The sequence below is a fragment of the Adiantum capillus-veneris genome, chromosome 20 (genome assembly GCF_014529385.1).
Source record: "Adiantum capillus-veneris isolate H3 chromosome 20, ASM1452938v2, whole genome shotgun sequence".
Taxonomy (NCBI): Eukaryota; Viridiplantae; Streptophyta; class Polypodiopsida; order Polypodiales; family Pteridaceae; genus Adiantum; species Adiantum capillus-veneris.
The window spans coordinates 67,614,716-67,685,148 of NC_140950.1; the positions used below are offsets into that span (position 1 = coordinate 67,614,716).

At 42.4% G+C, this 70,433-nt stretch overlaps 1 protein-coding gene across 1 annotated transcript; it reads right to left on the reverse strand.

Annotated features, from left to right (window-relative positions):
- Positions 1-21,429: 21,429 nt before the first annotated feature.
- On the reverse strand, positions 21,430-51,181 carry DDB2 (damaged DNA binding 2). The gene is made up of 12 exons (XM_086492510.1): positions 50,633-51,181; positions 25,738-25,828; positions 25,516-25,643; positions 24,396-24,518; positions 24,169-24,257; positions 23,959-24,079; positions 23,434-23,525; positions 23,209-23,338; positions 22,476-22,724; positions 22,093-22,289; positions 21,730-22,011; positions 21,430-21,561 (listed from the first exon to the last, which is right to left on the reverse strand). Exons 1-11 carry the CDS (start codon positions 50,903-50,905, stop codon positions 21,756-21,758), a joined length of 1,749 nt encoding a protein of 582 aa, XP_086348636.1. The 5' UTR covers positions 50,906-51,181; the 3' UTR covers positions 21,430-21,561; positions 21,730-21,755.
- Between the last annotated feature and the right edge of the window lie 19,252 nt (positions 51,182-70,433).

A 70,433-nucleotide genomic window follows, 5' to 3' on the forward strand; every position in this document is an offset into this window, starting at 1 on the left:
AAAAGTTGCATGGCAAGAGAGTGTTGAAGGTCTTCACATATGAAATAAAAAATATACAATGTCCAAAATAATATTTATGCATAGTACATAGATTCTCAAGCTTTTTACATCATAAAGCGTAGCCTATTACATGCTCTACCACGGTATCAAACCACCCATGGTCAGTGATGTAAGACACATCGACCGCTGGAGGAAGAGACCCTGAAACAAAAATGTATAGGGACCAACTACCATGGGTAAGACTCAGAGCAAAAACAACATTCATTGGGAGGGTTCTGCCTAGCTCTATAATGGTGATACAAGCTTTGAATCCTCTCTGGATAGCAACTTGAACGTAATAGAGAAAGCTCGGATCATATGAGGCCTCAAAAAATCCCACCAGCAAGAATTGTGGATAATTTTGTAGTCTATATCCAATCAAAAATCTATTAGTATGAAAAAAATAGATACAAAAAAAAACATAATTACTTTACTACATCAACATTGTTACCTTACTACATCCAAAACCTCGAGAAGATGAATAAGCTCCATGGTTGTGATAGGACCCCTCCATAGGAGTGGATCTAAAACATAGTTGGTGATTGTGAGTTTCAAACTCTTTTACATACAATCATAGTTGGTGATGTGTCAAGGTTGCCTTCCCATTGTGTAAGTAACAAATGTGTTAGGATCCATATTCATTCATACAAAAAAGGTTAGGAACTCATTAAAAAGCACATGAAGTAAACAAAGGTCAAAGATTGATGAAATCTTTTATAGAGAGAGAGAGACCAGGGTGTGTGTATCAAGATACATATTGGCAGAACACATAACACAATTATGGAGATCCCCTATCATATCACTATATAAGGCCTCAAAATGTAATACCCAAAGAAGATACCATTGAAATTCATGAGCAAATTGGTAGACCAAAAATGTAGGTTTACAAATCTTATAAACGAGAGAGGTGAACTTATATATCTACAAAGCTTATAAATGAGAAAAGAGTGATTATTATCCACTACATAATTCACTTCTAGTGATGGTGAATGGGTCATTTATCAATGTTAGACAATGTTAGAAGTGTATGTCCTCTGGTTTCGTGTTTTCTAACACTTGTGGAGTGGCCATCACCAACCACAACCTTGATGGTAGAAGACGATCTCATGCAAGACATTGCCACATACAATTGACCATGGGTGAAAACAGGTGCTGGGAGATACAATCCAAGCACTCTCAATGTTTGGCCTTGCGCCTTGTTGATCGTCATCCCAAAAGCACATCTTAGAAAAAATTGTCAACGTTTCAACTCAAAAGGGAGGCCTTTTCTAGCTCCCATCAGAAAATCAATCCTTGGGATGAACGTTGCATTTCTTGCATGTGACCTTGTAATGATTTCTGCTTCAATCACTTTGCTATGGAATTGCTACAATTCAAGAGTGTCGCATTACAAAGACCACTTCTTGGATCTAAATTGTGGATCAATATAGCTAGAGCAGTTTGTTTCAAATGCAAAACATGCGGTGGAAAACCTCCTTCAAGATCTAAACTATTTATGAACTTAGTCGTGAATAAAATGCTATCACAATCTGATTCACACACTAAGTCTGCACTCACATATTCCTTATAAGCACCATGAAATTTTTGCAATACCAAATTGTTTATAGCATCCACATCCTTGTTGTGAGGTGCCAAAATTGCCCTATCCTTGAAAAAGGTTGCTTGGCAAGAGAGTGTTTCAAGATCTCCATATATGCAATCAATAAGTGCTTGTAAACTATTTTGTGGTAGCATCATGCAGGTCGGCAAAGCCACATTATCATGTAGCTCTCTATCACAAACATTGCCATTGCCAATATCAAGTTTCCATTGCACAAATTATCTTTTACTAACATTATTGCAACAATGACCACTCGCATGTTCTCTGTTAGACGTAGAATTTATGTACATCGATAAATGTATGAGCGGCACAAACATGCATCAACAATCTCTACCCTTACTCCTCTAGGTACAACATGTAAGATCTTTCTAAAATCACCACCAAGGAGGAAAACCTTCCCACCAAACAACATGTTATTATGTATGACGTCTCTTAGTGTCTTATCAAGAGCCTCAAAAGCATGTCTATGAGTCATGGGAGCTTCATCCCATATGATCAATGAAGCCATTTGAAACATCTCAGCAAGTTGCTAGCTATTTACTTTAATGTTGCATGTCGAGTCAAAAGTTATATCAATAGGGATCTTGAATCTTGAGTGTGCGGTCCTTCCATTGTTGAGACTAGATGATGCGCATGCCAAAGCAACTTTGCTCTCTCCACGTATCCAGGAGAGAAATGCATTATAAAGATAAGTATTTCATGTTCCACCTGGCCCATCCAAGAAGAACACATTCCCACTATTCATGCCCATGGCTTGTAAAACCCGATTGTAAGCTTCCCTTTGTCCAACATTCAAATATGATTCCATTTGAGTAGACAAGGCTCTTTGTTCCTCTACGTCATACATTAACTCTTCAGCAAGCCCTCCATGCTCAATCATGATTTGCAATGTGTGATCCACTTGGGGCATTCTAGAGTAATCTGAGAGCCTCTTTCCATACTGCTAAAGCATAGTCTCTAAGCTCAACAATGCTTGGTTTTATGCAATGAGTTCATAGATACGCACGTTAGTTGTGCAAGTCCTCATATGATATACATGGTTCTCAAAAATCTCCTTACAAAAGTGATTCCATAATTCACCAAGACATATTGGCTCACAAAAAACCAAAATGACTACAAATAGTAGCCATAATTGTTTTCCTGTTTGTTGAAATGAAGCTTCTTCTAAACAAAGAAGCCATTCATCATCAACTTGCAATAATCCCCGTGATTTTCATGCTTCTTAAACGCGTCATATACTCATCCATTGAAGGTCCGAATATCCTCAGAAGACCTAGATCATGGTACATTCTTCCAATCACATCACCCTTCTGTCTTGGAGTCCATGTTCTACTTGCTAACTTTCAAACCCACTTTGTTGGGAAGTCTAGGTACAAAAAATCATTGGCCTCAGATATTTTTTCTTTGCAATAAACCACTCAGTGAGTGTAGTCTTTTTGTTGGCCTCTCTCTCCACCACACTTTGTACAGTTGCTCTTTCATTAAAAAAGACTTGATTTTGATGAGGTAAATGAACATGGAGGCGTTGTATGATGACAGGTTTCTCTTTATCCAAGTCAAACCCAAATATCCTCTAGATAGCCTCAGATGCTGATACATATCGTGCATTAAGATAGTTTGTAACTTCATATGAAATCCCTTCAGTGTCTTGTCAAGAAATAGTCACCCTGTCATGTCCCTTGTACACATACTTGTAGAGATATTTCATAATGGATATAGTGGAGCAAACCACCACATTGATATGTGCAGTACATTACTAACAAAAATGGATTGTATGGAACAATCCATTTATTATTAATTTGCACTTTTATAAATAGTGTGATTTTCATCATCCCTCCTCATGTATGTTGGATATCCCTCCCTATCCACAGTAGTTGATGCATTGAAGACTTAAGGGTATTTAAACCTACACTTTCCCTCTAATGTACATTACACCGACTGATAATTTCATACAATTGTGGAAACATCACCTTATAGGAAGCTCCACACACACCATCTTATCATAATGGGATGTCTATGTTGGTTTGTGCTTGGGAGCAAGTATCAATAGAATGTAGGCATGAGGAAGGCCTCTCTTCTGGAACTCAATCACAAAAATGTGTCCAATGACCTTGCCAGAAATATCTTTCTTAATCAGCAAGCCCATCAAATCCAAGAGCTTATGGTAGAAAACATGTGTATTAAGGTCAAGACAATCATTGGGGACGTTTTTCTGGGCACTAATGCGTCCTCTATCTCCTTCCATCCAGGATTGCATGTGAATGTTATGAAGAGATTAGGTTTTTCTCTTTTGCGTACAATTGCCATGTCATCCTGATAAGGTTGGTGCATATAGAGTAAGCCACCAACATATGAAGAAGTCAATACAACCCTCCTTCCAACATTAGCACCCAATAACAATTCTCTATCATTCCTTGTTCCATCTCTTGCTCTGATCTTGTCTGCCAAACCTTGATACACCTCACTACCTAGATCACTCTGAAGATTTCAAACCCATAAAAGCCTCAACTCCTCCATACATCTAGATGCATCAACAATATATTTTTGCAATAGCCTACCACCATGTAGAAGACATTGTGTCGTGTCATCCCTAATTTGCAATCTATACTTGTAGAAATCCATTGTAGAAATATACCTTGTATTCTCATCTCCTTGCTCTCTGTTTTCTTGTGGCCGGTCCAATTGTAGTATGTAGGGATTCCAACCTTCTTCACCGCTTGGAAATAGCAACACATATAAGAGAGGCATGTACGGCGTATGGCAATTTGAGATTCTCTTTAGACCACCACCAGAAAGATTCAGCACAATATCATGGCCAATGTTGCTTTCATCCCCTTAACGAGGCATTATTGTAGCAGCTTCTGCACCTGTTGGAGCAAGTTACTGATAGCCAGTTGTACATTTCTCAATGATGGCCTTTCAGGAATATTGGAAGTTTGAACCATTGTAGCAAATTGCCTGAAAGTTTGAACATACGGATTTACTCGATGCATCATTGATTGCAAGCTTTCCAAAACATCTGGTTTGAGTTTAGAAACACGTTCCATCCTATTTTGCAACTCATTCTCAATGTCAAAAAAATATAATTGAGCAAAGCGAGGGATTTGATCTGATTGTTCTTTTGGCATCAACGGACCAATTTTATGATAGATAGATCCATGCACTTTGAAGGTATAGATTCCTTTTCTTTGACAGAGAGATTCATCTATATGAGCTCCTAACGAAGAATATGTCAACACACTATTGTATGCTCTGGTATGCTTTAGGAGTTTCTTGCTTCTAGTATTACCCTCGTGCATTAATTCTCTTGAAACACTCCTTGAGTTGCAACAACTCTTTCCCACAAATGTGCGAATGATCTTTGCTTCTATCTTCCAAGCGAAATCACCACAAAGGGAACACAAAAAATCCAAGCTTCCTATGTTGTGAAGTATAGAGTTTTTTGTGAAAAAGTGATAACATAGAGATATGCATCAAGGATGTGTTTTGAAGATATAAGCAGGTGATGAATAGGCAATGTATCTTGACTTTGGAGTAATCTCCCTCTCTAAAGACAATTATGGGTTCCCCATGAACATCTCCATTATTGGCTTCCATTTTGCTTCCCACTTCAATTTCCTCAAAATTTTGCGGAAACATTGGATCAATAACTACATCCATTACAACCCTTCCCTGAGAAAAATCATTGCATTGATTCACATTAATCAAATTCTGGCAATCTTCCAAGCAAGCTACATTAATCCCCCCTAGAAAGCAATGAACTCTATTTCTTATTGCTTCACGTTGCGTAGCTCGAGAGGCTTGACAGATCCTACTACATCTTGCATATCTAGGAGACAACACCTTCGGAGCAATAGCCATCTATCCACAAAAGAACTCTTATAAGTACTCTCAAATGTGGAGAATTATGTCACTTATTACCAATGTGGTCGAAAAGGCTATTAGAAGCCAGCTTGTAGGTGCTTTAAGAAAGAGCAAGAAAGAAAAAATAATGTGGGGGGAAAGAAGAAAAAGGATGACAAGGCATATGTATCTGATCATTCCGAGAACAAGGAGAAGGTCAATGTAACCTCCAATGTGGTGATTGAATAATTGTCTGACATAGATGATATTCTGTGTGCCACTATGTCTCCTATGGATGCCCACGTTTGTCATGCACACGACATGATGATCACCAACGGTGATGTCAGTGATGCTTTACTATCTATGAGTGAAGGCTTGACCCAGTCTTGGATAGTGGACTCAGGTGTCTCTTTTCATGTGACTCCACCTCGGGAGTGTTTCACCACTTTTGATACAAGAATTTATAGCAAAGTTTAAATTGGAAATAATCATGCTTGCTCGATTGATGGAATAAGCACTATTCATGTGAGGGGGATTGGGGGAGGGGGGATGTTGGGTGTGGGGAAGCGAGGGGTGGGGGGGTGAAGGGAGGGGATGGATCCTCCTACACAGATGAGGTGGAGAGGGAGGGGTCTGGGGCAGTCTCCTGCTACAACGGTCCAAAGTGGTTTCCTGTAAGAACCAACTCCTTGCGAGAAACAATATGACGGCCACTCGTGTGAGGTTCTTGGCCCTGTCGATGGCAGCCATGGACCTGGTGCCATCCCTCCTCAGTCTGGCCACTTGTTGCTCCTGAAGCTAGATCTCCGGGGGACTCGAAAGACTTGGTAAGGGGGACCTCAAAACTTGGTGGAGGGTCAGCCCTAGGGGCTTGTGGCTATGGAGCTGGCCAAGCTCTCTTGCATGGACAAGCCTGACAAGATGGCCCATCTGTCTGCAAATGAAACACTGGTTAGGGAGTCCCGAACACTCTACACCCTATCTGATCCAACCATCACTCACCTAAGGTAGTAAAACCACCTTCAGGGGTGTATGTGTATCTTGAATAAGAACCCGCACAATGAGTAACCATGTAGCCTTCACCTTAACTGACTTTGAAGTGCACAGGGTCTCCAAGACCATCCCAATTATGTAACCAATCTTGGAAAGTAAAGGAAGATATACTTGCCTAAGCCCTAGGAAGCAGTCGGAGATAGGAAGATTTGCTTCCTCCTCAATCTGAAGTCGAATTGCCTGGATATCTAGCATGCTCATCGATATCACTTTGAATGCCATCTCTGAACACTCAAACTTTATCTGGTAATAGCCTCTCCTGAGAATCTGTACATCAATGATCCTTACTTCAGTGAGAAGTCGGGTTTGGAGAAATCTTGAATCTTACCTCTTCTTGGTTGTGGCAGGGACTGCAGCACAAGGACATGGTGTTAAGGGGAAGGAGCATTATTGTGCCGCTTTGTGGGCACGAGATGAAAGATAAGGATCTGCATGCATTTTACATTTTTGAAAATCTTAAGAATAGTGCTAGATTCTGTAATGACATCAAGATGACTGTAATGTATGCTAACTGTGTGTTTTGGGGCAAGAAATAAAGTATGATGCATGTAGGTTAGTATGCATTGATGTTGACAAAATACAATTTTATAGGCCCAAATTGTAGTGCTTTCCATGCTCTCCATACGTGTCTTTATGGCTCGTCAATCGACGTCTGGACGAGGAAGATATGGCCGAATAATTTTGAGGGGTCAATTTTGTTGGTGATTAGACTCGCCTTGGGGCGTGTACCAAGGAAATGGATCAAGTTTAATAGGATTTTGGTTGATAATTCTTGGAAAGGGATGGATTACATGCTTTACATGACTCAAATCGGGCATTGAATGCTCAACTTATGGACGATACACTTCTCCCCACAGTTTCGGACCTCCATGAGCAGGGGAAATGAATGTGGAAGCACTTGAAATTTTGCTCAGCAATGCTTTAGTCATTATCTCGGTCAAACTAGGTGTCTTGAAATTCTTTCATTGATATTTAAGCAAGAAGTTATGCCTGATAGTGATTGGGTTAGTATGTATGCCGTATGTCAAGCTTTTACGACAACACGTAAAGTTCTTGAAGGGCTCCCATCCAAAATGTCTTCACTTGGAATTAATTAGGTGTTGAGTATGACAAATGTGATGCTCTCGTATCACTTGGCTTGCATTGAATGAAGATATGGTCAGGGAATGCAAAGAAAGATACGGTGATTGGGAATGCTTTGATTGTGGAAGAAAATTTGAGAAACAAGTTGTGCATAGTTATGATTTTGTTGATGGGACGGAGCTGTCGATGAAACATGATGTGCTTAGCAAGGCTTTGGCCGATATTTATTCCAAAGAGTACGAAAGGTGATTTGGGAGCTTCCCTTGTCAAATCATAACTCTTGGAGTGCAATGCAAGGCATGGGGAGTGGATGTCACACATGATGTGATAGGCAATGCCTTGGTCGACATGTAAAAACCAAATGTGGTGTATCTTAGGATGGATGACCACGGGGAGATGGATGCCCATAAGATATCAAAGAAAAAGAAAAAAAAGGACCTTCAATGTGAAGATTAAGGGGGAGGGCAGGTTGCAGCGATACAAGCGACAAGCAGGGGCAAGATTTTGTTTGCACTGGACACTACAACCAACAAACAACGTTGGCATAGAAGAAAAAAGTGTTGAGGGCTCCATGGTGCCCATGTTTGACACCACTGGCAAGAGATTTGGTGGAGGTTCCTCTTCAAGCTTCCATGTCATCAAGGGCACGTGCCTACTAGCGCTAGCACTATTGGTAGGGAACGGGGAGACTTGGTCGCTAAAATTGGAAAGATTAGTTACCATGCATGAGTGGCCATAGCTCGTTGTCTCCTCCTCATGCTCAAGCCATTTAGAAATCTTTCTCTCCCTTATGCAAAAATGCTTAGATATCTCTCGTTTGGTGTCATTATTGAACACCCATACTCTCAATGCTATCAAGCCTTAAGCTGCTAGCTTGATCACCTCTCCTTGTCATGCTCAAACGATGATAACCATCTCTCTCTCATACTTGGGGAATGACAATAGCTTGGGGAAGATAAAGAAGGGGATCATCAGCCTCTTGATTGTGAAAAATGTCGTGAGCAATGAGCTGTGCTTACTGATGGATGTATCTTCTTGATGAATAAAACTTATACCATGTTCTCTACTGAAATTGATCTATCTCTGTGTAGCGTTCTGCTCATTCTAAAGTTGACTATGTGTTTTTTATATTGATGTATGGTTAGCAAAGGTGTTTCAGAGTTAGTGTTTCATGTGTTGATGAGCCGCAATACATTTGGCGATCTTGCTAGTCCATTTGATGTTGACCTGGGAGGAATCAACCATCACCAACACATTTGGCAATGGTGTTGTGCCTCTTTTGTCTTTTGTGCACGTGATGAGTTTGTTGTGCCAGCATTTTCTACTATGTCTACTATGTCTATTTGGGTTTCACGAGTGATGATGCTATAAAAGAACCTATTTCCAAGGAGAAAGTGTTAAACCAAAGAGCAAAAAAATTAGGAGCAAGAGAGATGATGGGTTTCAACCATCATATTTGATTAGAAGCATTGGTGCAAATTCAAAATTCAAATTTTGTTGTAACAAGTGTTGCATATTCAAGCACTGCAAATTTAGGTTGTGCAGATTCAACCAGGTGATGTAGAGCAATCAGCAAATGAAATTTTTTGCTAATGATTTGATTAGGAGTAGATCAGATTAGTCAAGGAAGAGCCTTGTAGCCATGGAGAGTCAAGAATGGTGGAAATATGGCTGATTTAGCAGAGATAGAAGGGCAATTCCTTGCAAATTAGATAGAGAAGTCTGATGTTGAATCTGATGCTCATAATCAGATATCTCAAAGCAAGCAAACTGAAGAATGGTATCTTTTACTAAAATTCTCCAAACATACAAATACATCACTAAACTAAAATATCCCAATCAATTTATGCAACCAATTAAATGGACTTTGTGAATCCTAGTACAGTATCCGTGGCTCTCTGTTTGTTGTGGTGCATGGATCTTGAGGGCTAAACATGATTAGAGTATTTTTATGAAGTGACTGTCACGGAGGGTAAAAGGAACAAGTAGAAATGTAAGGTTTGCATGAGTAAGAAGCATGAGGTGGATGATTGTTCGTATGTAGTTGATGAGTGCTCAAAGGGAGATGCTTGTAGAAAGTGGTGCATGGTGGATTTGTGCACAAAACATCATAATGTTAGCCGCAAATTGCATAAAGCAACCGCCCATAACAAGATGAAAATATCCTTAGAGAAGTTAGATAATTTTGAAGATGACTTGGAGAATGCATATAAATGGTTATATGAATGCAAAGGGGAGGGACAAAAGTCATGTGTAAGTAGGAAAACGGTGAGTAAATCAAAGAAGGCATGTGAGAAATTGAGGGATGCATATGAGAATGAGTTCAAAGGGGATTCAAGTGATGGAAATAATGATGGATGGATTTTTGTGGAGTCTGTAATCCACCAAGTGGGGATACCAAAGATGGAAGATAAGGAGGTGCAAAAGGAGGTTGGCCAAAAGAGCCTAGGAGAACCCCTAGATACCCCTAACCTACCACTAGAGTATACTCATGGAGTGGAAGAGGAAAATCTGTTGCTCAGACTTATGTATCTGCATATGGAAAGCGTTTGTACCCTATTTGTGAGCAGAAGCATGTCATACATAACAACGATGTTATTCATGCTATTCAAAACTCACCTAAAGAGGTGGATGGTGAGATGAATACAGAGGAGGATGTGATTGAGTTGTTTCTAGGTTCCACGAATGATGTGTGCAAAGTCAACCAAAAAGAAACAAATCAGGAGAAATTTTCTAAGATCAAGTTTGTTGAGGCAAAATTTGTGGAAAACATATCAGCCCAAGAGGAGTCTCCATCACAGAGATCCACACAAGAGGATATTTGTATCCAAAAGATATTGCATATTTGATATTTGAATCCTACACACAAATGTTGAAATGATTAAATCAGTGGGAGGAATTTCTAGCAAATAGGTTTATTCAAGAGAAATTAGGAGAAAGAGGAGCAGAATCTGTTCTTATACATCAAGGCATATTTGTTACAGATAATTGTTATGGTTATATTTCAAGTGTTGAAGGAACATTAGTGGAGTTTATAGATGTTGATTTTGGTGCTTGGCAAATTTGGGCAAAAAACCAGACCATTGTGTCACTACTGCGGATGATTAGGAGAATCAAAATTTTGATTTTGAATGTTCTAAAGGATAGATTTTGATGTCACATGTGAATATTGAACAAGGACATGTTTCAATTGCAAAGAATTTGAAAAAGCATATTGATTGTTGTTTCAATCTGAGCATGAGGAAACTCAAGAGAAAGTCTTTGAGGGGTATGAAACAGGTTTAACAGGTTTTGTGGAGCATGCAATGATGTTTGATATGCAGAATGATGGAATTTCAAGTTTAAGTTCAATGAATGTGCATTTTAAACATTGATGTGCAACAAGTAATTGTCAATCCAAATATACTTTTATTTGAGGATGTGTGTTTAAAAGCTAGTGAGAGTAGAATTGGTGGATTCTCTAGGATGGACTGCCAGATATGGATAGCGGATTATCAAAATTTGGAATTTCATGTGTTGCACATTTTGGAGTTGCAAATGGAGCAAAAAAGAATGCATTATAGGGATGTTTTGGCGGACTTGGTAAATGGAATAGGTTGTATATGTCTTGCACAGGAGTATGATTTGATTTTGAAAATACGGAGTTGGAAAAATTCCAATGGAATGACAAAAAGGCCGCATTGCAAAAAGGCAGTAGTGCATCAGATCACTCAGCAATGGAAATTCAATCAATTGCAACAAGTATGTCAAAAAGAGGTCAGAAACCTACAGAGCCGATAGTCAAAATTTCATAGAGGATGTTTTGTTGGAGTTCTTGTCTAATTGTTTCACCAAGGCTGAATTGTTGCCTACACTTTATCTTTGGAGTAGAGGATTTCTAATTGAATTTTGGTTCCATAAGTTTATTTTGTAAGATGTAATTTAGGTGTGTTTGTATTTCAAAGGTTCCCTACTTTGGCATGTTGTCAAAAAGTGGAGCACAATGATATGGGATTTCATATGTAGGGTGGCAAAAATTTTAACTTTTGAAGGGGCATTAGAACAGGGACATGTTGTTGCAAAGGATAGTGGAATGGCTCTCCAGATGTTTGCAATTGTGCAAGAGTGCATAAGCATGCAACAAATTCAACTAGAGACTCAGTTGCAGTAGGTAGAAGATTTTGGTGTATCTAAAGATTTGCTACAAGAACAAGCTCAATTAATGGAAAGTATGAAATCAAAGATAGAATCTATGGAAGAGAAGCATAAACAAGAGCTGTTAAGAAATTTTGACACATCATAAAAGTGAAGTGAAAAAAGTTAAAATGTCACTTGGCATGTTTAAAAGATAGGACATTAACTTTGGAGGTCAAAATACAGCTTGGATTGGAGCAGTTGGCTAGTAAGAACACAGAGTTACAGGTCCAAAATCAAATGTTTGATCAGAGGTCCAAACCTTTGTTGTAGCTAGAGAAACAAGTCTTAGGACATGATGATGCATATGTGAATGGTGTGTTGATGTCTAAGGGAGATCTGACCATAGGAAGTATCCAAGAGGTGTGGAAGGCTATCAAGGAGAGATTGACAGATATAGTTAAGCATCTTCATGAGGCTATTAAAACAGGTTTTGTGAGCAATTATGAAGCAAATTTGTTGAAAAAAGTTGATCAATTGAAGAAGGACAGAGAGTTTTGCATAAAAAAGTTTAGGAATACAGAGCAGAGGAGGAGATGGAGAGGCAAGTGCTAGATCAGAAGAAGCAAAGTCTTGAACATGTGCAACATGTTTTAGAACATGGAGAAGGTCCACAGAGATCAATGGTGGAAGAAGAAAATCAAGAGGCAGCAAAGATCATAATGTAGTTGTAGCTATGGAGGTACCTGAGAAATTGATTGTTGAATCTAAAGTACCAGCTACTGATCTTGAAATTGATGCAAACATGTAGACTGAGCATGTACCTAGTGAAGCAACTGTTGACTGAGAAACAAGAATGAAGGTTAGATAGTAGGATAATTTTTTGTTCTTAGTCTGTAGCTTTTTGTGATCAAGGAATGTGTGGATCCGAGTTAAATTTCATTGAAATCCACCCCTAAGACATGCCACATGTGTTGACTAGATGTTGTATGCTCACTCAAATTTAGTAAATATTGTTGAGCTATATTTAGCACATATACTTAGTCTGATAGTGATGAGTTGGAATTCTGGGTTGGATTTGCTGAGTTGAATCTACTGAGTCAAATATTTTTGGAAAGAACTTATTTTGGGTAGTTACATGTTTTGTGTTTGGTACTTCAAGGAGTTAGATTGCACATTGTGGGGCATGATTATGTATCATGTATTTGTTCTTAAGTTGGATGTATCTTCTTGATGAATAAAACTCATACCATATTCTTTACTAAGATTGATCTATCCCAGTGTAGTGTTATGCTCATTATGAAGTTGTCTGTGTGTATTTTTTGCTATGTCTGAAGTGTTTCTTTCTAGTGTTGATGTATAGTGACCAAAGGTATTTCAGATTTAGTCTTTCATATGTTGATGAGCCCCAACACCTTCTTTGTCCCTCAAGTAAGGGCCTCCACCTAGCCCTTGCTCTTGAGCAACACATCTAAGCCACTTAGTCAAGAAAATAATAATAATAGTAATTCAAGAACTATTCGGATAAATTCGGGCTAAATTCAAGCACCAAAGCTTACTCTCGAGACACTTTCAGTTTACACCATGGGGACATGGACATAACCAATGCATGAAAAATTAGCTTTTTCCTTTTCAAGAAAATTATTGTTAAGAAAAAAGAAAGAGAAGATAAGGATAAGGTGAGCTATTGAAAAAGTTTAGAAAATCAAGATATGTTATCAAGATAAGTAAATATAACTTATCTATGCTATATAGATTAGTAAAGGCTCTTATAAAAAATAAGCATAAAAGGAGGCCTTCTCTACTCTTTCAACACTTCTCTCTCTCATTTTTCAAGGTACAAACTTGAGATTAAGCTTGAGAAATCCATATCTAAGCCACTTTCACACACACCCTGTCTCCAAGAGAAACCATGGCCAAAACCCTAATCAAGCTTTCCATAACTTGATCTTCTTCTTCTCATTACACTCTCTTTCTCCTCTCTCCTGACCCTCAAGCTTCCCATACCTTGAATCTCCCTTGTCTCATTTCAAGTAGTGCAATTGGTGGTCTTCAAGTGAAGATATAGAGGGCGAGAGCCGACTACATCAACAAGCTTCTTCAATACTCTCCCAAAGTGAAGAGAAGACTCTACCATACACACACAAGGTAATGTCTTCTTGTCATTTTCATGCTATGACATATCTTAAAACAAAATTGGTTTACTTTTCATTCAAAGTTAACCCATGCTTAAGCTCCTATGTTTCCATAAGCAAGATTTCTTAGAAGAACAAATTATTAAATTTTATTGTTAACTAACAACGTTACTAATCACTAACTACGATGTTATTTCAGGTTCTAGAGTACGAGGCTAATATGGCCTAGAGAGAGTGGAAAGACACTATTTATCTACAAGTGCATGGAGATCATACTTATCTAAATAGTGTGCATAATGAATGGTGACTAGTATCTATACTTATCCCTAAATCCCCGCCAAAATTTCTTCTCGAAATTCAAGTTACTCTTTTTATTTTACCTAAATTACTTAATAGAGATAAATGCCATAATCAAAGGCAATTAAGTATTGAAATTTTTTATGCTAGTTTTAATTTCCAAAAGAGGAGGCATTATCCTTTCTCCAAAAGAAATGCTCTCATAAATTTTTCTTTGATTATACAATCAAGTTAAATGAGAAAAATAGAATTTTTTTCTTCCCTCTCTATAAAGTATGTGTGTAAGATTTATAGTGATGTAATTAAGTTAATATCTAATTCTCTCAAGAGGAAGTTGAGTTTTGAAGGGTAATTTTATCATAATCAAAGGAGTTTTCTTTCAAAGAGGATTTTCCTTCCAAGAGGTTATCTTCCTCTTGTCAATTGAAAAATCCCAAACCTCTTAAGCCTTTCTCTTAGCTATGTAATTAACCCTCTCCACGGAAGAACAGATCAGCTTAAACCCATCTTAAAGAAGAATTTGTTAATCATTCATACTCCATTGCATGAGCATTTTCCACTGCACTAGCATGTCCACTCTTAGGAACTTCGCATTTTACTTTTACACTACTATTCATTGAAGGATTCCACTCTTGCATAATCAATCATATGCTTGTGTATAATCTAGCAAAGAAAGTTTTATGATTATCTCCATTAAGATTACAAGTTGTTGGTGCACTCTAAAGTTTTGCATTCCCAACTCGTGGTTCACATTATAAAAAACAAGTCATTGTAGAGAGCATATGCATTGTTCATTTCAAGTTTGTCGACTTTCAAGTTGTTTTGCAATTACAAAGGGGAGAGACTAGGGGGATAGCTTCACAAAAGTGACGACCGTGTTTCTTGAACATAAAACTCCCATCGTTTAAATAGAGATGCCCCATAGATGGCAAATGGTGCAAAGAAAACAAATGGGATTCGTCCAAGATAGGCTTACCTTGAAACCTACGCCGATAAAAAACCTTAACTCCCAAGAGACTGGTTGTTTTCTTAAGGTCTTGTTTGAGTAGACATTAAAAGAAAATAGAAACTAAGGGATTATAACTCATTGAACTTAATCTAAATTTCAAGTAGGATTAAAACTTTATCGAGAAGACTTGACATAGATAGCCCTAACATAACATAGAAGTTTTAAGTGTGAAATTTGTCTTGCATGTTTGGAAAAAAGGTTGGCGCAGGTGTTTACCTATGGGATGCAATGGGATATGGTTCTTTCTAACTAGGATTGATAACTGTTGGTTTATATTTTGAGCACGAGTTCATTCACTCTCCTAGAATTGAGATTGGATGGAGTGAGTCTCAGTCGGGTGGAAGGACCCGCGAATGCATCTAAAATTTGGCCTAGTCTAGGTAGGCATGATGCAGATAACAAAAGGACGAAGTAAAATGGATCCAAGAACGGATCTGATAAGGGAGGAAGATGTGATTTAATTAAGGATCTCTTATAGTTGTTTGGTAAAAAGGAACCTTGGAAAGGCTAGGAGCCTAAATGGGCTATTCCGCAATTGTTATCATCAATCGTACCTTTTCTTTGCTTCTCGAGATATTTATCTAAAAGTAATTTAAGGTACATTAATTTCGTAAGCCTTTCCCAGACAAGATAAAGAAAAATAAAAATTTGAAAATTGTGTAAAGGCACGGCCTCCACACATTGCGGAGGAAACATGATACCAAAGTCCTGTGTTGATGAGGATAGGAATATGCCTGAAAAAGTATATGTGACTGCTTGAAACATAACAAGATAATTTTAATAATACAAAAGAAAAAAGATATTAAATATTCCAAAAATAAAAAAGTTGAAAACGACCTAATAAATGCACACTTGCAAGGATATGTAACAGTTTGCATGCTGCTTCTAAATGCTTAAAATGTATTCATGCATCGACATGTTTGGAATACTATTTTTCTAGTATCATAGTACTACTTGAACATGTGCATTTATCAAATGGTTCAGTAGGAAGGTGGATTCCGGAGGGTTAACTTGTTGGTCGAAAAGTTGAACCCAATTTTATGTTGTCCATTTAGTTAAGTCAAGAACGGGTAAAGGGATCCGGAAATCAAACTTGGGAATGAGGGATTCATGAAGTTAGAAAATATACTCATTTTAGGAGAACGCACTAGCCACTGTGGTTGGTCATAACCAGGGGGGCGAAAGCGTCAGTAAATTAGAGAACTCCCACCATCTGACCCCCGAAGGCTCAGTTCAAATTTAGTTTAATGACTTTGATTAGAAAGTTGAATCGATAAGGAAAGATGTTTTATGATTAAGGGGTCCAGATGAGGAAAAGTAAATGTTGTTGCCCCCTTGAGTTGGCATCAAAGCGAAGAGAATTCATGTCTTGGTGTTGGTCTCAAGTGGGAGGGATGTCAAGAATTGTTGTGTACCCATTTGGAGATGGTGCATCCGGCGGTCCCTGGCATGTCCCTCAAAAGTGGTATGAGAGCCCAGTTTCTATCCTTAGCCAAATAGACATTTTAGTAGAGCTTTTGTAGGAAGAGACTGAGGTAAGGATAGAAAAGAGAATGGAACTCGCAAGAAGGAGAAGTTCTCAAAAACATTGTGCAAGAGAAAATGAAATTCAATATTACAAGGAACTCTCGAGAAGGAGTTCTCGGAATTGTGCAACAGGAAATGGAAGTAGAAACTCTAGAAGAGAAAAGGAGACCATGCTAGAACATTTTGTCCACCTCATCTTTCCTGCAAAAGGGACTCTTTCTTTTCAAAATACAAATGGTAAATAAGTTTTAGTGTAAGGTAGAGCAATAGAATATCCCTTGAAAGTACTCAAACGTGTGAGCTTTTGTAAAAACTTTTTGTAACCAAATTGTAGTTAATAAGACCGTTTTGGAAATCAAGATTTTTGAGGAACAAAGAAACACACACAAAAAAGAGATTTAGTAAGATAAGTTCATATCCACTTTCATCACTAAGATGCTGCAACTCGAGGTTTGGTCCATGGGTAAGGAGTTGAGAGCATCATTGGCTCACCTTCCTTTCAACTTAAAGGTCATTCTAGCTCTCATTTAATTTTGTGTAGGCAAGATACAAAGATTTAATTTAATTTATTTATTTATTTAGGAAAATTGTAAGGATTTGAGTGGTTGAGCAAGAAAACAACAAGTTACTGCAATCAAAGGAATATAACATTTGCATACAATTTAAGGGAACAAGATACAAGTACAAGGTAAAATGGACAGAGCTCTTCTAAGAGTAGTTAAGGTTGATAAATTGGTCAAGATACTTAAGAAAGGTCTTTTCAAGTATGTCATCAACTTAAATAAGCCCAAAAATAAATCACCTAGCTTAGAATCTAAAAAATATCAAGTTATATTCCCAAAAATAAATGATAATAATTCCTCTGTCAAATTTTATCCAAGTCTAGAATATTGTATTTTCTTCACTATTGGCCCTAGGGTTTTTGAATAAATCCTCTCAAAAACATCAAAATGGAAGAACTTAGCATTTAGAAATGCTAAGGAAGTGCTTTTCTTGATCATTAATTATTTTCCAAGTGTAAATTTTGGGCAAGATAAAGAGAACTCATCCTTTGAAATGTATGTCTTTTAAAGAGTTTTAAATCTATCCGTATGTATCTATAAGATTAAAGAACCTATCACTAAGAGAAAGTTTTTTTTTTTTTTGCCACAGCCATGAAATATTCCACGTAAACTCCCAAGAGATAGAGTTGCTCGGGACTTGCCCATAGCTAACACTTCAGATTTTGTGCTTTCAGATACATGAGCACCACCAGCACCTCAAGTTGTCCATGTACCAAATCAGATACCACTTGTTGTATCACTCGTTTTTGGGCACGATAAGGATGTGAAGACCTTGCTCAAATCTGTGCAACCATGTCCCCTTTTAGGCATGGGTGATGATGTGCCTACTCAACTAGAAGAATGGAAAATTCAAATGGATAACTACTTTTCTCTTGCCGGCTACAATGTAGCTGCTCAGGGGATAATGGGGAGAGCTAAGCTTGAAGGACCATCAAGAACATGGTGGAAGCTCACTTGTCAATCTTACCAAGTATCAGAGGTGACCCAAAGTTGGCATGAGTTAAAGCATCATCTCAAGGAGTGATATCTTCCCCTAGACTACTCTACCACTAATATGAATGAGAGTTTCTTTCTTGCACACTGAGGAACAAGTCTGTTGAAGCTTACTACAAAGAGTTTGTCCGCCTTTCACGATATGCTCCTCTCATGATAAAGGAACAATTGTTTGAACGCTTCATCACAAAGCTGTGTGTACGTACCCTCAAGTGGCCAAGCAAATCAGATCAACTTTTCTAATAATTGGGTAATTCAATTTTGATTCCAAAAGGGTGACTACGTCTTGGTCTACACCCTTAAGCAACATACCAAGAAGTTTAAAAAGCGTTGTAACGGCCCATTTGTGATCAACAATATATCACCAAGTGGAGCCGCCCAACTTGCAATATTAGAGGAAGCTAATGTCTAGCTAGATAAATGGTTGCAAATTGAAAAAAATATCAACAACCTCTCAGCGCAGACACGTTGGAAACGATACACACTCCAATCTTCAAAGAGCCCAACACAAAATTGTTGCTTTTTGCTCCGAGAAGTTGATGCGCTTGTATATTGTAGCTTTAAGATATTGCTCAAAGGATTGAATGTGGATGTGGTCATCTAGATCATCTCTTCTATTGCCTTTGAAAGTGGAAAATTCTGTATTCATATCACTACACCTCTCTCCATGTTTGAATTTTGCATGATGATTTGATTCTCATTCTCGTTTTTTGTTGGGTTTTGCATCACAATGAGTGTTTGACTTCCATCTCTTTGGTTTGACGTACTCCTTGTCAATTTTTGTGATTGTATGTAATCTTACAATTATTCCACGGATGTCCAAAAGGTTTGAAATACATACACTAGCAACACAATGATGTTCTTTGGATTTGCATTTTGTGCCCTAGATCTCTACTTTCCCAACCAAAGGTCTGATCCGCAAGATCCCACAAATTTATTTGGACAACTCTAATGTTCTACTCCAATCCCCCTTCTTCTTGCTCTTGGATGTGTCTTATGACTCCTTATCATCCAAAGAGCTGGAGCTCGTTGACAAATCTTTAGTAGAAGAGTCATTGGAGATGGAACTTGCTCTTTGCAACAGATCATTGAATCTTTTGGTAGGTGTTGATACCTCCTGTTCTTTGATTTTCTTATCCTCGAACCCTCTTAAGAACCAAGCTTGCATAGCTTCTAGTAAGCTCATTTAGTTGTCTAGTTAGCTCTTTGATTCAGAACTCTTGACCGAAAGCTTACTTTACTTGATTTTATCCAATTTGCAGAGGATTTCTGCATCTCCGCAGTTCTCACTATATTTTAGTAAGAAAGATTTCTTTAGTTTACTGTAGGTTTTGAGCTTGCAGGCTGGATAATGATATTACTATTTTTGTACTGCCTCTTTTAGTGTCTATGAAAAATAGTCATCCCAATCATCTTCACTTATGTCTCTTAGATCAGTGTATTGTTCAAATGTCTAAATGTGGACATTTCAATCATCTCTTTGCCTACCTTTGAAAGTAGGAAATACTATTTTTAGATCATTGGATCTCTCTCTCTGTCTTGATTTTTCATGGTGATTTGATTCTCATTCTCGTTGTTTGCGTTTTGCATAATGCTCTATTTCTTGTTGTTGGGGTTCATTCCAATTGGCCAGACTCATCACTAACCCTAACTTATTCTTTATCCATTACATAAAATGATATAAGACGTGAGGTGTATTATCCTCATTGCATTTCACCCACATTTATGCTCCTGCCTCTCCCCCCTTCCCCACATGCATGCACAAATACATCCGCGTAGGCGCGCTTCACAAGGGCTTAAAGTATATTATTCTCATTGCATTCCACCCAAATTTGTGTTCTTGCTTCTTCCTTTCCCGCATGCATGTGTGCATGCATCCATGCACATGCACTTCACAAGTTGTATCAGAGCCTACATGGGAGGTGCATCAATATCATTGCCTTCATATTTTGTGTGCAGGGTTAAGGACGGGCTTAAGGTCATACAATGCTATAACATACCCCAAGTTTTGTCAATAAAAACTATTTTAATTATGCTATAAAAGTATTTGAGGTTTGCACTTTATTAAGCCATAGAGAGTTTTAACAAAACAATCGGATCAAAAAGTGGACTTTTAAACTATTAATTATGGCCCTCCACTTCAGAACATTAACTTTTCCAAGGACTGGAGCATCTTAATATCTTAAAACTATGTTTAAAGGTAAGAGTTGATCCATGGAAAAGATATAGAAATTTTTGGGTAAGTTTTAAGAAAGAAGTAGCATATTTGGAAAAGAAAAGAGTGTTTTCAGGAAAGGAGGAGTATTTTTATAGAAGCACAAAGATTAGAGTTTCTTTTCATCTTTTTAGACAAGCTTCTCCTCCCCGTTTCATAGGGAGTCACTTGATCATTCACAGACTTCATAACTACCTAATGAAAGAGAAAAAGAAGTGCAAATGCGTTGCTTTACATGGCCATTGCCCATGATAATGTATGGGTGGGAAACTTTGTCAAGGCACCCCTTTGAGCACTTCTATATGTTATGGCATAGCATTTGGGTTTAAAAATAAATAACATGCAAAACACTCCAATAGAGGAGAATCAATGCTAAACACTATGGAACAGAGCGTATATCAATAATTGAGCGCTTTAGTACGAAGGAAAATGAGTAGATATGAGGGGATTCAAGGTTGAGAGAGTAGGCCAGACAAATAAGAAAAAGAACCTGGAATGATATTTCTATCACCCAAAGTGTGGTAGATAGGTTATCCCAGTTCCCTCTTGAATAACAGGTCTTTAGAGTTCAAAGGCTCGTACGATGGATTTTTTAGGTCTCTTGAAATTGTTCCTACGTCGATAAAAACCTCTCTCTCTCTCTCTCTCTCTCTCTCTCTCTCTCTCTCTCTCTCTCGGAAAATGGTATAACCTTTCTATCACCAAAGTGTGGTAAATTGGTTATGCCATTTCCCTCTTGAATAAGAGGTCTTGAGTTCAACTCGAATCCTCGTCGGATAGATCTTTAAGGTCTCTTGGGATGGTTTCCTACAACGTTAAAATTCTCTTCTTCTCTCTCTCTCTCTCTCTCTCTCTCTCTCTCTCTCTCTCTCTCTCTAACCTAGAAGAAAATAAAGACAAATTGACCTGCTGGGAAACACTTTAAACTAGTACCCAGGAGAAGTAACATTACAATGAAGATAGAGGAGGAGAAAAAGATGACGACGGGTTCCACCATGCACTAGTCACACCTTCCTCAAATATTAGAGCTACAGATAGTACTTTTATGGCCTTACTAATCCATGACAGACCTTTCCTTTTTCTTGCTTGACCTGCACATTCAAGCTTTATAGACTTTTTAGCAATTCCACTTAGAACCACAATTTGAACATTTAAGATTAAACTATGAAACCTGCAAAGCACATAGGTAGACTCAGTCTACACAAAAATTTCAAACTCCTTTACATAATGCACATTGAATAACTGTACTTCAGACTCACTTTTGACCTGGTACAAATGCAGAATGTCATCGCTGTAATTTCTGTTTTTCGCTAGGGGACGGTTGCACAGCTTTAGCTTTCCCTTGCTTCCCATTACAGAGCATGTCGTCGTCGTCGTCGTCGTCTTCATCCTCATCAAACTTCCTCTTATCCTTTCCCTTCTTTGCAGCAGCATGATCTGGAACTGTAAAGATGGTGACCTTTCTCTTGATCTCTTCTTCCGCTTCCAATCCTTTATCATCATCTTCCATTTCATCCTTTGGTCTCCAGATATATAAAGATCTATGAATACAACAGCGAAAAGGAGATACTCAAACACCTTTACCAGAGCATTTCCTATGTTTCAATCAAATATGTCACTACCTTGAGCTACCAGAAGCAAGTACATCTAATCGAGGATGCAGCTTGTTTACTGGAGTGATGGTCGTAATGTTTTTGTCCACAACCTCAGCTACAAGCTGCCCTGTGCTTACGTCAATAAAGTCAATCGGATGCAAAGCAATCCCATTGAAATCATCACTTATGTAACGACCAATAACTGCTAAATTTTCACTTGGATCCTGCAAAATGAGAAACCTTTTAACAGATTTACTATTGCTTAAAGCTCTGTATATGCATGCTTGTCCGTGTGTGTGTGCTGTATACTACTGCCTTGCTGTGATTGTACATAGACATGCCTTTTATCCTTCAATGCCCCTGCCCGACCAATGCCAAAAAAGAGCACGATAGAAAAGATAATGCAAAACCTTCGGATCCCATTCCGCTCGGAAGCATGTAAGATATCGATTGAAATCATGGCTGTGTACGATCTCTCTGCTTGGTTCAGCCAGATTACTGAAAATGCAATCATAAACCCTCAACCGATTGTCCTGGCAAGTAGTCAAAATCTTGTTTCCGCTTTTAGGGGAAAAAAAGGCTGAATTCACCACTCTTGGATGTGGGAGTTCTGCTAGTTGCCCTTCAGCATCCAAAAAGCGCATGTCCCAAATTCGTGCCTGGCTTACAAACATCACATTAATGACTTAGCAACACAGAAACCAATGGATATTCCAATTACAGAAGCAAACAACGCAACAGATCAGCTCTTATCACTCTAGAAAACCTGGATAGATTAGCCCTCTGACTAGAAACCAAACAACAAAAAGGCACATAATCAATGCATTAAGCAAGAGCTGTTACTTGCAAAAATGTCTGCACATGCATATGCAGGCTCACTGACAGAAGGGCACTCCTAAGGCATGGAGGCATCCCACAATGTGAGAGAGCTCTTCTAATAAAGCTTAGTGAAGAGGACTATAGGAGAATGGAAGCTAGAGAAGAGCCATGGCCGGCTTCCCTCTTCTACTTCCCCGTCACAACCACGCTCTACCACTCACACATGCACACACCTACGTGTGCCTCTTGCAATCAAACCACATGTATTTTTCTCTACACATGCTTTAAGATAGAGCCATTCACACTTCTCTAGGCTTAACCCACCATATGATCATTGCCACAACTGATGAAAAGGTCCGGATCTACTGGGTTACAATGCAATCCAACCACTTTTGAACCCTTTTTGTGTATCAGCAATGGTTTTCCAATTCTGCTGTTTGTCCTGATGTCCACCCTGCACACATGAAAAGCCACATGTCAACCATCAATAACTTACAAATAAGCACAACCATTTGAAAGCAATAACGCATAATGAAAAAAAAACCTTACTGATGCAAAAAGCCAGTATTGTCACTGGCTAGTACAACATTCCTTGTTCCATTTATATCCATCCCGTAAATCATCCGCCATGTGCTTGGACCCTAAACAATCCGAAGACGTTAAAACCTCTCTCCCTCCTTAGCATGCTTCCTCCCTCCCTCGGTGCATATTGCAACTGTGGTAAAATGCTATCCCAGCGGTCATGTCATTGAAGCAGCAAGCTAGACCGTCAGAGCTTGCCACAATGTTTTACGGCCCAAGTGCGCAAGCGATTTAAGATTGCTTGGCGGCAACAGCATGGTTAAAATAGAGACCTTCCCAAACTAAGCATTATCCAATGGCCTCACGAGGCGAGACAGAAACAAAAGCGCATGCTCCCACAACATACAAGCGCATGTACAACTGCACCTACCTACATGCAGGTGAAAGACACAAGACACAAATGCCATTTGTAGATTTGAGCATGTTTCACTTCATAATGTACGCAAGCAGCTTATTTTCTACATGCGCTGCCACCTTGAGACATCGACTTACATTCCACCCGTCGGGGTTCAAATCAATAGCTCGATTTGGAAGCCCAGTTTCTAGGTCAGAGCAGCTGACTGTACCATCAGCACCACAGCTATAAATCATCTCAGTATTTGTGGGATGGAACCTGTAATAGGAGTAAACAATTTATATTGATGCTTCCAATTTCAAGCCGAATGGTTGGAATGATCCCAAGGAAATAAGTCAAAATAGTACCTTATGCTACCTACTATGCAAGTATGTATTGAGTTATATACAGTCTTCTCATAAACCTTCTCATAATCCCAAATACCAACTTGGCCTTTCTGCTCAATCAAAAAAGTTAAAAAGCTTTCACAACGATACAAACATGGTGTAGCAGGAGATAAAGGAAGGGAAGTGCGTGCAGGGGGCAGTGGGTTTTGCTTTTTCTTCGTGAAGTAGAGCAGTAGGCATTTGCGCACCTTGTCCCCTGAAATAAGTATGTTATCTTTGGTTGGATGAAACTCTAAGTTTGTCACGCGCCGGCTGTGCAGCTTAATAATGGCACAGTCCACACGGTTGGGGACAACAGGCGGTGGCATCATCTGTGATGCATACAGAAAAGCTGCTGAGAAAGTTTCAGCAATAGAAAAGCAAAGTAGAAATTTACCGAAAAACAAGTGACAGACAGACATGCAACACAAAAGCAGCTAAATTCACACAATTAGAGCACAATGTGAGTGTGAGAATACACTCAAATTCTACATTCAATTTAGAATGACAAAACTATCAGACTGGCAAAAACAAACAAAAACATTTCCCATAAAACTAAGTATCAATCTATCTCAACAATGTAAGGACTAAGGTACCAAGGCAAGTCTGAGAATTTTTTTGAAAGGTTGATACCAATCCTGCTACTCTTCCAAGAAAATTGTTTGATGCGTTCAAAAGAATTCATCTTATCAGGAAAAATGACACAGATAACAGCACGCGTGGCCGCATCAAACCAGCATCTTGCTCTTTGGCAGCTTCTCATGCAGGGTAAAACATTATCCAATACCTTCTGACCACAGGTTGAGCAACCACCTAAAAGCTCTATAATTTGACCGGGAAATTAAATGTGAGCCGTTGCAACCTTCGATGGGGCTAGTCAGCTACATTTTACTGACTGATGTGATGAAGAATGAATATTACACTATTTGTAGCAAAACTTTTACTGGGCATTTACATACTGGCAATCAACCACTTTGCAGGACATCTTTGGCATCTACTGACCCATATCAATAACAAAACAAGAGTCTCCCAATGATGCTTTCCAGAATTTTGTTCATGCCTCTGCAAAATTCACTTAAATGAAGCTCTTGAAATTGTTCAAGACATGCTTTAACAATCACCACAATTGAGTTTTCTGCAGTGGAATGCAATGCCTTAATCAATCCAGTTTAATCAATCCAGTTTAAAGGAAACCAGAAAACTCAAAAACATTAAATGTACACCCCCTGCATAAACCAGTGCACGTGGATGTCTCTTTTGCAGCTAGAAGATGGCACCATTTCAAGGACCATAAACCCAGACAAAACAAACTAGTCTCATCAAACAAACCTTTTGGATTTGGCTTCGTAGTTGCCTTTCATGCACAAAATCGATCATGCCCAAAGATTGTCTTCTTGGAGCAGGTGTAACTCCATGCTCGGAGGCAATCCGATGGGGACAAGTTGCAGTTGTATGTCCTTCATTCAATTCACATGCAGACAATAAGCTGGTAAAAACATTGATCCCAACCTTAACAAGATGGAAAACATATAGACAAGTAGAAACACTTACCAGGTTGTTTGCACAGAAAACAAGGCTTGTTAGGGCAGTCTACATATACAGAGCCCACAAATCCTGCCTGATGATCTTTGGCCTTGCACACCTGTTTGATCCATAACCAAAAATTACTCGAAAATCTCTCTCTCTCTCTCTCTCTCTCTCTCTCTCTCTCTCTCTCTCTCTCTCTCTCTCGGAGCCCACGCAGCATTGGGTAGATTGGAGAGGATGTGACACCTTGGTGGCTTCAGCATTGCTCTATGGAACCGAGATATGGGGACCTTCACTGGATCACCACGGGAGGCCGGGTCGCTCAGACGGATGGGGGAACATGGAGAAACCTCTCGTCTCTATGATCTCGCGGCTCATTAGAGCCAAGGCATCAGTACCACGGGCCATTATCCGAGCAGAGCTAGCGGCCCCCCCACTTGTGGTGGAGGGGCTCACCAGATCAGTCTCCTTCATAAACGGCACAAGGGAACTTCCTAGAGACAGATATGCTCGCATAGCACTTGAATCATCTCGACAGTTAGCCATACAAGGAGATACAACATGCTAGTATGGGGAGATGACATCATGGCTTCAGGCACATGAGTTCAGCATAGACCGGCTGCCACCATTCCATTACTGTAACCGGCCTGTACTATCAAAAAGCGCGGTAGACTTTAGACTTAAACCTTATTTGCTTTCACCTATTTAATTTGTCGCCCACTTTACCTGTACTTTCAAGACACAACAAAGGGGAGAGGGATACAGGCTGCTAGATTGCACCTGTATGAGAAGACCGACACCAGATTGGCCCCTAACTTAGGCGCCCCTTTCGGTATTTCTTTATTGTTTAAAAGAGGGAATAAATGTTGTGGTTCCCTACAAGCTGCCCCGCACAAACTTGGCTGAATTTCAACTGTTCCGGCCCGATTTTGGCAACATAACTGTACTAGGACCCTTCACAGTCAGTATTCCCACGCATTGAATGACTTTCCCGACGCATACGGGCACTTTGCAAAACCCGGCGAGAATCTGCAGCACACTGAATTCTCTGTTTCCAGCCCCGAAAATGCGCCAGATCACCTGTACAGCGGTCCCCTCGTGTCTCCAAACCTCCTGGGGGTATTAGGGTCCGTTTAGGGACAAAACCCTAAACCTGCAAAAATACACAGCAGGCTGTACTTTACTGTTTCGTGCTCCGTTTCGCGTGCCGGTCGCATTCGTAGCAAGTCCTCGAGCTCCCACACCTGTAGGGCTACTTGCCCTTTGAATCGGACGAGATTTCTGACGTGAAACCTCTCCGAATTCACCTGTACCTGCGGGGGATTAGCCGCTAGCTAATCCAGTACCTGTGCAAGAGGCTCTTGCCTCAGCAATCGCGCATGAACCCACACAACTGTTCATTGGTCAATTGAAAAGTCCACTAGAGGGGCATAACATATTGCCATAGGGGAGAGAGAGGGCAGTGCGTAGCGTGCAGGGCATCACTCCTGGCACCGCACTGTACATAGGAGGGAAAGGAAGCACTCCATAGCTCTTAACCTGTGACAGGAACTTGCAAAATGAGCCTCCCAGCTATAAATTCAGCGCCACTTCTTGTTGCATGAGGAAAGTGCACAGAAATGTGCCACTTGGCGCATTTACAAGCTATTTCCCGTTTCGGGGTTGCCGCCTAAAAATCTCCTAACCGGTTGCCCGGTTGACTTCACTGCAGAGTAATAAAATGTTCCCCTTGTCATTCCGGAGGTAATGACGCAAACACATTTTCAGGTCCCGAAATAGCAGTTCCCTAAATTTTAGGAGATGCTGCCATTGTATCTTTCTAGGTCATCTGACCCTCTTTGTACACTGCGGCCATATCAAAAACTAAATGTAGCCTATGTAGCAAAGGATTCCACTTTGGCTAGTCAATGACCCCACTTTGGCTAACCATAGTCCTTGTCCAACCTTAGTGCTCTCTTGCCCTCAGGCCTGAACTCCTCTGAACAGTTCCACACTAGCTATGCAATGCAGGGCAGTTAGATTTCCCGAGGGGTGTTTCCAAAAAGTGAAAGTAAATAAATAATAAGAAAGAAATCAACAAAAAGGATAGATAGTAGTCACACACTGGTGACATACCCCCTCTTGAAATCTCAAACGTCCTCGTTTGCATCTATGTCGTACATGCTCACAGTCAACACTGATGTATTCAACACCTGTCGACATATGTACGACACATACATGCTCATTGTCAACCCTGGTGTATTCAACACCTCGTCGACACATGTATTGCCTACCTGTGAACCCTGTCCCAATGACATAGTGGTAGTTTCGCACTCTGCCATTGCTTTGAGTCACTAACTTTCCAATGACAAAATGGTAGGCACACATTTTGCCACTGTCTTATAGTACACGTTGGGCCCAGTAACACTTTCGAGCATACCCAAACCGTCAGTTTAAGAATGCAGTTACACATGTACCCTTTAATAGAAGCAATTACTGTATGAAATACTCACTTCTATAGCACTAACCAAACTTCTGAACATTCCATAAGAGCAATTGCCAAACTGACAATCTGTACAGCTCTAACATTCATGTAACATGTACTTGATTTGAGCTCACTTTAAATACCATGTACATCATTTGTTTCAGAAGCCATTGTCACACTGACAATCCATGTAGCTTTGAAACTCAAGGGGTCAAGGTAGGTTGCAAATCGAAGGCTTCAAGGTAAAGTGATAACAAAGTTGGTGACTCTGCAAGTTCACCTTCTTCCATCCACTTAGCATCCATTGGTGAATAGTTTCTGAACTTTACCAAGTAACGCCTAGCAACCTTGCCTTTCACTTTTCTTTCTTTATGTGCCAAAATCTCTTCCAGGACCAAGATCTTGTCAAGTTCCTCGACTTCCGGCTGATCTTCAGCTTGCATATCCTCTGCCACATCACCCACATAGGGTCTGAGAAGACTCACATGAAACGCATTGTGAATCTTCCAACTGTCGAGCAATTTCAGCCTATATGCAATATCACTGATTATGTCGCACACTTGAAAAGGCCCATAGTAACGCATGCTGAGCTTTGGAAACAGTCTTTCCTTGCCCTTCATCTTCTTTAACCTTGCCTTTTCAAAGCGCAAAAGCACCCAATCACCAAGTGAATATACCACTTCACGACGGTGACGATCAACTGCTTTCTTTTGCTTTGCCTGAGTCTTTTCTAAGGCCACTTTGACCTTCTTGTACATTTCATCCATGTCCTGAACATACTTATCTGCTTCAAATATCTTGTCCTTTGTATGCAGTATGGGAGGAACTTTCTTGCCACCTTCAACTATCTCAAAAGGTGCCTTGCCAGTTGATGAATGTGGTGTATTATTGTATGCATACTCCACCAATGGCAAATACTGCTCCCACTTTCCTTTATGCTCCGGCACATAGCACTTCAACAGATCTAGGACAGTAGAATTTGCCTCTTCTGACTGCCCATCTGTTTAAGGATGAAATGACGAAGAGAATTTGAGCGTTGCGCCCATATTCTCAAACAAACCTCTCCAGAGCAAACTTGTCATGCGTGGATCACGGTCGCTAACAATCAACTGTGGCATGCCATGATACTTGAAAATATTGCTCATAAACAAGCGAGCCATCTGATCTGGCTTTATCTTCTTCCTGACAGGAATAAAATGAGCATGCTTGCTGAATCTGCAAATGATGGTCCAAATACCATCGTTTCCTGTCTGCGTTCTCGGAAGATCAAAGATAAAATCCATAGCAATACTTTCCCATGGTCTATCTGGAATAGGTAGTGGTTGCAATAACCCTTGCCTGTCAAACTTGACCTTTTGGCATATTAGGCATTCTCGCACAAAGGCATCCACATCTCTTCTCAATGTAGGCCAGTAGAAGAATGTCTCAACCGCTTTAACTGTAGCATCGATACCACGATGCCCTGTATACGGTGGGACATGACTCTCTTCCATAACTTTGCGTCGCAATGGCTTTGTGACACACAATCTGCCATGCATCATCATGAACCCATCTTTCAGAAGATAGTGTTCATGACGTTGTCCATCCGTTAGCTGCTTGAAGACCCTTGCAAAATCTTCATCATTTGCGTACTGTTCCCTCATATGATCAAGTTCATGATGATAAGGAATTGACACAGCTGAAATTTGTGGCTTCCTTGACAAGGCATCAGCCACAACGTTCTTCTTGCCTTCCACATGCACAAACTGAAAGTGGAACATGGACAAGATATTTGCCCATCGCATATGCTTCTTAGATAACTTTGCCTGTGTCAAGAAGTATCGCAAGGTCTGATGATCCGTTTGAACAATGAAATCTGCACCTAGCAGGTAGTGTTTCCAACTTAAGAGCGCATGAATCACGGCTTGCAGTTCTTTTTCATAGACTTGCATAGTCTTTTCTAGCCCTTGCAAGATTCTACTCTCATAGGCTACTACCCTGCCATCTTGCATTAGCACTGCACCAATGCTACTACCGCAGGTGTCGCACTGGACCACTAATGACTTCCTAAGATCTGGCAACACAATGACTGGATCTGAAGTCATCTTTTCCTTCAAGAGATTAAAAGCTGAAATCTCTTTCTGTGTCCATCTAAAGGTGACTGCCTTCTTTTGAAGAGCATGTAAAGGTGAAGCAATCTCAGCGAAATTTCGGATAAACCTTCTGTATGGAGCATAGTCCCAAGAAACTTCGGACATCGTGCACCGTCTTCAAATCTGGCCATGACTTGATCGCTTCAACTTTTGCAGGATCCATTCTAACCCCATCCTTTTGAGACAATGTGTCCCAGAAAGTGAATCTCTTCCAGAAAAAATTCACTTTTCTTTGCATTGATGAGCAACCTATGACTGCGTAGCTCTTTGAACACAATGGCCAAGTGATGCCTATGCTCCTCTTCATTCTTTGAGTAGACTATCATGTCATCAAAGAATGTACCAACAAACTGCTGGTGTGGACGGAAAATTCTGTCCACCATCCTATTGAACGTAGCAGGAGCATTTGTGAGACCAAAGGGCATCACTAAAAATTCGTAAAGGCCAAACGTCGTTCTAAAAGCAGTCTTGTGCACATCCTTTGATCTAATGCGGATCTGATGGTACCCACTCTTTAGATCTATCCTGCTAAACATAGCTGCTCCTTCTAATTTGTCCAGAATATCATCAATTCTAGGTATAGGGAACCTATTCTTGATGGTATTGTTGTTCAATGCACGGTAGTCGATGCACATACACCATGAGCCATCCTTTTTCTGCACCAACAACACTGGAGACCAGAATGGAGATGAACTGGGCTGAATCTGCCCCTTTTCTAACAGCTCCTGTACTTGGCCCATTATCTCTTTCTGCTGAGCCGCACTAACCCTGTACGGAGGCTTATTTGGTGGGCTACTGCCTGGCACCAAATCTATCGCACGGTCCTCGGGTCTCTCTAGCGGTAATTGAGACGGTAATGAATCAGAAAAACAGTCACTATATTGTTGTAAAAACATTGACCTTTCTTTATCTAGCACAGATAAATTTGATTCATCACAATCTAACACTTCACGTGCAAAAACCAAGTACGCGAAAGATGCTTTTTCATTACAGAAGTAATAGCAGAAGCTGATACAGTGGGAATAGACTCCCCTTTAAGCTTTACATCCAGAACGTGAGTCTTTCCCCTGCTGTGTACAGTGATCTTTTTGTTGTAGGCATCCATGATTCCCTGTACACGGAATAACCAAGGAATACCTAACAACACATCACATCCGTCCAGTGGCATGATGTAAAATTCTTCAGCGTCTACATAGGACTGGATACGTAGGCGCAACTTTCCAATGTGGGTGTCACAGCCTCTGTATGGCCAGGACATGCCAAACCTACCTCTGCTGTATATTCCATCTCTTTAGGTCTGATTCCCAACTTTGAAGCCAATTCTGGGGAAACGAAGTTGGCTTTGGCACCTGGATCAAAGAAGATAAGAACTGTTTGATCCCTGACCTTTCCCCATGCTCTGCAAAGCTCACTTGCATCTGAATTTGGCTTGTCGCCCACCATATCTGGCACTAGACCAGCCATGGGCTTCTTTCCTTTCCTGTCCTCCTTGTCTTCAGAATCAGTTGGCCTTTTCTTTGTAGGACAATTGTAAGCAATGTGGCCAGGCTGCTCACAGATGAAGCATTTGTTCTTTGACCTCGGGACCTTCTTTTGCTCTTCCGACTTGCGAGGAAAACGTCTTTTCCATTTCTTCGCTGGTCCCTTTTCTGATTCAGCCCTAGCTTTGTCTTTCCCTGCGTTGGCTAGCTCCTGAGTCACTTTAGGAACCTCCTTGGGAACATACTTCTTCGCTGAATTTTTCTTGGTTGATCCTTCCTTGACGCCAGTATTAAATTCACAATCTTCTCCCTTGAGCAAACCATTGCCAGTGTTTGCTACCTCAATGAGCTGCGTCAAAGTAGTGACTTTGGTCTTCGTGCAGTACTTTCTCAATCCTTTGGGTAGGCCACAACAATATTTTTCAATCTGTTCTGTCAATGGCACAAATCTATAGGAAGTCACTGGAAGTAGAGCTTTCCAAAACTTCCGATTGTAGTCATCCAGATTCTTGCAAGTGGCAGCATTAAGCTAGTGCCATTCTGTCATGACATCTGCTTCAAAGTCATCAGATAACCATGCTGCTGCAAAAATCTGCTTGAAGTAAATCCATGTGGACGGAGCTTGCCCTTGAAGCAATAAAGTTGTCCACCATTGTCCCGCATCCCTGTCAAGAAAGTGGCTGCCTTGCGAACCTTTGAAGCCTCTGTAAAGTTTCCCCCTGCATAGGCCTTGTCAAACTGTTGGAGGAATGAGAGAGCCTTCTTCCTGTCATCAAACCCTGTAAAGGTCGTGAAAGTCACACCTTTGCCACCTTCTTTGTACGGAGTTTGCCTCTCCAGCGGCGTTAAGTTGTCATATGGAAGTGACTGAAACATGGGAACACTGTTAGGGTTCATTTGTGTTCCCTGACCGCAATTAAGTTGACCTGGAAATGCCATATTTGGTTGTTGATTTGTAATTCCAACCATACCAAAATTTGCATGTGGCATCCCAAATTGGCCCTAAGTGCTTTGAAACCCTGGTAGCATGCCCGTGACACCATACATGGGGTTAGGCATCATTGTTTGAGCACCCCCGAACACTGTTCCTGGCGTGTAAAACTGATTTCCAGGTGCATGACCAGCCATGCTCTGGAATACCGATCCACCTCCAAAATAGCCAGGGTGTACTGAAGGTGGTGGGAAGACTTTTTGCATAGCCTGTAGGTTCCTTCCCTGCCCATTAGAACCAGCTATAGGCTGCTGAAAAGTGGCGGGCTGAACTGGTACAGCTTGAAAGACTGGCATTTGAGCCACCTGTTCTTGCACCTTAGGCGCAGGTTGTGGAGACTGCATGTTCTCCGTCAAGTGTACAGGTGCTTCCATTGACTCTGCAGTATGAATCACCTGTGCTTGAGCCTTAACAGGCTTTTGAATATGATCCAGTGACCCAACTTGCTGAGACGGAAGAGAAGGTTGCAGAAAGGCTAAAAACCTCAGGTTTTGCATTACTTGTGTGAACATAGCCACAGCAGTAGCCAACTGGGTCCTGAATATATCATCATCCATCTGTGGTGGTCTTGAAGACTCACCCACTTCATGTGTCTGTTTACCCTGTGAAGAGGAAACCTCTTCAGTCACATCATCTGGGCTGTCAGCCATAATTGCAATTCCCTGTGTCTGGTCTATGATCCCCTGTGTCTTCAAGCCCAAACTGACCAAGGCTCACTTCTGTAGGAAAAAGTGATTTAATCCCGGCGATGGAACCATGTAACCGGCCTGTACTATCAAAAAGGGCGGTAGACTTTAGACTAACCTTATTTGCTTTCACCCATTTAATTTGTCGCCCACTTTACCTGTACTTTCAAGACACAACAAAGGGGAGAGGGATACAGGCTGCTAGATTGCACCTGTATAAGAAGACCGACACCAGATTGGCCGCTAACTTAGGCGCCCCTTTCGGTATTTCTTTATTGTTTAAAAGAGGGAATAAACGTTGTGGTTCCCTACAAGCTGCCCCGCACAACTTGGCTGAATTTCAATTGTTCCGGCCCGATTTTGGCAACATAACTCTACCCTTCACAGTCAGTATTCCCACGCATTGAATGACTTTCCCGACGCATACGGGCACTTTGCAAAACCTGGCGAGAATCTGCAGCACGCTGAATTCTCTGTTTTCAGCCCCGAAAATGCGCCAGATCACCTATACAGCTGCCCCCTCGCGTCCCCAAACCTCCTGGGGGTATTAGGGTCCGTTTAGGGACAAAACCCTAAACCTGCAAAAATACACAGCAGGCTGTACTTTACTGTTTCGGGCTCCGTTTCGCGTGCCGGTCGCATCCGTAGCAAGTCCTCGAGCTCCCGCACCTGTAGGGCTACTTGCCCTTTGAATCGGACGAGATTTCTAGTGTGAAACCTCTCCGAATTCACCTGTACTTGCGGGAGATTAGCCGCTAGCTAATCCAGTACCTGTGCAAGAGGCTCTTGCCTCGGCAATCGCGCATGAACCCACACAACTGTACATTGGTCAATTGAAAAGCCCACTAGAGGGGCATAACATACTGCCATAGGGGAGAGAGAGGGCAGTGCGTAGCGTGCAGGGCATCACTCCTGGCACCGCATTGTACATAGGAGGGAAAGGAAGCACTCCATAGCTCTTAACCTGTGACAGGAACTTGCAAAATGAGCCTCCCAGCTATAAATTCAGCGCCACTTCTTGTTGCATGAGGAAAGTGCACAGAAATGTGCCACTTGGCGCATTTACAAGCTATTTCCCGTTTCGGGGTTGCCGCCTAAAAATCTCCCGACCGGTTGCCCGGTTGACTTCATTGCAGAGTAATAAAAATGTTCCCCTTGTCATTCCGGAGGTAATGACGCGAACACATTTTCATGTCCCAAAGCAGTTCCCTAAATTTTAGGAGATGATGCCATTGTATCTTTCTAGGTCATCTGACCCTCTTTGTACAATGCGGCCACATCAAAAACTGAAATGTAGCCTATGTAGCAAAGGATTCCACTTTGGCTAGTCAATGACCCCACTTTGGCTAACCATAGTCCTTGTCCAACCTTAGTGCTCTCTTGCCCTCAGGCCTGGACTCCTCTGAACAGTTCCACACTAGCTATGCAATGCAGGGCAGTTAGATTTCCCGAGGGGTGTTTCCAAAAAGTGAAAGTAAATAAATAATAAGAAAGAAATCAACAAAAAAGATAGATAGTAGTCACACGCTGGTGACAATTACTCATTGGATGCACCATCTCTCACTCTTACACAGTCAGAGATCACCAAGCTCATACGCCAAGACCTGACCCAGCTAGACACCAGGAGGACATGGATACAACCAGCACAGGAATTGGGCACGAAGATGGCTTTCTACAGAGACCACCTTCTCCAGCTTACGGAAGATGGTTTTGTGGCGAGACCCAAATACATGGATACCCACTTGTCTCATGGGATACAATGTGCTATTGGCCAGTTACGCACATCTTCTCACCAGTTGCGGATTGAGATTGGGAGATACAGCGGAGTACCAACAGAGGGCAGGACATGCCCCTTGTGTAACATGGAACCTGAAACAGAGCTACACTATACATGTCGCTGCCCCGTCTACTACGAGATACGAGGCCGCTTCCATTGCTTGTTCAGAGAGGGTTTTGGACCACTCTCAAGAGTCATGGGATACGAAGATCAGAGATGTCTGGGTTTGTTCTTGCTCGAGCTGCGCAGACACAGAGATAGCCTGATGAATGGCAAGGCTAGCCAGTCTCAAAGACGGATCACAGACTTCTTCAGAGCAGACACGGGACAGCCGCAAGAGCCACTCCCACAACAGAGCTCCCCCTTGTCTCACACCAGAGGCACACTGATTGACCGAGCGATTGAATTGGGGAAATCCAGGCGCCCGCGACTGCGAAGAACTACACATCATCGACAGAGGCTACAACAGAAAATTCGGAGCACGCTGGCCAGGCATGCACGACGCCCGGTCAGACTACTAACCATGGAGGAAATTGATGAGATTCGCCAACGACTGATGTTAGATCTCTTGTGATTCAGCTATCCCAACAAGCCGCCCATTTTTTGCTTAATTTTTTGCTTGGCTCACATCGACCAACTTAGGACCCCATAGTATGTATCTTTGTTTTGTACTGTTGTTAGGTTATTTTGTTACTCTGACTTTGTATCAGATCCACCACTTTGTAACTTTCGGGTCTCATAGGTCATTATGGCCTTTTGAAGACATTAATATAACATTTCATTTCATCATCTCTCTCTCTCTCTCTCTCTCTCTCTCTCTCTCTCTCTCTCTCTCTCTCTCTCTCTCTCTCTCTCTCTCTCTCTCTCTTCGGAGGCGACATTCTAGGAGCATGCCCCAGAATAGTTGGTATGACAAGGAGTGCACAGACATGAGAGCCCAGCTTCAGAGAGATCTTCTTTTAGGAGTCATCACTTACAGAAAATCTCAAATTTCTACCCGGCGCCTTGTGCGACGGAAGAAACGAACTTACTTGGCCCAGATGGAGCGAGACTTGTATCAATTGTTCTCGAGTAGAGACTCAGGAGAGGCATGGGGATTCTTTCATGAGCACTTCCTGGACAGGACCCCCTTCCAGATTCTACAGAGCCATGCCCACCTACCAGCACCTTCTTTAACACTGAGATGGTAAAGAGAGCCATTGACAGGATGAGGACCAGCAGGGCATATGATCATGATGGTCTAGTAGCAGAGCACTTTATACATGATAGAGATATGCTGGTAGAGGTCCTTGCAGTGTTATTCAATCATGGTTACCTGAGACTTGGAGGTTGTCTACTATTGTGCCTATCTTCAAAACAGGTGATCCTACAGAGCCTGGGAATTACCGCACTATTATGGTTGGGCACACATTGGCACGGTTGTATGCATCCATTCTTGAGCAGCAATTGAGTAATTGGGCAGAGGGTGAGGGTGTACGAGCAAAGGGCCAGGCCGGTTTCACGAGGGGTTTCTCCACTCTTGATCATAATTTGACACTCAGAGCCATCATTGAGGAGGGCAGGTCACATGGATTGTAGATTTGTGGATTTCCATAAAGCATTTGACATGGTACCGAGAGCTTGATTGATGCGCAGACTGTAGGAGATGGGGGTGCCCATAGCGTTGATTTGGGGGATTATGGCTCTATACAGATCAGTGATGGGACATGTACGCACTCTGGTGGGGATATCTGATTTAGTACACTCCACCATTCATCTACATTCTGGATGTCAAGAGAGTATGGCTCGAATCCTGTGTTGTAGTCTCCGTCGATGCTGTGTAGCCCCTCTCTTCAATCGTGGCCATCTCGATCTCCATAGCTCCAGTGCTCGCTCGATGAGAGTGCCGGTAGTGGTTGAATGAGTGTGGGCTGAGCTCTGCAGTGATGGCTTCTCCTCTGGCTGTTCCATATCTAGTGAAAAGAAATCTGTAATCTATCTCTGGGATTGTCTCTCCCTATCTCTCCCCAATAAAGTGTCTCTATATCTGTGTAACTCAAGTAGATATAGCCCAAGACACCTCAGATCCTCATAACTCATGACCCTAGAGAAATGACCGAAACCCTCTCTTAATAAGCAATGGAAACGGCCCCGTATCTCATAGTACACTGTGCAATGACATATGTAATGTAGCTATGTCTCTGGCTCTAGCTAGCATAAGCAGCATATCCTGTTGTCTGTTGATATCCCTCTGAATCTACCAATCTCAATCTCCAACTGATGTGAGGATGTGCATATCTGACCAATGGCACACCGCAAACCATGAGACATATGTGTGTCCATGTAGCTAGGTCGAATCACAAACCCATCTCCTATGAGGTGGAGAAGATGCTCTCTATAGAAAGCCATCTTCGTGCCCAACTCCTATGGCGGCTCTATCCATGTCCTCGTGGTATCCAACTGGATCGAATGAGTCTAGTAATCTCCACCCGTGTAAGAGACATTGAGGGTGCTTGAAGGAGTACTGGAAAGGGGGCACCCTGTCCATGGTGAAGCCATGCGTCTCAAACCATGATGTCATCTGTGCATACCAGCATGAAGTGTCCCCCTCAAGTCTGGAAGACTCAAGGGCCTGTCTAGCATATCTGTCTCTAGTAGTATCCCACAAGCGGTGCACAAAGGAGACTGATCTGGTAAGCGCCTCAATCTCCATAGGAGGGGCAGCTAGCTCTGCTTGAATGATAGTGTGGGGTAAGGAGGCCTTGGCTCTAATCAGTCGAGAGATCATAGATACCAAGGGCCTCTCCATACGTCTCCAACCATCCTGGCCTATAGAAGGTCCCCATATATCTGCACCCCATACAACATAGTTGAGGCTACTAAAGTATCAGAGAGCCATAACTTTGTCCGAGGCTCCTCGAACTAAACCTGCGAACACATCCTCTCCAAGCCTCCCAAGGCCGCAAAAGCTCTAGTCAGTCTAGTCTCTGCTGCTCTCCCCAAAGAAAACCTCGGCCCAGTGAAGACAACCCCAAGGTAAATGTATGCATCTGTATACTCTACAATCTCTTGACCATATGTGAAAGTCGATGCTGATCTCTTGATACACGGTGGTGTGGTGTTAAACAACATAACCTTGGTTTTACCAACGTTTACAGACAATCCACTATCCTCTGCAAAACTGTGTAATGCATCCAGCTGTCACTGCATATCCTCTAGTGAGTCAGAGGTCAACACAATATCTTCAGCATATAACAACAATGGGATCCACGTCCCTGCCAGCTCGGCACCTCTATCATCCTCTCTGTCAATTCAATCGGACACCTCATCAACATACGTACCAAATAGAGTAGGAGACAATGGGCAACCCTGTTTCACTCCAAGATGGATTCTAGTAGTAGTATCTTTGTTCTAGTTCTTCTGTACCCAGACATGGTATTAGATTTACCATTTTGTAACAGATTAGTCTCATAGGTCATTTTGGCCTTTTGAAGACGTTAATATAACATTTCATCTCTCTCTCTCTCTCTCTCTCTCTCTCTCTCTCTCTCTCTCTCTCTCACACATCAAATAGATCTTTGAGGTCTCCTAGGATATTTTCCTACGACGTTAAAATCCTCCTCCTCCTCCTCCTCCTCCTCTTCTCTCTCTCTCTCTCTCTCTCTCTCTCTCATATGTGTCCCCCTTTCCCCTTTTGTGAGAGCTTTAGGTAATTAATAAATGCAACTAAACTCTCATTGGACCCCTTTGCCTCCTGGCCAATAGAAATCAGGCAAGCCACTGGGCTGCTAAATGCTCATTGGACCCCTTGGGAGACTGTCCAATAGTCTTCTAGAGAGCTTAATTCTTATTGGTTCTTTTATTAAGTGTTTTTAAATTAATAAAACTAGATTTACTCTAGCCTAATTCTCATTGGTCCACCTCCATGGCCATCCAATAGGATTTGAGTACACCTTGTGGACATCTGGGCTAGGGAGCTGACATGTGTCCCTCTTTCCCCTTGTATAAGGAAGCTTGTGAGTGTGTGTGTTTCTCTCTCATCCCCTACTTCCAGGGCTCGCCCCCTCCTATGTAGGACTTGTGAAGACTTTTTGGGACTCACACAAAGCATCCAATTTCCCTAGTGTTTTGACCTTTGGACACAACCTTTAAATTTTGAAACCTTAGCATTTTAGAAGTCTTAATGGGCTGAGCCTTAGGGTCTTCTAAGCCCATTGTTGCACATTGCTCTTTTGCAGATGGCCCCCCCTTTGGATCCCTACTGCTGCTGGTCTGCCAGCTTAACCAATGTTCTAGCTTTTTCTCCCCTGGTACTTCCCCATATTAAATAATCAATTTAACATGAGAAAATTATTTAGGAGAGTTAGATATTAGTTATTATGACATAAGTGTTTAAGGATTTAGCTCGGATCTAGTACTCCGCACAAACACAAGGTTACTTTACTTCACTTAAAAAAAATGAACTAACTTGAATGAAAGTGAGAGATGCAAAGAGAGAGAGAGAGAGAGAGAGAGACGACACGGCATGCCGGGTCCCAACCACCCTCAAGGGCCCCCTTGCTCTATTGCCAGAGCAAGTACTTGCTTTATTTCTTGCAAAATGTTGTTACAATGATGCTAATGCTAAGATGTTGAGATGCTGGTGGGTACTTGATGCAGATGCTTGGAACTGCTAAGATATTGAAGGGTACTGCAGTAGATATTGAGGGGTACTACAGGGTACTTGGTGCTTGAGAGGTTTAAGTGTTGGGTACTGCAGGTACTTGGTGCTTAGTACTGCGGGTACTGCTGGGTACTGCTAGTGCTTGGTATTGCGGGTACTGTTGGGTATTGAAGGTACCTGGGTGCTAAGGACACGGAGGTCCTAATGATCCCTACGCTAAGCTCGGCACGAGCCAAGCCAAAATGCAAGGGGTGGAATATTGCGACGACGATGACTATGAGGGGTACTTGTATTGCGGTGTTGTCGAGGTACTAATGGGTACTGTTGGAGATGCTTGGTACTGCAACCACAATGACGACGCTGTGGGCTGCTCTGCTATCGCCGGGGACGGCGATGGGCTGAAAACTGAAAACACGGGTGATGCTAATGGGCTGAAAAATGAAAACGTTGAGGGCTCTACAACGAGGACTGCAATCGCGACGAGGATCGGGCTGAATGCTGAAAACGTTGATGGCTGATGGGAAAAACGATGGCCTTGCTAGTGCCAAAACGCTGGTCCTGCTGATAATTCTGGAAAGGCTCTATTAATGATCCTCGGCCTTCTACTGGCGCCCACAGGACTATATCTATAGGTGCCAAATGCAGGGTCGGGCAGCCTCATAACTGAACCCCACGATTTGGAAGCTGAAAAGTCACCTAATAATAAAATGCCAAGCTAGAGGTGGTTCACACGCGGTAAAGTGCATATGCTGAAATGCGGTACTGTGCAAGAGAGGGTATGCAACTATGACCAGCCTGGGCATGCACGTCCTGCTAGAGGCTCACAAGGGTGTCAGGCTAGGTCCTCTGCTAACTATGACTGATGCTATATGGAAGCAAAAGCTTGTCGATGTGGCCCAAGTGTCCCCTCAAGCCCACACCACTGACAATGGGTTGAGTACAAACAATGGAAGGGTCCACAAAAACCACCTAAAACAATGAGTAATAGCCCCCCCCCCCCCCCCCCCCCCCCCCCCCCCCCCCCTTTTAACAACATCATCACTTCCCTCGAACAACAATCAGAGTGGGACAACAACTCAACCAAACAGATTTAGGGAGGTCTTATTGAAACCGGCCCGTAGGGCGGTAGGCGTTGGCTTTCACCCGAAATTATTTACTTTATACACACACAGAGCACTTTGCAAAGAGAACCTGCGACGGGAGTTAACACTTGAATACACACACGGCTCGGAAACTAGAATGCTCCGAGCAGACACCGACAACCTGTAGGCCCCAAAATTGGCGCCCCTTTCGGTATTTCTTTATTCTTTAGGAGGGTAAATTACAAGGTAAGGTCCTGGGAATCCTTCACGTGTATCCACCTAGATACCATTTGATTTGGCCAAATTTCGGCAACATAACAGCCCCAAAACTTGCGCGAAACCAATTCCCCTGCTGGAACTCGCTTGCACTGTCGTATACCCTCTGATTCCTGTCCAAAAACAGTAAATTCAGCACGCTGTATTTACTGGTTTTTGCCCTGTTTTCAGCCCCAAACAGTCCCCTAACTGTCCTTTGCCAGTGGGGCACGATTCCCAATGATCCTGGCGTCCGTACGGCTGAAAAACAGTGAATTTACAGCGCATACACAGCGCTGATTTTGCACCTGTACGGTGAGGTTATGACCCTCACCAGTGCCTGCTTTGGAGTAGCAATTAGCTACCCCTGTTCCTGCTCAAGGAGGCTCTTGCCTCAGCACAAAAGCATGAACCCACACAACTGTACATCAGTCAAATGAGTAGCCCTCTTGTGGGGCATCACATAGCTGCACGTAGGGGAGAGAGAGAGCAGTGTGTAGTGTGCAGGGCATCACTCCTAGCACCACACTGTACATGAGAGGGAAAGAAAGCACTCCATAGCTCTTAACCTGCGACAGGTTGCAAATGAGGCCTCTCCAAGCATAAAAATCAGCGCCCATTTTTCTGCAAGAGGAAAGTTCACCAAAATGTGACACTTGGCGCATTTTCAAGCATTTTCCCGTTTCGGGTTCGCCGCTTAAAAATATCCCAACCGACGCGTCAGTTGACTTCACGGCAGAGTTATAAAGTGTTCCCCTAGTCATACCGGAGGTAATGACGCGAACACATTTCACGGCCCAAAATAACAGTTCCCTAAATTTTAGGAGATGCTTCCGTTGGGCTCCCACTGGTCTTCTGACCATCTATCCTCATTGGGACCGCATCCAAAAGTGCAGTGTGGCCCAACTGTCGGATACTTTTTGTTGGTAGTCCCACCTTGACTTTACGCCTTAATTGAGTTCACTTCCTACTATCCACCAACTTGCTAAGTGCGACGGGGGGACCTATATGATCTTGCTCTGAGCCTAGACATCCTCTTACCATACGAATTCCAATGCCGACCACTTCCCGTCTGCGGGTGAATCTACCGTTCACATTGGCCATACAATGTCCGACCGTTTGCTACTTCAAAAAGAGGGTCTTAAACAAATAAAATAAACCCCATTGGAAAGAAACCAACAACCAAGGTTAGCAGTTGCCACATCTCTGTGACATGGTTAATAACTGCCACGTCCTCGTGACACTTACCCCCCTCTTGAAATCGCAAACGTCCTTGATTGCATACCATAAATACACGCCACTGATGATCTTGTGCTATTAACACTCTTTTATCATCGCATGTATCCGCAAGAAAGGTCGTAACATACATAGATACAAATGACTTAATGAGGCCTTCATACTTTTGCCATTTCCATCTATGGCACTGAATTCATATGTACATTTGATGTACTAGCTCTATCATTACCCCTCCTTTGCACACGTTGGGTTGGGGCATAAGTAGGCTGTAACCCAAAGGCTTCAAGGTAGAGCTGCAATACATTTGGTGACTCTGACAGTTCATGCTCTTCCATCCACTTTGCATCCATAGGCGGATAGTTCTTGAACTTCACCAAATAACGTCTTGCAACTTGTCCTTTAACTTTTCTGTCCTTATGTGCCAAAACTTGCTCAGGTACTAGGATCTCATCAAGTTCCTCAACTTCTGGCTGATCCTCAACTGGCATATCTTCTGGCACATCACCCACGAAGGGTCTTAGAAGACTCACGTGAAACGCATTATGAATCTTCCACGCATCAGGCAGTTTCAGCCTGTAAGCCACATCGCTGATCTTGTCAAGCACTTGAAAAGGCCCATAGTAACGCATGCTGAGCTTAGGAAACAGCCATTCCTTGCCCTTCATCTTCTTTAACCTTTCCTTTTCGAACCTTAAAAGAACCCAATCACCAGGTGATAGTAGCAATTCACGACGGTGACGATCAGCAGCCTTTTTCTGTTTTGCCTGAGTCTTCTCCAAGGCAACTTTAATCTTCTTATACATCTCATCCATGTTCTCAACATATCGATCTGCCTCAAAGATCTTGTCCTTTGTATGCAAAATGGGAGGAACCTTTTTGCCGCCTTCAACAATTTCAAAAGGTGCTTTGCCAGTAGACGAATGCACCGTATTATTGTACGCATACTCAAGCATAGGCAAATACTGTTCCCACTTGCCCTTATTATCTGACACATAGCATTTCAGCAGATCTAAGACAGTAGAATTAGCCTCTTCTAACTGTCCATCAGTTTGTGGATGAAACGAAGACGAGAACTTGAGCGTAGTACCCATGTTCTCAAACAATCCTCTCCAGAACAAACTGGTCATGCGAGGATCACGATCACTGATAATCGATTGTGGCATACCCTGGTACTTAAACACATTGTACATGAACAAGCGTACCATCTGATCAGATTTTATCTTCTTCCTGGCAGGGATAAAATGGGCTTGCTTGCTGAACCTGCAGATAATGGTCCATATACCATCATTCCCTGTTGGCGTCCTTGGAAGATCAAAGATAAAGTCCACAGCAATGCTTTCCCATGGCTTATCCGGAATCGGCAGTGGTTGTAACAACCCTGGTGCCTTTTGTCTGTCAAACTTGACCTTTTGGCAAACTATGCATGCTCGCACAAAGGCATCCACATCTCTCCTCAAGGTAGGCCAATAGAAGAACGTCTCTACCGCTTTAACTGTTGCATCAATGCCACGATGCCCTGCATCCGGTGGGACATGACTCTCTTCCATGACCTTATGTCGCAGTGGCCTAGTGACACAAAGTTTGCCATGCATCATCATAAAACCATCTCTGAGGAGGTAGTGCTCATCATGTTGCCCCTCTTGTAATTGTTCAAAGATCCTTGCAAAATCTTCATCAGCAGTATACTGTTCCTTCATGTCATCTAACTCATGATGATAAGGAATTGACACAGCTGAAATTTGTGGCTTTCTTGATAACGCATCAGCCACAACATTCTTCTTGCCTTCCACATGCATAATCTGGAAGTGGAACATGGAAAGAATGTTCGCCCATCGCATATGCTTTTCGGATAACTTTGACTATGTCAAGAAGTATCGCAAGGTCTGATGATCTGTTTGGACAACAAAATCAGCACCTAAGAGGTAGTGCTTCCAGCTAGAAAGCGCATGAATCACGGCCAAGAGCTCTTTCTCATAGACTTGCATAGTCCTCTCTGGCCTTTGCAAAATTCGGCTTTCATAGGCTACTACCCGTCCATCTTGCATTAGCACTGCTCCGATGCTACTGCCACACGCGTCACACTGGACCACAAATGACTTCCTGAGATCTGGCAGAACAATAACTGGATCTAAAGTCAACTTTTCCTTTAAGAGACTAAAAGCTGAAATCTCTTTTTGGGTCCATCTGAAAGTGACCTCTTTCTTTTGCAATGCGTGAAGAGGCGATGCTATCTCTGCAAAATTTCTGATAAACCTTCTATAGTAGGAACACAATCCCAAGAAGCTTCTGACATCGTGCACAGTCTTCAAGTCTGGCCATGTCTTGATAGCTTCGACCTTTGCGGGATCCATTCTAACACCATCCTTTGAGACTATGTGGCCCAGAAAGTGGATCTCTTCAAGGAAGAATTCACTTTTCTTAGGATTGACAAGTAACCTGTGACTGCGCAGCTCTTCGAACACAATGGTCAAGTGACGCCTATGCTCCTCTTCATTCTTCGAATACACAATCATGTCATCGAAGAATGTTCCAACAAACTGTTGATGCGAGCGAAAAATCCGATCCATCATTCTGTTGAACGTGGCAGGAGCATTTGTTAGCCCAAACGGCATCACTAGAAACTCATAAAGACCAAATGTTGTTCTCAACGCAGTCTTGTGCACATCCTCTGGGCTTATACGAATCTGATGGTACCCACTCTTCAGGTCTATCCTGCTGAAAATTGCAGCACCCTCTAAACGATCGAGAATATCATCAATGCGAGGAATAGGAAACCTATTCTTGATGGTATTCTTATTCAACGCACGGTAATCAATACACATGCGCCATGAGCCATCCTTCTTCTGCACTAGGAGCACTGGGGAGCAAAAGGGTGAAGAACTAGGCTGAATCAGCCCCTTCTCTAATAACTCCTCAACCTGGCCCATAATCTCTTTCTGCTGCGCCGCACTAACCCTGTAGGGAGGTCTATTTGGTGGGCTACACCCTGGCACCAAATCTATCCGATGGTCCTCAGGTCTCTCTGGCGGCAATTGCGACGGTAATGAATCAGAAAAACAGTCACTAAACTTTTGCAAAAATGCTGACCTTTCTTTATCTAACACAGATAAATTTGACTGATCCTTATCTGAGACATCACGTGCAAAAATCAAGTACACAGAAAGATGATTCTTTATTACAGAAGTGATAGCAGAAGCAGATACAATAGGGACTGACTCTCCTTTAAGCTTTACATCCAAGATGTGAGTTTTGCCCCTATGCTGTACAGTGATCTTTTTGTTGTAGGCATCCAAGACTCCATGCACTCGGAACATCCACGGGATCCCCAACAAGGCGTCACAACCTTCCAGCGGCATGATGTAAAACTCTTCAGTGTCCACATACGACTGAATATGCAGACGCAGTTTTCCAATGATGGGAGTAACACAGTCTGAGTGGCCAGGACATGCCAACCCTGCCTCTGCTGTGTACCCCATCTCTTCAGCTTTGATGCCGAGCTTCATAGCTAACTCTGGTGAGATAAAGTTGGCTTTGACACCTGGATCAAAGAAGATGAGTGCCGTCTGATCTCTAACTTTACCCCATGCCCTGCATAACTCACTGGCATCTGTGCTGGGCCTGTCACCCACCATGTCTGGCACTAAACCTGCCGTGGGTTTAGGCTTCTTGCCTTTCTGGTCTTCTTTATCCTCTGAGTCAGCTGGCCTTTCCTTCGTGGACAATTGATAGAAATATGACCAGGCTGCTCGCATATAAAGCATTTGTTCTCAGCCATTAGGACCTTCTTTTCCTCGAGCGACTTGCGCACAAAAGGCTTCCTTTTCTGTTTCTTTGCCTGCGCTTCAGAAGTCCCAGCTGAATCCTTGTCTTTGGTGGCCTGTTCTGACCCCTGTGACGCATCAGGAGCCGTTTTCACAAAGGGCTTCTTCGCTGAATTTTTCTTTTGCTGCCCTCCTTTGTCACTGCTCGGAAATCCACTGTCTTCTCCTTTCAACAAGGCAAGACCAGTGTTCGCAACTTCCATAAGCTGAGTAAGAGTAGCCACTCTGTTCTTTGTACAGTAATCACGAATCCCTTTAGGCAGCCCACAACAATACTTCTCTATCTGCTCTGTCAGTGGCACAAATCTGTAGGAGGTCACTGAGAGTAACGCTTTACAAAACCTCCTATTGTACTCCAGCAAGCTCTTGCACGAAGCTGCCGTAAGCTGGTGCCAATCTGTCAGGACATCGGCTTCAAATTCATTTGATAGCCAAGCAGATGCAAACATTTGCTTGAAGTAAACCCAAGTGGCGGGTGCCTGTCCTTGCATTAACAATGTCGTCCACCATGTAAGCGCATTGTCCTTTAAGAAAGTGGCAGCTTTCCTGACCTTCGAGGCCTCTGTAAAATTCCCTCCCGCATAAGCTGTATCAAACTGCTGGAGGAAAGTGAGTGCCTTTGTCTTATCCTCGAAACCACTGAAGGTACTGAACTTTACCGCTGCACCACCTTCTTTGTAAGCCTTCGGCTTCTCTAGTGCCCCCAAATTGTCATACGGAATGGTCTGCAACATGGGCACTGTAGTAGGCATGATCGGCACGTGTTGGCCATTCACAATTTGCGTCGGAGGTGCCATATCTGGCTGCTGTCCAGAAAAACCAGCCATGCCAAAATGACCCTGTGGCACCCCAAACTGGCCCTGGTTGCCGTGGAAACCTTGCTGCAAGCCGATAGTACCATACCTGGGGTTTGGCATGATGCCTTGCATACCCCCGACCACTGTTCCTGGCATGTACGGCTGACTTCCAGACGCATAACCAGCCATACTTTGGAACACTGATCCACCCCCGAAATACCCAGGATGTACCGTGGGTGGTGGAAAAACTGAGTGCATAGCCTGGTATCCAGCTCCTTGTCCATTCAAGGCAGCATGCTGGCTCTGAAAGGTGGCGGGCTGAACTGGCATAACCTGTGGAATAGGCGTTCTAGCCACCTGTTCAAGCACGGGAGGAACCTGCTTTCGAGCCCCCGACTCCGCAACATGCGAGTGTTCCCTTTCCTCCTGCGCCTCATGAAGTATCTGGGCTTGAGCTTCAACAAGCTCCGTACGCGGCGTAGGTTGCCTATTTTGCTGTTGCACTGTTGGCGCTTGCAAGAATTCCATAAACCTCGGATTCTGCACCAACTGCGAAAAGACATTCACCACGGCAACTAACTGAGTCTTAAACGCATCATCCTCAAGTTGCCCTATCATAAAGCCCTGTACTACTGAAGGGACATTCACGTTGACAGGAGGTACAGACTGACGTGGCCGTGAGCTCTCGCCAATCTCAAAAACCATAGGAATCTCCTGCCTGTCCTTTGGAGAGGAACCCTTTTCCATAATTCCCTTCCCCTTGTCGGCCATAGTGTAATCCCCGCGTTCTTGCACTGTGTGTCTTTACCCTGAACAATCCAGGCTCACTCTTTGAGGAAAAAGTGATTGATGTCCCGGCAATGGAACCATGAAACCGGCCCGTAGGGCGGTAGGCGTTGGCTTTCACCCGAAATTCTTTACTTTATACACACACAGAGCACTTTGCAAAGAGAACCTACGACGGGAGTTAACACTTGAATACACACACGGCTCGGAAGCTAGAATGCTCCGAGCAGACGCCGACAACCTGTAGGCCCCAAAATTGGCGCCCCTTTCGGTATTTCTTTATTCTTTAGGAGGGTAAATTACAAGGTAAGGTCCTGGGAATCCTTCACGTGTATCCACCTAGATACCATTTGATTTGGCCAAATTTCGGCAACATAACAGCCCCAAAACTTGCGCGAAACCAATTCCCCTGCTGGAACTCGCTTGCACTGTCGTATACCCTCTGATTCCTGTCCAAAAACAGTAAATTCAGCACGCTGTATTTACTGGTTTTTGCCCTGTTTTCAGCCCCAAACAGTCCCCTAACTGTCCTTTGCCAGTGGGGCACGATTCCCAATAATCCTGGCGTCCGTACGGCTGAAAAACAGTGAATTTACAGCGCATACACAGCGCTGATTTTGCACCTGTACGGTGAGGTTATGACCCTCACCAGTGCCTGCTTTGGAGTAGCAATTAGCTACCCCTGTTCCTACTCAAGGAGGCTCTTGCCTCAGCACAAAAGCATGAACCCACACAACTGTACATCAGTCAAATGAGTAGCCCTCTTGTGGGGCATCACATAGCTGCACGTAGGGGAGAGAGAGAGCAGTGTGTAGTGTGCAGGGCATCACTCCTAGCACCACATTGTACATGAGAGGGAAAGAAAGCACTCCATAGCTCTTAACCTGTGACAGGTTGCAAATGAGGCCTCTCCCAGCATAAAAATCAGCGCCCATTTTTCTGCAAGAGGAAAGTTCACCAAAATGTGACACTTGGCGCATTTTCAAGCATTTTCCCGTTTCGGGTTCGCCGCTTAAAAATATCCCAACCAACGCGTCAGTTGACTTCACGGCAGAGTTATAAAGTGTTCCCCTAGTCATACCGGAGGTAATGACGCGAACACATTTCACGGCCCAAAATAGCAGTTCCCTAAATTTTGGGAGATGCTTCCGTTGGGCTCCCACTGGTCTTCTGACCATCTATCCTCATTGGGACCGCATCCAAAAGTGCAGTGTGGCCCAACTGTCGGATACTTTTTGTTGGTAGTCCCACCTTGTTCACTTCCTACTATCCACCAACTTGCTAAGTGCGACCGGGGGACCTATATGATCTTGCTCTGAGCCTAGACATCCTCTTACCATACGAATTCCAGTGCCGGCCACTTCCCGTCTGCGGGTGAATCTACCGTTCACATTGGCCATACAATGTCCGACCGTTTGCTACTTCAAAAAGAGGGTCTTAAACAAATAAAATAAACCCCATTGGAAAGAAACCAACAACCAAGGTTAGCAGTTGCCACATCTCTGTGACATGGTTAATAACTGCCACGTCCTCGTGACACTTACCACCTTTTTGTGTGGCAGTTGCTATACACGTACAACTGGGACACGACAACAATTGACAAAACTAAAAACAAAAAACTCTCTCTCTCTCTCTCTCTCTCTCTCTCTCTCTCTCTCTCTCTCAGCACATTCCGTTGCACAGGTGTTAGTTTTTGTCCTATGGTTCAAAATCAAAGAGGAAGCCTGTAAACAGGGGGCCACTTGTAGAGAATGCAAGGGGCTAGCTTCTAAAGAAGCAAGGAGCACAAAGAATATGAAGGATTTCTCATAAAACCAAGCAAGAAAATTGCATGTTTATTGAGGTTCAAAAATGAATTCCCAATGTGCAGGAATGCGGGAAATGCATGTACACTTGAGGACTTTACCAAGTTTGAGGTCAAGATGCATGCACTTAAGGAGGAGAAATTTGAAGTTTGGAAGCAGACGTAGAACACATGGGAAAAGATGTGTCAGAAGAAGGATGACAATATTATACGCCATTTCAGAAGACAAAGTCATGCATGAGGAGTGCAGAAAAAAGATGACCGAGAAAGAAGGGGCAATCGAGCAACTCAAAACTCAAGTGTTGGCATGCACATCAAAGGTAGAATAGGCCACCAAAGAAGACAGAGAAGTGAGGTGAAATGCCTGAAATCTACAATAGAGATTTTGACACTACAATTGCATGCAAAAGAAAAACAAGGGCATTTCACATGAGGGCGACCGATTTACTGATTAAGAACAATGTGGATCTGGAGACTAAGGAGCTATATAAACTAATGGGGGTTCAGAAGCAAACCCATACAAACGCTTGGAGAGTAGGAAGAAAAGTAGCACCCCAACAAAGTGGGGGAAACTTCCAAAGATGGAGCCCTTATACTTCGCTTCTCATGGAAGCTAGGAAAGATTTTGTGATCTTGGAAAGAACATATAAGGGAATGGGGTTTATCAAAAAGTAAAAAAGTCATTAACCTTCAGAGCGGTCCCAAATGACGCCATGAGGACCTATGAGACCACTCTAGAGGGAGCTGTATAGAATTCTGAAAGACCTACTAGTCAGAGTGAGCTCCATCCACAAGTTTTGATGGAGAGACGGTACACATCTGTGACCCACAAAGAGAAGTTTGTGGGCACTCAAACAGAAGCTATAAAACAGAACTGAGCAAAAATAAATAAAATATCTTGCTCTTCCGCAGTTGTAATTATGATAGCAGTGTAGCAGCTAATACATGACTTCAACAACTTGTACCTTGCACAGTTTAGCTGTTTTGAGGCTGATGGTGATGGGTTCCTTCTTCTTCTTCCCATTCGGTACAGAAGAGGAAGGGGTAGCTGCATTGTCCTCCTGCTCACCTTCTCCATCTCCATCTGCATCATCACCGTAATCTTCTTCTTCTTCTTCATTAACTGCTTCCTCTTCTTCAATGGCGTCATTCTCGATTTCTTCATCTGAGCTCTCCTCTGACTCGCTATCTCTCTGCACAACAAGCTTGCGCACAGCTCGCTGGGGCCTTGCTGCCATTGTCAAAGGCTGCACCAAGTCTTAACAAGCTTCTGCGTTATCCTATTCTTCTAATTCCTTCGTCTCCGGCTTCGTGAGACTGCTGCTGCTTCTGCTAAGCAAAGGTTCCTTCCTGTTGGCGTCTCTCCTTGAAGCAAGTTTTCGTGTCTGAAGGCTTAATTGAGGTAGTCCCCACCGCCCTTGCCAACTCAGCATTCCCGCTCGTGATCACAGAACTATCCACGTCATGTGGCGGCTCTCAGGTTTTGACAAATTGACAATGACATGGTTGCTTTCTGCACGGGCCTCTTGATATAGGATCAATTGCAACAAAATATTGCAAGCCCCATCTTTTATCCAGGGCCATCGATGTAAACTCGGAAAATTTGGTGAATTCGATAAACAAGATCGCTCACTAATGCATACGGAACAAAAATCGACTATGGGATTTGTACTTGGACAAAGATATGTAAAAGTAGCTCCCAAAAAAAAAAAAAAGTAATTGAATTGGACTAATAACATTGAGAGTAGCAGAATTAAGATGATTGTAGTGAGAGTTTCTCTAAGAGAATTCATCATGAGAGTAGGCTTCTATATATATTACCCTAGAATCTTCACAGATACCTTCAATGCAAGCTTCGCGATTCCTTTCAGGCTTCACAATTCCTTTCTTTCGTGCAAAAGTTCCATCAAGAATGGAGTTGAACTATGGACGTTGAAGATGGCGTCATTGAATCGTTTACCTTGGCCATCACTTCAACGTTCTCAGTGTGCATTACCGTGTCGCCTGCAATTAAAAGAAAAAAACCAAGACCTTCTGCATCACGTTGATGGAGGTAATCATGTCCTGCCCCCCCCCCCCCCCCCCCCCCGGCCGCCCCAAAAAGCGCCCTTTTCATTTTCTTTTTCCTGCTTCGATGCCGGCGGAGCATAATTTTTTATTCCGCCCGAAATTTTTTTTTCATAAATCGTTAGCACATACTTGATGGTAGATAGAAAAATAACCATGATACCTAATTAACTTGGCATGAACAATACTTGTAAAAGAGAGAGAGAATTGGAGAAATTGACAACAGTTGAGGACCGGACTTACTTGGAGCCGGTCCCCCCTCCAAAAGGCTTTTGTATTATAGATTCTCCCATGAAGAGAGACTTGGTACAATACATGCATTGTGTTCCTTGAGACCTTATTGGTGCAATGAAGATGGTAAGCTTCATGCACCAATATTATGTTCGTAACTACCTTGCAAAAACATTAGCTTGTCCCCGGCCTCAATCCCAAGACCTCAAACGCCTTCAAAGGTGGAGAGAGCTAGCAAGGAGTGAGGGAGAGGAAGAGGAAGAGGAAGAAGTAGCATACGAGAAAGAAATAGTCTTCTCACTTATCATTACTCTTAGACCATAGCATAGCATAGTAATGGAGATGAAGAAGATGGAAAGCATTGCTTTGAAGCATGACTCTTGGTTGGATTTGCATTCCACAGCCAAGAGGTGTTGGTGCAGGCTCTCAACTTCTCAAGCTTGGAGAAGGAGATCAAGTTCTTGTTCATCACACAATGAGAGTGTGTGTGAGGGTGTGAGGGAGAGTCTATGCCCAAGCAAGCCCCCTCCTAGCTTTGGTCGACCCCTCTTCCTAGCTCATGCTTGAACTTCATTGGCTCTTCCCAAGCCTAGCCAATCACAGGCTGAGGTCTTAACTAGCAATAGGGGTAGAATTTGGACAAAGTGTCCTCCTTTCCTCTTTGAGAGAGAGAGGTTGAATAATGCTTGAATAATTAACATTGATATGAGAAAATAATTTGGGTAAAGCTAGATATTAGATTTTATGACAAAGGATATATCAATATCTATGGCTACTTGATGTCTTAGAGCCTTTAGAGGTCCCATGTCATGTGTCAATTCGTTCACGGTACGATATCAATGAATTTGAGCGATTTTGTAAATCGAGGATATTTGTAAATTCAAGTAGAGGATTTATGGTGGTTTCTCAAGTTTTTCGTACCATTTTTATGCTCCTTCGTTGTCTTTTCATCTCTCTCTTCCTTTTCCATCCTCCCCCCCCCCCCCCTCTCCTCTTTAACACCATGGAATGGTACATTGAAAGTCTAGACAACAATTACTACTATGAAGGAGAAGAGCTCCTCTAGTAGTTCACGTGAAAATGAACACGGGGTATGTGAAGCAACACAGGCCATTGACCTTGGTATCAACCAATCCAATGTGGAGAGCGATACATCACCTGAAGTGGCCTCGTATATGTCTTCAAGGTATTTTGCATTTACAAGAGATGCATATGCATTAATGGTCAAAGATTACTTGTGTCATAAGGGTGGAGACCCAGAGCGTAGTGGAGAAAAATGAAGATTGAGAACGTCAAAGAAATGTGGTTTCCCATTAAAAGTAAAAGTACAAATGGCTACTGATGGGGATGATGTCACTATATACATTCGTCCCATTCACGATGGCCATGTTCCAAGAAGTAGGAGTGACCTCTATCAACTTCTTGTCTATCCGCTTGTCATAGAGTGTTCCAAAGAGGATATACTTGATGTTGGTAGTTCTTATCATGTTGCTCAAATGTCACTTTGAAAAGAAAAGTATCAAATGGAGAGAGCTTCTATGCTTGATTGCACTATCTACCGCTTCTTTATGATACCAAGAGAGATTCAACGTCTATCATTTCAAAAGCGCATTGAAGGTATCATGTGATATACCGTGTTTGTATTTTTAATGTTGAGCAATGCCTTTTTAACCCATACAATTATTTTCAGGGGGTTATAGCTTTGTAAAATCAAAACAAGGTTGGAAATAATCCCTTACTTGCATGTTTCTGCTAACAAGTTCTTATTTGAAACCTTGGCAATTATTATCCTTTTAGGTTGTATACTTTTAACCATACAATCCAAACGCAAGAGAGCCAAAGGATAAGCCATTTATTCTAATATTCAAGATGATTGGATGTTACATATGCCCTCGGTGCTTTTCTAAAAACAACTCCAGGGCAACAGATAGCACTTTCAAGACAAATGTATATGATTTTCCACTATTTGCAGTTGTGCTATCAAATCAACTTGGCCAAGAGATTCCCATATGGTTTATGTTGTGAACCCAAGATGCGGGATGACAACATGATGTTATTGCCTTGGAGATTATCCTATGAATAGTGCTTTCAAGAATGGGTGACATCCGACCCAAAACTTTGGTCATTGATAAGTTACTGCAAGAACCAAAGGCATTTATCAAGGTTGTCAATGAAAATCCTTATTATTGGGAGAAAACATTGGAAGGATCCTTTTGTGAGATTACTTGCCATATCATTCTGTGTTGGTTCCATGCAAAGAAAGCATGGGTAGATAATCTTCTCCCCCAAGTTCCAAAGGAGGGTAGAAGTGAGCTCTACATGGAAATGTTCAACCTGATGCAATGTCCAATTGAAGATGATTTTGAGCGAAGATTTCAGTTCGATACGCAACTTATCCCAACACGGTGCACTATGTCATCAATGGGTGTTGTGGGATGTTTTGCAGATGGAGAGCATGGTGGCCTAAGTTTGGAAGGCTCTTTCTCCATGGAAATGTTGATACTACAAACTTAGTGGAGCGTTAGTGGAAGTATTTCAAATACATTGTTTGGGAAGCGCATATGAACCGATACACAGTGGACTGTATACATGTACTTGCTGGTGACTCAAAGAGTGGGGCCCACATGGGCGGTACATTGTTGAAGTTCTTCATGAAAAAACAAGAAATAGGTTTGCATCATGTCATGCTTACTAGTATCTATTGATGTTCATGTCTCCAAGATGCATGATCATGCTTATGGTAGCTGATTCTAAGCGTTTTGGAGTTCAAGGCTCCTGACATAAGCACACCAACACGTTGTGAGAAGGGGAGAAATTATTGCAAAGATATGCACTTGATCCCTTTTACCTTCAAGTTGTCAGTGAAATCCTCTTACTATTTAAAATACAAAGCTTCAATATACCCACTCAATGGTACAATGTTAGCCTGCAAGGAAACTATTGCGATTGCCCTGATTGGTCCACTAAATGCAAGCATCTAAAGTTACAGTGTGAGATTTATTGTCACACGGCATTTCCAACACTTGAGTGTCATTATACCAACTATGGATAAGGCACATGAAACGGCTCAACAGGATGATTTTGACAAGTCCAAAATCGAGGAAGAAGTAGCAAAGGGTCTCCAAGAGCTTAAGGACTTAATTCTCTCATAGAGCAAGACCCATCATGTAGAAGTGTCAAAGAGTTGGAAATTATGGTGCATCAAGTGGAGGTTGCAAGGGATTCTATCATATCATTAGCCGGTCCAAAGGAGATTAACTTGCCAACAAGAGGAGGTATCTGTCAGGTCTAAGAGCACGTAACTCAAATGTGCCTTGGACATGGAAGGCCAACTTTGGGGCAATTGGAAGCTCGAGATGGTGTCCTCACCCAACCAAACAAGTCCACCTACCAAACTGGGAAACTTAGAAGAAAGCATAAACATGGTCATAATCGCATCCAATTTGATGAGCATCCATGCATTTTTTGTTTGCATTGTTTTACAAAAACTCTTTTAGTGGACCCTAAAAGTACCTTTTCTTTCCATACATGTAATGCATTACTCCCTTTGTGATAAAGAATGTCTTGTTGGACGGTATGTCCAGATTTGTGATGGCACAAGGAGCTTTCGCGCAACCATTTCATCATGTAAGCATGCGGATGATAAATACACCTTCACCTTGCGACCTTAGATGGTGGCATAATTAGAGCCCAAGTCTCTTCCATGAGGCTTTTATTGATGTACACACAAAACTTACTAGGTCCATTGGAAATTATGTGATGCTTACTTTAAAGTAGGAATCTTTTGCATGGGTTCATGGCTATTGAGGTCATGTTTTTCTTGTGCAATAGGTACTAATTGACTTAAGTTCTATATATTATCTTTAATATATGGTTTATCGCTCACTTGCCAGAATTTACATCACACCTAGTCTGAATTTACGAAAATTCAAACGGGGAATATTTTTTGGCGAGCATTTTTCAGCAAACACTTTTTTGGAATCCGACGAGCAGATTCCAAAAATATTATTTCTCTATCTCAACCCTTGATAGTTGATCCACTCTTTTTTCTCTCTCCTCCCTCTCTCTCTCATAGATTTCTTTCCTTAGCGAGCACACATGCACAAGGACCAAACACACCTCGATCAATAATTGTGATCCTTAAGCAATAAACGTCTCTCTCTCCCTCTATCTCTTGCAAAGTTTCCTCTCTCTCTCTCTCTCTCCTCTCTCTCTCTCTCCTCTCTCTCTCTCTCACACACACACACACACAAAAGGACATGTATACTCCATTTTCTCTCTCTCTCTCTCTCTCTCTCTCTCTCTCTCTCTCTCTCTCTCTCTTCCTTCTCCTCCCTCCCTCCCCCTCTTTCCTCTCTTTCTCTCGCACCTCCACCCCCTCGTTCTCTCTCTCTCTCTCTCTCTCTCTCTCTCTCTCTCTCTCTCTCCCTCTCTCCATCCATCCATTCCCCCTTTCCTCTCTCTTCTCCCTCCACCTCCCCCCTTCTCTCTCTCTCTCTCTCTCTCTCTCTCTCTCTCTCTCTCTCTCCCTCTCCACCCACCCGTAGTCCAAGTGGCATGGCCACGTGGACTACCGGCCACCCGTAGTCCACGTGGCCAAAAATAAAATAAAATTTAAAAATTTTAAAAAACCAATCGTTCTTTTTTTTTTTTGGGCCATGTGAACTATGGGTGGCCGATAGTGGTAGTCCATGTGGCCATTCCACTTGGACTACGGGAGGGGGAGAGAGAGAGGGGGGGGGGGGGGAATAGAGAAAGAAGGGTGGAGGTGGAGGGAGAAGAGAGAGAAATGGGGGAATAGATGGAGAGAAAAGGTGCAAGAGAAAGAGAGAAAAGGGGGGATGAAGGGGGGGGGGGGGGGGGGAGAGAGAGAGAGAGAGAGAGAGAGGGAGTGAGGAAAGGGGTGGAGGAGGAAGAGAGAGAGAGAGAGAGGGGGGGAGGGGGGGAGGACGAGAGAGTGATAGAGAGGGTGTATGTAGAGAGATATAGATAGAGAGCGAGGCAGGGTAGAGAGAGAGAGAGAGAGAGGAGGTGGAGAAAGAAGGGGGGAGGTGGGGATATATATATATATAATAGAGAGAGAGAGAGAGAGAGAGAGAGAGAGAGAGAGAGAGAGGAAGGCAAGGGTAGAGGCAGAGGAAAAGTGTAGAGAAAGAGAAGGAAAGTGTGTGGAAAGAGAGAGAGAGAGAGAGAGAGAGAGAGAGAGAGAGAGAGAGAGAGAGATGTAATTTTGATATAATTATAGTTCAACGTCATGTCCCTATTATAATTTTAATATAATCTTGTTGGAACATTATTATTGGTGTTAAATGTTTGGAGTGTATACTTGTCCTTGTGTGTGTGTGTGTGTGTGTGTGTGTGTGTGTGTGAGAGAGAGAGAGAGAGAGAGAGAGAGAGAGCTCTTTACAAGAGAAGGGAGAGAGAGACCGTTATTGCTCAAGGGAGCACAATCTTTGATTGAGTTGTGTTAAATATTTGAAAGAGTGTGTGTATGTTTAATGATTCGGATATGTTTTGTTCCTTATGTATGTGTGCTCGCCAAGGAAAGAAAGCTAGGAGAGAGAGAGAGAGAGAGAGAGAGAGAGAGAGAGAGAGAGAGAGAGAGAAAGAGTGGATCCTCAACTATCCAAGGTTGAGAGAGAGAGAAAGAATCTTTTTGGAATGTGTTCGCTAGATTCCAAAAAAGCGCTCGCCAAAAAATTGCATCCAACAAAAACATGTTTTGCTAAGACCATGAACATACCAAAAGGATGCTAACAAAATCTCCATAGCATACATAAACCGATGTAACCACTAGCAATAAAATCCGACACAACCAAAACTCCATGAATTGTATCGGACACAACATTGATAACCCATTCCAATGTAACCATGGGCAATAAAAACCGACATAAACAAAAGTCCATGAACGTACGAAAACTCCATAACTGGCATAACAATAACTCCATGAAGTGTATTGGATACAACAATGGTAACCCATTCTAATTACAGCGAAAAAGAGGGTGATGTAATGCCTTCCCAAATTCAAGAAATTTTCTTCCCAACCCCCATATTCAAACCCTTCTTTGCTTCACTACTCAAATCCACACTCAAGACTAAGCATAAGCATAATCTTGCACTTAAGGTTAAGCATAAACAAGGAAGCACAAGGAGAAAACTTGTGAGTAGGATTGTACGCGGTTTTCATTACTACGAATCTGACCAAATGCTAATTTAATTGGGACTGTATAAGAAAGGGGGTGTCCGTGAGCTGTGAGGGTTAACATGCCCCCCTTCCTGATGTAGATTTCGTCCTCGGAAGCTATTCAGTTGAAGCTCGTTCGTCGAGGTGGAAGAGCATTTGAGATGAATGCCCTTATCCTTCTTCAGTCACTGCAAAATCAAACAACATTGGCACAGTAATTGCATTCTCATAAGCGATTAAAAAGCATATGCAGTTTTAGGCAGACAAATTGATTGGTAACAGAATTTTAAACAATTTGTCAGCAATAAACATTAAATTGCAATATAATCAAATGAATAAACAGATGTAAAGGTAAAATGCAGTTTTCGGCAGACAAATTGATTGGTAACAGAATTTTAAACAATTTGTCAGCAATAAACATTAAATTGCAATATAATCAAATGCATAAACAGATGTAAAGGTAAAAAATTAAACAAGTCTGGGGTCGCTAATTTAATGGTCGAAAGGCACTAGAGATCGACTATTAATACCATGGGTAAGCTTCTTAATTTTCTCTGATCAATTAAGTTGTTTAATCGTGAGAGCCAAGTATTTCATGTTCGAGGCTGACTAGAGGCTATACCTAGAAGACCTTGTAGTTAAGCGACGATAAAAGGAATTTCTCATGAAGGTATCGCGTGACTGATTACTTTTTCTTTGACCCCCCAAAGTCTTTTCACAGTGATTCAATTTTGATGTGTGTGCTTATTTTGTACGCCTTGGGTTTTTTGCTTTTCAAGGAAAAGCGTCCACACTGGGAACCTCTAGGGCTCTAGTACCATAGACGATACATGTGAGTGAAGTACCCAATCAAGCTGAGATTTCTCTTCCAGCTTAAGATTTTACAATGTGGCACTTTGATTTTTTGTTTGTTCATTTTCAGTATTTTAATTTTGTAACTTTGGGGGGTCATATAACACTGATACACCTCCCTAAGCTCATCACACAAGTAAACTCCCTTTATAATACTTAAGCTAAAGGTCAATAGGGTCAAGCCCACTAGAAAGCCCTAGTACATTTCACACAATGCTGCCTAAATCGGATTAAGAACCTAAGTAACCATTGATTATTAGGAAGGCATTCCCCATGGTATTAAGAGAAGATCTCTAACGCTTAGCTTGGTCAAACTAGCTTAGTCGGACTGCTTGATTTTTAAATCTAGACAAGTGATTATGACAAAAAATTACATTGAATTGAATGTTTGGTACTAAACAAATGTGCTGAATATTATGATACCAATCACAATCAAAGCAGACAAACATAGATGCAAAAAAGATAAGGGGCAATGCTAATGGACAAGAAACACCTGTTTGCATTAATAATTGCCTTGATTTGAAGAGTGAGTCGAGATAAAGATTCCATGAAGGTCCAAATCCTAACAACATCAACACGCTCCTGTACACACTAGGAAACACAAAGAATACCTCTAGGAGGCACATCGGTGGGAAAAAGGAACTTTGTTCATCACTCAACTCTAAAACAGAAACACTCCTATTGTACTAATCCTACCTACCCTCCATCACTCGAGTGATGAGGATCAAAGGTGTTTGATGATATAGGTTTCTGTTTCAGTGTACCGGATGCGAATGTGTAGGTCTGAGTCAATGTTTTGACTTTTATTGTGCGTACTCGTTTGCTAATTGCTCTTGCTCTTTATTATTTTTGTTTTTTGTGAGTATAAGTCTTTATATATACATTCCCTAAGATTGGAGATTAAGAGGTCAGGGAGGAAGGTTGAGAGGGAAGCAAGTGAATGATGACTGTCAGCAAACACTCCCCCCTTCCCTGGGTAGATCATACCGTTTGAAATGAGCTTGTCACCCTTTGAAACCAATTGTTTCAGTTGGTAATAGGTGGGGATTTTTGCCAGTAGTTTTCTATTACCTCAGGTGCCTCATCGAGTTGCAAGGGTGGTAAGGTACTCTCCCAGGATCGAACTTGAAGTGGTTCATCAGGTTCATCAGGTGTGGATTGCTTTGTACCTTCATGGAGGTCCACTATTGTAGGTGGAGGCTGTGGAGAAGCTTTTACCTCTATGAATGCATTATATGAGGAGCTAGAAGCTTCATGGGACTCCCCCATTCCTGAGCTAGGTGAAACAAATTGTTCTTTCTTTGGTACCCAAACTAGCTCTGGAGTGGGTGTGTAGCATTCTGTGTTTTTTTTCTTTCCACGATCGTCAATTCGTTTTGGAGCTACGAGCTTGGGCTCACATGGGTCAGGTGACAAGTAAGAACACAATCTACGTTTTGGCACCCAGATTTGATCATTTCCTTCATAGTAGCTGTTACCATATACATGTGGTAGTGATGTGTGTGAACACACTAGGACCACCGGGGCATTTTTTCCCTCTTTAGGAGGTTTTTTCCCCCGTGCATTATATATACGCCCATCACTCTAGGGCTATTTATCTTTCCATTGCACACTAAGTAATACACTCTCTATTGTGTGCCTTGAGCTTCCTTTGTCTTCTCCAAGCTGTGTGTGTTTCTCTGCAACCCTAATTCCAACAATTAGTATCAGAGCAGGTCACGTCCTCCCGGGCTTAGTCGCCAGCTGCTCCAGTACACGCCTGCTCACTTTCTCCGATTTCAGTGATCTTTGGCGAGCGTTCGTAGGTCGACAAAAATTTTGGGATAGCTCGAAGAGCTAGGTCTGCTCAGAATTTTGATTTGGGCTCATTTCGGCCTCTGTTTCCACTACAGGCAGTATTGCACAGGCTATTTCATCATTTTGTGCAGAATTTCTGTTAGTGTCAATTTCTGCATAACAGGTGCCTTATAGTCTTCTACGGTTTGTGCTATATAGCACAGGTTGTTCCCGCTCCGTTTCTCCTATTTTCGGGCAGTTTTCACATCAGGTGCAGCATTTACCATGGCTGACAACAACAACACAGATGTGTTCAAGATGTTTGCTGCCGAGGACAGGTTGGATGGGGACAACTACCTTATGTGGGCTTATATGATGCAACATGTTCTTGTGTCAAAGGGTGTCTGGAACATTGTGCAGGGCATTGATGTACGTCCTGGTTCTGAGGATGTAGGCGATGTTGAGGATGTTGCAGGTCCTACTGCAAGGATTGCAGCTGTTAGAGTTGTTTTGCCTACGGCAGAACAAGTTCGTTGGGATGTTAAGGATGCGCAGGCTCATGCATTGATTGCGTTGTCTGTGAAGCGCACCATTGTTCCTCACATCCGTTCAGCAAAATCTGCAAAACAGGCTTGGGATATTTTAGCAGGTTTTTATGCAAGCCGCAATGAGGCTAAAATTGCTTTGCTGCGTAAAGAGCTGGAGTCGAAGATTATGCATGAGGAAGATGATATGGACACTTTCCTTGCTAGTGTCAAGGATATCAATGAGCAACTTATTTCTGCAGGTGAAGTCATTTCACACAGTTCCCTTGTGCAGACTGTTCTTGATGCCTTACCAGATTCCTACCAGACTTTTGCTAGTACTTGGAGACTGATGACCCAAGGAAATCCTGAAGTTGTCAAGTTTGATGCATTATGCACATTGCTGTTGCAAGAGTCACTTTCTAGAAAAAACAGGACTAGGCAGCGTGTAGTTGAACAGGCCTTTATTGCTTCTCAAAGAAAGGTGGTAACAGTAATGCAGCCACTTCTTATGGTTCTGCTGGGAGTGGAAAAAATTATGTTCCTAATGCTTCTGCTGGTAGTACTTCGTCTGGCAATTCTGGTGATAAGGGCAAAAAGAAGATGCGTTGCCATTATTGTAAAGCCAATGATCACTTGATCGAGTCGTGTCCTAAGTTGAAGGCCAAAGAGGCTAAGAAGAAAGAGGGTGGTTCCACTGCAAATGCTGGTTCCACTACAAATGCAGTCATTGTTGAGTCTTCTATGAAAGGAGACTGTGTTGCTGCTGTTGATGCGGAATGGGCTTTTAGCGTAGAGTGCACTTACAATCCTACTTTCCATGATGCATGCTTGTTAGTTGCTGCAGATTCACATGTGTGGTATTCCGACAGTGGTGCTACAAAGCACATTACCTCACATCGTGAATTGTTTACCTCTCTCCAGTCACTTGTCCCTCATGGGAATTGAGTCACTTGTGCCAACAATGCCTCTTATCCAGTTCAGGGAGTTGGAAGGATTGTGCTCACTGCTGCTAATGGCAGTTCCTTCACTCTTGTTGATGCATTTTATATACCTGGGATCAACAAGAATATCTTGTCTGTATCCGCACTTGCTAGACTTGGACTTGTAGTCAAATTTGTGGATGAAAGATGTACAGTTCATGATCTCAATTTTGGTGATGAAATTGTTGCATCTGGGCTTTCGTGTTGTGGGCTGTATAGGCTCACTTTGTATGACAAGTGTGGACAAAATTTTGCAAATGCTGTTGCAGATTCAAGGGCTATTTCATATGCAAAACTTTGGCATGCACGTTTTGGTCATCTGAATTTTGCCGGTTTGCTGCGTTTGCAGAAATCTGATATGGTTGCTTCTTTGCCGCATCTTGAAGCACCTATCAAACATGTTTGTGAAGGCTGTATTTTGGGTAAGATGCAGCGTTCTAAGTTTCCAAAGGATGGTTCAGTTCGAGCCACATGCAGGTTGCAGCTTGTGCATAGTGATGTTTGTGGGCCCATGCAAACTCCGTCCTTGGGCAATTACCTGTACTTCGTGACTTTCATTGATGATTACTCCAGGCATGCATGGGTATTTCCGCTTAAAGCGAAGTCCGAAGTTTTTATGTGCTTCAAAAAAATTTTGGCTATGGCTGAAAATGTCTCGAAATGTACTATGGGCACCCTCCATTCCGATCGAGGGGGGGAGTATATGTCTCATGAATTTAATGCATTTCTGGCTAGTCGTGGGATAAAACACCAATGTAAAGTGCCTTATACACCTCAACAAAATGGTGTTGCTGAGAGGAAAAACAGGTCACTGATGGAAATGGCACGATGTATGGTCAAAAGTCAAGCTTTGCCGCATTCTTTTTGGCTTGAGGCCATTATGTTTACCACTTATGTACTTAACAGGTGTCCTACGAAAGCTTTGCAGTCTATTACTCCATATGAAGCATGGCATGATAGAAAGCCTTCTATTGAGCACATGCGTGTTTTTTGCTGTTTGGCATATGCTTTGGTGCCACAAGTGCAACGGAGAAAATTGGATGATAAGGCTGTCAAATGTATTTTTGTTGGTTATAGTGCTGAAAGCAAAGGTTACAGGTTGTATCATCCGCAAACAAAACGTATTCTGGTTTCTCGGGATGTAGTGTTTGTGGAAGATTCTGTTCAGCCCTTGCTGTCATGTACTAGAGACAGTAATGTAAGCTCACAGGACATTTATGACACTTTGTTGCCTCTTTTCAGTGGTGGAAATACGAATGTAAGTTCCAATGAGGCAAATGTACAGCCTATGGGGGTTTCTGAAAATGTTTTAGATCTGCCTATGATGCAGATGTACATGATGTACTTGATGAGGAAAGGGCTGAAAATGAGCAGGCTAGAGGTATGCCAAAATAGCTGGTGCACACTTTGCGTGATAGTAAATTGGATGCACCTTTGTCTAGTCGTACTCGTTCAGGCTCTCGCCATGCATCTTATGCATCAGATTGTTATGCTTTGGCTGTGTCTAGCTTACATGATGGTTAGGAGCCTCTCACTTTTGATGAAGCACAGAATTCAGAAAATTGGATGGCTGCCATGCAATCAGAATATGATGCACTTATAGAAAATGACAAATGGACTTTATGTGATTTGCCTCCTGGCAAAAAGGTCATTGGTACAAAGTGGGTTTACAAAATGAAACGCAAGCCGGACGGTGAGATTGATCGCCATAAGGCTCGACTTGTTGCAAAGGGTTATGCACAACAAAAAGGCATAGATTATGAAGAGACTTTTGCTCCCACTTGTCGTATGACTACTGTGCGTTTTCTATGTGCATTGGCAGCTCATTTTGGTTGGGATGTACATCAATCAGACATTGTTACTGCTTTCTTGAACGGTGACATATTTGAGGAAGTTTATGTAACGCAGCCTCGCGGTTTTGTCATAAAAGGACAAGAGGACAAAGTGTGCAAATGTAACAAGGCTTTGTATGGGTTGAAGCTGACACTCATTTGGTCAAACAAGGCTTTCGTAACAGTCCAACAGAAAGCACATTGTATGTAAAGTGTGAGGGTGATGTATTTCTCATCGCGGTTCTTTATGTTGATGATTTACTGATCACTGGACCAAATGAGAGACATATTGCTGAATTTAAGGCTGATTTGAATGCTACTTTCAAGATGAAAGATTTGGGGCTGTTGCATCATTATTTGGGCATAAAGTTTAAGCAGTGTGATGGTGGTATTGCCTTGTGTCAGAAAAGTTACATAGAGACATTGCTATGTAAGTTTGGACTTGAGGATTGCAAACCTATTGCCACTCCCATGGAAATAGGTTTGAAGTTGAGTCTACATGATGCTGGCGATCCTGCTGATGTCACTCTTTACCAAACTGCTGTTGGCTGCCTCATTTATGTATGCAACACGAGGCCAAATATTCAGTTTGCAGTCTCACACGTCAGCAGATTTATGCATAGCCTAGGGTCTAAGCATTGGCATGCTGTCAAGAGGATTTTCTGCTACCTTATGTTGGGGTATAAAGCCCAATGTGGTCGCCCAGGTAAGTGGGCGGGCCGCCAGGTATGTACACATATTCTTTTGTTAAAACCTAATAAGAACTCACTATGCTCTACACATTACAGTGGAGCGAGTTCACCATATCGTCGTGCCCTTCTTCTCGCACTCTTTCTCGCGTCGCACTTCCGCTCGTACTCCTTCAACTGGTATCAGAGCTCAGATCGAGGCTCGGGGCAGCACTGCAGGAGGCTAGAGTGACCAGCTCAGATTGGAGTGAAATTCGACAGGCGAAGACACGGCCCCAAATTCTGTGGGCAGGCCCAAAGGGCTCGGTGTTCTCAGAATTTCAGTCTAAGGTCATCTCGGCCACCGTTCGGCTTCGACAAAGGTCTGCGTAGGCCATTTTCGACTACGTGGTCTCGGCGAGTGCAGATCCGACTCTGCAATTTGGGATTTTCCGCCTACGACTGCAGGTGCTGAGGATATCGACACTCCCAGAGTGTTGATTTGTGGCTGTCTACACATCGAAGGACGGCTCACAGTTCTTGGAGGCGTGTCACATACGACACGGGCGCATCTACACACAGACTGTAGGCGACATCCACTAGTTCATTAGGTAGCTTGCTTTGCTGCTTGATATTCCAGATTTCATCCTGACATTGTAGGTACTTCCACATGGGATGTATTGTGAGAGATGATGTATGTTTGTTGAGGGTTTGCTGGCTGTGAGTCACGCAGCAAACAACCGCCGCAGCGGTTACAACATACAGTGGGAAATTTGTGGATGTATGACTTTGTGGGAAGTCTATGTACTGTTAGATTTACTGCAGCCTTTGTTGAGGGTCGAGTGAGGTTTTATTGAGCTGGGGGATTCTCGAATGTTGAGATCCTTTCGGTGATACAGGTCTTGGAGCGATCCCTCGAGCACCCTTAGATGGGCAGCTAGGATGTATTGACTGTGAGTTAGACAGTTGGGAATGCATCTTCGCTTTACTGCCGTTGAGGCATTGTCACAGTCTATGCTTACAGGATAGTGACAGGACAGTCAGAGACAGTACAGGTGCAGGACAGGTTTACCCACAGCTTACAGTGTCAGAGAGAGAGTGTTTTTTGAGCTTTTTTTTGGTCTGTTTTTGAGTACACCAGAGCCATTTTACAAAGGAGACTCTGCCAAAATTTATGGAGAATCTGAAGCTTTCTTGGTTCATTTGACAGGTTGATATTGGTTCAGAGGTCAATTTACAGGGGAAACTCTGCCGAATTTTTCCCAGGAAAGTAAACCACTGTGAAGCGTAGCTATGGCTGGATCACAGGACACTGCTCTTTACAATATCAAGAAGCTGGATGGAACCAATTTCCCATTGTGGAAGAAGTAGATTTGGCACGTGTTGGTACAAAAGAAGCAGATAAAACCTATAAACCTCAAGGGGATAAAACCAGAAGATATGGACGAAGATGAATGGAGCGAAATGGATGAATTGGCACTTTCTACCATTATGCTGACTTTGGCAGAAAGCGTTTACTTCAATGTAGCAGACGAGATGTCGGCTTATCAAGCATGGTTAAAGCTGAGTGATCTTTATGAGAAGCAGAGTGCAGCTTCACAGGTATACTGGCTTAAGAAGCTTGCTGACTTGAAGATGAAAGAAGGGACACCTATGTCCAATCATCTGAATGAATTCAACACAATCTATAGTCAGTTGTCAGCTCAAGGTGTCAAGTTTGATGAACCTGTTAGAGCTATGTTCCTGTTGATCACATTGCCGAAAAGTTGGGACACTTTTCGCACAACTTTGAGTAATTCTGCACCTCCAGATGGTCTGAACATACCAGGTGTAGAAGGAAGTCTGCTTACTGAAGAAACCAATAGAGAGACAATGGACAAAGGCAAAGGAACAGCCTTAGTTGTCAGGGGAAGGACCAAAGAATAGTACAAAGGTGGAAAGAGGAATCAGTCTCGTAGCAAGTCCCGCAGTGCTAAAGGCAAGAGTGACATAGAATGCTACCATTGTGGCAAGAAGGGTCACATGAAAAGAGACTGCAGAGAATGGAAAGCAGAAAAAGGCAAAGAGAAAGCTGAAGACCATGGTGAGAAGAACAAGTCCTCAGTGAAGATTCAAGAAATAAATGTGACAAACACTGTTGCAGAGGATGACACTCTAGTGTCAGGAGACATCTACTTCTTGAAGAATACAATGGACTCAGCTCTTCTTACAACATTTGATGGAAATGCACTGAGTGACTGGATTATAGACTCAGGGGCATCACTTCATGTGTCTCCAAACAAGGAGTGGTTTACCTCTTATGTGACCACTAAAGATCATGTTCGGCTAGGCAATGGGCAAACATGTGAGATCTTAGGTGTTGGAGATGTTCAATTGAATTTTCAGAATGGCTCTTCTTTCACGCTGAAGAATGTGAGACATGTTCCCGCAATTACAAAGAGCTTGATCAGCACAGGTTTACTTGATGATGCTGGCTACTTCACCACTTTTGGACAGAACATGTGGAAGATATCCAAGGGTTCTATGACAGTAGCACATGGAGTAAAGTCTGGAGGACTTTACATGATTTATGTATCAAATGTCTCTAAAAATGTAATCAATGTAACCGAGCAGCCAAACGTTTTGTTGTGGCATAGCCGGTTAGGACATATGTCCAAGAAGGGAATGGAAATCTTGTCTCGTTCTGGTTATTTGCCTGGCGTTTCCTTTAATGATTTTGAATTCTGTGAACATTGTCTGTATGGTAAGCAAACACAGCAGCCACATAAGCATAGAAGCAGTAGAAGAGATACACAGTTGGCACTTGTTCATAGTGATTTGTGTGGACCTATGCCTAACCTATCTCTAGGGAGAGCTTCTTACTTTATGACATTTATAGATGATTACTCGAGGAAAGTATGGGTTTACTTTCTCAAGCACAAGGATGAAGCGTTTAGTGTTTTCAAAACGTTTGTGACACTTGTGGAGAATCAGAGTGGCAAGAAGCTTAAATGCTTACGCACTGACAATGGTGGAGAGTATGTTTCAAAGGCCTTTCAGGACTTTTGTGAGTCAAAAGGTATAAAACGTGAACTTACTGCTCCTTACAATCCTCCTCAAAATGGTGTTGCTGAGAGGATGAATAGGACCATACAAGAGAAGGTCAGAAGTATGTTGTCTAATGCACAGCTGCCAAATGGGTTTTGGGCCGAAGCTGTATCAACAGCTGTTCATCTTGTAAATAGATCTCCTAGCAAGGTTCTGCAGAAGGATTTAGTGCCAGAGATGGTATGGCCAGGCAAAATGCCCTCATACAAGCATCTCAGAGTCTTTGGCTGTGAGGCATATACTCACGTTCCAAAGGAATTTAGGAACAAACTTGAGCCAAAGAGTAGAAAGTGCATCTTTCTAGGCTATGGTAATTCTGGTGAGATGGGGTACAGACTTTGGGATCCCGAATCCAGAAAGGTTGTTCGCAGCAATGATGTTCACTTTAATGAATCCAAATATCATTCTAAACCAGAGAGGGTTGAGGAGATTAGAAGAGTTGTCTTCCAAGAAGATGGACCTGCACGTGCAAGACAAAATGTCAGGGCTCAAGAGGAGCAAGGACAGGATAGAGTGGAACCACAGGTTGTGGCTGAGCCTGAGCCACCTATTGTGCGTAGATCTAGATGTGTCACGCCACCTCCTGATAGGTTTGTTCCATCTATGAACTATGTCATGTGGACTGATTGCAATGAGCCTTCATGTTACAAGGAAGCAATGCAAATGAAGGACTCCGGGAATTGGCAATTGGCCATGCAATCAGAGATAACAGCTCTGCATAAAAACAAGACATGGAAGCTAGTTAAATTACCACAGAGCAAAAAGGCTCTACCTTGTAAATGGGTTTATAGGTATAAGATCACCGCTCATGATAGTCAGCCAAAGTACAAAGCAAGGCTTGTTGCCAAGGGCTTTAAGCAAGAACAAGGCATTGACTTTGATGAAGTCTTGTCTCCGGTGGTCAAGATGACTACATTGAGATGCTTTCTTGCATTGGTTGCCATATTAGATTTGGTGTTGCACCAAATGGATGTCAAGACAGCGTTCTTGCATGGTGATTTAGATGTGGAAATTTACATGCAGCAGCCAGAAGGGTTTGTTGAGAAAGGCAAGGAAGATTGGGTATGCCAGTTGTTAAAGAGTCTTTATGGCTTAAAACAATCACCGAGGGCATGGTACCATAAATTCCACAAGTTTATGCTTTCTCAAGGCTACAAAAGTAGTGAGTTCGATCACTGTCTATATACAAAGAAGGCTAAGGATGGTAGTTGGTTGATCCTTATTTTGTATGTGGATGACATGTTGATTGCTGGCAAGCACTTGGAAGAAATTTCAGCTTTGAAGTCAAAGATGGCAAAATCGTTTGACATGAAAGACATGGGTGAGGCAAGTCATATACTTGGTATGCGCATTGAGAGAGACAGATCAAAGAAGTTGATTTGGTTATCTCAAACAGAGTATATTGACAAGGTTTTGCAACGTTTCAATATGGAGAAGGGAAAGGCATTGAGTGTTCCATTGCCACCATATGTGAAACTTAGCAAACAAGATTGTCCTGTGTCTGAGGAAGAACAGGCTGAAATGGATAAGATTCCATATGCGTCTGCAGTGGGTAGTTTGATGTATGCAATGATTGCTACTCGTCGAGACATTGCATTTGCAGTGGGAGTAGTAAGTCGATACATGTCAAACCCAGGCAAGAAACATTGGGAGGCAGTGAAAGGAATATTGAGATACCTGAAAGCTACAAAGAGTATGCGTATATGCTATGGGAGTCAAGAGCTAAGTGTAAAGGGTTTTACAGACTCAGATTATGCAGGTGACTTAGACAACCGAAGGTCTACGTCAGGGCATGTCTTTACATTGGCTGGTGGAGCAGTATCATGGCGTTCTAGATTACAAGATTGTGTTACTCAGTCTACTACAGAGGCTGAATATGTTGCAGCATCAGAGGCATGCAAAGAATCAATTTGGCTTAATCGACTAGTAACAGATTTGGGAATCAAAGAAGAGATGCCTGTGTTATATTGTGATAGTCAAAGTGTTATACAATTGGCTCGCAATCCAGTTTATCACTCAAAGACAAAGCATGTGGATGTGAAGTATCATTTCATCAGGGAAATGCTCGAGGATAAGCAACTTCAGCTTGTCAAAGTTCACACCACAGAAAATCCTGCTGATCTACTTACAAAAGGACTTCCCTCAGAGAGCTTTGCGCATTTTCGCAAGCAGTTAGGTGTAGGGTAGTACATCACTTCTCTACATCTCTTGTATATTAGCTTGTATAGTAGCTTCTCTCACACTTAAAGTACCACATTGGACTTTAAGTGGGAGGTTGTTGGGGTATAAAGCCCAATGTGGTCGCCCAGGTAAGTGGGTGGGCCGCCAGGTATGTACACATATTCTTTTGTTAAAACCTAATAAGAACTCACTATGCTCTACACATTACAGTAGAGCGAGTTCACCATATCGTCGTGCTCTTCTTCTCGCACTCTCTCTCTCGCATCGCACTTCCGCTGGTACTCCTTCACCTTAGTGGCACTTTACATCTTGGCTTGTTTTATCCCAAGGGGGGATCATTGCCGCCAGACTTACATGCTTTTTCGGACTCAGATTGGGCTG

What these genes read in the sequence shown, in the direction of transcription:
- DDB2 (XM_086492510.1), bottom strand. Translation starts at nt 50,905, where the DNA reads ATGGCAGCAAGGCCCCAGCGAGCTGTGCGCAAGCTTGTTGTGCAGAGA. An exon ending in TACGAAGCCAAATCCAAAAG is followed by an intron (nt 24,519 to 25,515) that starts GTTTGTTTGATG and finishes TATGCATCACAG; the next exon opens with ATGATGCCACCGCCTGTTGT. An exon ending in AATACTGGCTTTTTGCATCA is followed by an intron (nt 23,339 to 23,433) that starts GTAAGGTTTTTT and finishes TCATGTGTGCAG; the next exon opens with GGTGGACATCAGGACAAACA.